Here is a 60,974-nt window from a genome sequence, read left to right on the forward strand (position 1 = left end):
TATTTGTTCATTGCTTGCACACAGTATTTTTAAAGTTAAAAAATAATTTGTGGCTGAACAAATTTTTTTTTGTGGTTACAAAATTTTATCTCATTCTTGTGGGTTGTGGCTGCTATTATCTCATTCCTCTCATGACTTAGAGGTAGCTCAAACCAAAACTATATAACTCTACTTATCTGCTCCATAATTTTGAACCTGCCATTATAAATTTTGTTTGATCCAAAATTTGGAAACAAAGAAAATATAGTCAGATGGGGTAAGACAGGACCGAAATCACTAACAAGCCTGTAGCATCTAATAAATACCATGAATAACTAAAAAAAACCTAAACCTATCACAAGGTGTAGTTATGCAATGGGCTTCTAAGCTACAACTCGGACGTTTTGCATCTAACATAGTTTTCTGTACAGATTTAAAAAAGTGAGCTGGTCCCATCTTACCCCACTGGGGTAAGTTCTCTACCTAATCTTGCAATTTTTTTTTATCAGGAGCAAAACTAGTTTTGCAATTTGGTGTGCTTGCTTAAAATGCATAAAATATGATGTTCCAATAATTCTTCCATAATCATGGATAGTTCAGGTAAGACCTACAGCCTACTTGTTCTCATATATATGTATATATAGGTAGTAATTATAGCATGTAAATAATAGACTACATACTGTATGCAGTGTGGAATTCTAGAGGGATATTAAATTAACCAGTACACATAGCATATTGGAAAGCAGGACCTGAAAGCTTGGAAAGGCCAGGAACTTTCCACTTTCAGTCAATCATATCATAATCACCTATTTCTTTCCAGCTGTGATTGGTTGATGGGATTGTGATTTTAGTCCCTTCCAGCTTTCCAGCTGTGATTGGTTAATGGAATTGTAATGTTATCTGCTTTCTAGCTGTGATTGGTTGATAGGGAGGCCTTCCAGCAGTGATTGGTTAATGGAATTGTAATGTTATCTGCTTTCTAGCTGTGATTGGTTGACGGAGATGCTTTCAAGCTGTGATTGGTTGTGCCCATAAGCCCCGCCCCCAAATATGATATATGTCTACAGTACTGGTTAACTAAATACTCAACTTGAACTTGATCATTACAAACAAAAAGCCTGGATAATTTTCAGAAAATCCATTAAATAAAAGAAAAATAGAAAATATCTGTCAAACAATTTTACAACAAATCTGAGCCTCTGAGATACTGTACAATTGAAACAGTTTGTCCACTTTTGATCCTCCTTTTCATTAATAGTCAGTCACCTGGCACTTGGCAGAGCACTGTATCTAAGGAAAGCATTCCACCTTTGGTGGAAAGCTTTTTTATAAGTGAACTTCCATTTCTAGAATTCCACCCTGACTGTATGTGTATGGTGTTCTAGCTGGCTGGCTGTGACAAATTTACTTGTACTTGAACACCTGTATAATTTGTGAACATAATTATGTAAGCCTACTTGTTCTCGTATATATGTATATATAGGTAGGGTAGTAATTATAGCATGTAAATAGTAGACTACTGTATGGTGTTCTAGCTGGCTGGCTGTGACAAATTTACTTGTACTTGAACACCTGTATAATTTGTGAACATAATTATGAAATTTACTTGTACTTGAACACCTGTATAATTTGTGAACATAATTATGTAAATTAGTTAATAAAATGATTGAATATCTTTGAATTCCACTAGGAAGGAACCAGTAGTTTGATGCCTCGCTGACTTGTAGAAGGGATCAATTCAGTTTTTTACAACTGCCTCATTGGGAAGATGAAATAGCTCTTCTGAAGCTAATTTCTCTGTATGACAATGCTTGTGAAGATGTGATTGCAAATTGCTAGCACCTTAAAAATCAGCTAACAAAAAACTAAGGATAATCACAGGAAAAGTTTTTAATAACACAAATGTATAATATTTAGTCAAACAAATTTCCTGAATTTATTTACTATTTCCATGTCAGATTTGTTATGGCTAGCTAACCAGTTGAATTAATTTTCTTACATTATTATTGCGAGAAATTGTCAATGAAAAAATAGATACATTTTAAAAATTGGATATTCATGTATAGATAGTCACAGCTGCAGCAGAAGCAATCATGCAGGTATTCACAAGCCACTGTGCGCACTATTTGTTTATATAATAAATTCCAAGGCAAATAATCATCAAACTCACAATATACATATATTTTTTTATTTATAAGTGGTAATTTGTTGAATTTCCAATTATTGAAGGCTGTATGTTTACTTGTATAATAATATTTTTTTATCACATATGTCATCTTAGTGGACAATAGAATGTGATTTTTCAGTTCTATCATATTTATTGTCAGTTGGCATGTATGATGAGATATTATTATAGTAATAATATAGTGAATTGTGATTNGGCGGTTAAGCAAAGCAAAATTGAATCAGTGAGTTGCGCATTCGAGACTGCAACAAGCTATGAATATTCTGCTATATTAAGAATCGGCGACGGGGTTACGGCCTAATTAACGCTGAAACTGCTATTATAATTATTATATTATTATTATTTGTCTAGCAACCTTGCTGATTTTGACCATAATTATTACAAAATGTGGGTTTCCAAGCCCCAACTTGCTGGTCTAAACTTGGTGTTATTAACTACTACTTGACTTCCTCAATATTTTGGGTTAAATAAAAATGATTCAAATATGTGACCTCATTGATCATAATTTTAGATAAGCTCTTGGAATGACTGAAATGTTCAAGATGTAATACCTATATTTTAGTAATTATTCATGGTTTTATTTTTCATGAGTTGGCTGGTGCATGATGAAACAACCATAATTACCTACTTTGAAGTTTTCAACACAACTCATTTCAGCATCTCATTTTGAAAGCATTAGTAATAAGATGATTTCTTTTTACTTTTCACTATAACATAGGATCTTTCCTAATATGATTCCATTTTGAGTTTTCTGGGAGGAATCTAAGCTTGTGTTAAGTGACAAGGTGAAGTCTTTTGCAGAATTATGAAGGTTTTCAAACAATGTTCACTTATTTTTTGTATAATACAGTAGTGGCCAAGTGTCACTTCTGTATCAAAAATGAGTTTTATTATATGCATCCTTCTTTACCTGTAGATGAGATGGAGGTTGGAGATGATACCCATCTCACTGTCAATGATGGAATGGAGGTAATGTGAGTAACTCTTATATTAATATCATTTTCAGATTCAGATTATTAATTGAATCTTTGGTAAGGAATGTATCTATATATGTACCTATACCATATATCTTCAAATATTTGTTCAGCTCATTTTGATGTCAGTATTTTAAGTTCATTCAAATGTGCAATATAACTTGTTGGAAGAGTTTTTAAATTCTCTAAATTAAGAGCAATACACAAATGTGTGAAGATAGTACCACCTATTTGATAGTATATGACAATATGTAGGTACTATTCATATAACTGGTATATTAATGGTATGCCTATCTTACTAAACAAATATTTTCTATTAATATATTAAATTTGCAATTGGTGTTTTGTGCAATCTGGCTTGTACATGTGAAGGTTTTAAATTAAATAATATTTCTACATGATTGATGCAATCCTAATCATTGTGTTATTCTCATTCCCTAGTCCTGGAATGCAGCCCACTAACAGACGACCTCACCTTCAATATTCTCCCCCTGCTTTGAAGGCCAAAGGAAACAATGCATCAGGTTAGCTTGAAACTTTTCAATTTTTTGAGAGTGGATGCTCATGATTGTTTTAAACTTTGTATGTGACAAGTTGCTTTTTTTTATTCATTGTCTCTAAGAAGCATTCCCCCATTCATGTGATTAATTGGTATTTTTCAAAAAGAGTTTTACTTTTTACACTCCTCCCTGAACGCAGTCTTGTGTTGCAGGCCATCTAAAGCAGTGAACCTATTTTTGTGCAGGTTGTGATGTGGCAAGTCCACAGATGACCTCAAAAGGAGCACCACCTGAAGTTAATACCACTGCAGAAAACTCTACTGTTATATCTGCATCTCCTGTTACATGGAGCTTCAATTTCTCTCAGAATTTTGTTAGCTTCAATAAAAGTTCTTTTTCTATCAATAAAAAACATTCAAACAATTCACTTGCAAAAACTCAGACAGATGACTCTTCAGACTTTATGAATGTTAAGAGTAAGCAGTGTGAAGCTGTGAAACCCATTTGCAATTCAACTAAAGAGGTAGAGCCAATGGCTAAAAATGCTTCAAAGCTCTCGAGAATGAAACAAATTACACACATAGCTTCCAAAGATGCCTCCACCAGTAGCAAGCATCACATTGACAAACCCATACTACCAGCAGGAGCTTGTCACATGCTATATTATCAGGGAGCTTGCAAGAGCACATCTTGTGTAAACTACCATCAAGTGAGCATACCACCTACAGTTTTATCTTTATGAGTTGTCTTAAAATTTAGTTGGATCTTTTCATCTGAAAATAATTTTAGAGTATTTTATATTCAGTATAGTTCTTTAGATTACCTATAATTGGTGGTACAATACTTCAGAGCACTTAACAATACAGGACTCTCTTTACTGAGAGTTTATATTTTCACTGGTTGGTAAATACCGTAGTAATCATTGTGAGACAACATTGCTTGAAATATATTATTTGTTAACAGATAAGTGGTGAGTAAAATTTTATGTGTGATTAAAATAATAAAATCTTGAAGAAGGAATTTTTACCGTTAAAGTCGAGTTTATGTACTGATTGAGAGTTTTTTTGCAATACGGTACCTTCATGATTTTACAATCTATAAATGTATCATTTTTCATTCATTTATAGATGATTTTAATAAAAGATGTAGGTAGTGTGGATTTGCTCCTTGACCTCTGTGGTTTCGTTGACATAATAATAGCGCCTAAATATTTTTAAAAGTTTACTTAGAAAATTCATTAATTTTGTGAATTTCAGCTTCCGACGACGCGAGTGGAGCAGTTTTTGGGCAAGTTTATCTTGTACTCGTTGCTCCACACTGACCAAAATCAATGCGTTTGGTCACTGTTGACTGCCCATTCGTCCAGCCACTCCCGCACTGAACCGCTTTTTGTTTTGCACGTCTTGCGTCACGTTGCTCAGTATCTCAACAGCGTCCCTACTGCATCTACCGGTACTAACTTTCAGGTAATGGATCGTCTTTATGGTAAACTGTAGTTAATTCGAGTGATTTTTTTACCATGCCAGAAGCTCTTGTGAGTTTCAACATTTTCTGTTATTTGGAAACGTAGCTGTCCTCGCCGTTTGATCAAATTCCGTTTACCGATTTGATAACTCCAGCCATTATGCACCGTTTTTACCTGTGCTAATCCTGAATTTAAAAAAACTTGAATCTTACTGCAATGTTCTACAACCTCTAACTTCCTATAACTCTTCCTCTCAAACGTGAGACTTTTTTTTGCTTGAGTAACGAAGTGTTTTTTAAGGTACCGTCTCAGTTTGCTTTCATCCTTGACTGCGCGCGAGTGTGCGATTGGGGCAGCGACCAAACAACGCGTGACGATGTGTGTGCTCGCGGGCTGGCAGTCGCTCGACAAGTGTACGAGGTGTTGCGTCGGTCCTTCGTGCATCTTCCCGACCATCTCAAGCTCGAGGCCATTCGCGCCTTCGTCAGGTGACTCTTGATGATGTGATACCATGTTAGATTTTTTTTAGCGCATTTTCTCATTTATGGAAAAAATGCACTATTGTGCTCGCCATGTCCGTCTGTCTGTCTGTCCGTCCGTCCGGAACCTCAAGTTTTCGTCGACGAGAAAATGCGCTCTCTGGCACTCACTGCAGGGAGTACTGAGTTATATTTTTATTATACGTATCAGGGTTGTATTTCACAGGCCAGATGATTAATTTCTATCAGTGGGAACCAGAAGTGATTGAAGCGTTCGTAATGATATTCCTCATTATTGGTCACCATTGTTTTTCTTTTAACTTTTGCAGCTCCTTGTAATGGTTAAATGCACTAGAGTTATGCCAGAAGAGGTCCCTTAGATTTAGCTTATGGAAAGTGCTCGTCATGTCCGTCCTTCCGTCCGTCTGTCCGTGACTTCACGTTTTCGTCGATTTTGAGAAAATGCGCTCTCTATCACTCACTTCAGTGAGTACTGAGTTATATTTTTTTCTAATGAAGACCATTGCAATATTAGGTATATTTTATTTTTTTATCGATAGTTATTCTAGGCAAAATTGCCTTCTATCTGCTCTTCAGCTTGAGTGAATGCAGTAAAGTAAGCGGGCCGAGCGGCCCTTGGTCGCCCAGTGAGAAGGTGCTCAATGCTGGGCTTGAAACGGCGCCTACAAAACAAGACGATCTATTCTCGCAACTCGACCTATTCTGGTTCAGAAGTTTCCTTGCTTTCCCCGACTCCATCACGGTTTGTAACATCGTACTTTGCACTACTAGTGGTATACCGTATACATACATGGTGGTGGCATATGCTCGTGGTAGATGTATAATTTTCCAGCTCTAATTCGATCAAGAATGAAGTAGAAACTTCTGTCGTTTACAACCTACTTGATTTTGATTTTGTCCAATAAAGTTTTGTGCTTTAAATATTTATCCATTTACTGATTGCCATGGATTGCTTGTCCCTCTACTTGCATTGATCAATTACTAATTGTGAACTGTTTGATACGATACTCATTTTATAGCACATAAAATTTAGGCTAGATATTGTTATATATTATTATATTGTTCGTCTTTCACTCTTCCTTACTCAAACATCAATTTCAGCCTGATGCTGTAGCGGTTGAAATTTTCCCTGTGAGCTTTTTGGCTTTCGAGGTCCGATGTTGTATTTTTTCCGTTCAGTTCAACGAATGCCCCTATGTTCCAACTTATGGAGGGCATTGAGCTGTTGCACATGAAATTGTGTTTCACATGATACATTGATTCTTCTATGTGTACATTTTATAGTACAAGATGAGTGCAATTTTATTTTCAAAGCATGTTTTATCTTCTTCTATCCTGCCTTGATTTTTTTCCTTTATTTTATACTCAGGTTCGGATGATCTACAAGCACTTGACAAAGTCCATAACTTCTGAATCAGAATTTTGCTCGATAATTACAAAGGAATTCATCGAATACCATAACAAGATGGGTAAGTTTAATTCAATTTTCCTTTGTTAAGTGCGATATACGATAAATGAATAGTTATTTTTACATCTATATCTATCGCTTTTTTATCTTATAATTATGCATTTTAACTGAAATAAAATACACTGTCTGTGTGTCAGTAACCTGATCTCGTCAGAACCATTTCGATTGTCTTAAAGTTCTTAAAACTATTATTGAATGATTCATCTAGCATTTCTTTTCGAAAAAGGTTTGTAACATAGCACCCCGGACCAGTCGCACGAGTCTCCTGCACCACTTAATATATGTTATGATGCATTGGCCGGTGCCTGAGTGTCTATTTTATTACTAACCTCTTTATTATTCAATGTTATTGTTATTATTCTTATTTTATTATCCTCACCTGCATGTCTCTAGGGATGTACAACGAAGCGTACCACGCCCTGCCAGTGCTGCAGCGATTGGGCATCACCAGGCCTGAGCTCTACCAGCAACTCTTGAGTCCAGCTCCTAAATCCCGCGCTTCTTATGCCGTAACAAATGCTCGATGTTTTAATGCAGTAATGTACTGTCGTATATGTACTCCTTTTGTGCATGCTGTTAATTTAAATTCGTTTAATCTTCATTAGGCTGTAAAAGGGTATGTCAGAGATACTTAATTGTTGTAAATTCTCCCACTGAAAGAATCGAAGGAAGAGAGTTGGAAGGAGATACTTCCGATTGAGCAGGTCTTGAATTCTAGTTTCCGCAGCTGACAGTCACGGTCATGCAGTGGATGGAATAACATTGCACGTTCGTCATCGATTTAAATGCACTCTGGTAATGGCCTTTCCAATTTGCCCTTCGAGCGCTTCAGTATTCCTCCTGCCGGCGGGGTTTCCAAACCAAAATCAATTCTATTGTGAAGGGATTGGAGCATGTCAGGAGACTACCAGTGTCGTCAATCTAAAATTAAGGGCTGTATGAACGACCAGGACTTTAGGGGGAAATATTGGAAAAATTATGCAATCAGTTATGCACTCCCCGTCACTCTACTCACTAACATGCGACAGCGCTGGGGCTTTCCTTTTCAACTGTGCGATAAACCCTTCATAATGAACTTCAATTTCATTCGTATAAACCGGATGTTAGGCAGGAGTTGACTGCTGGCTGGTCGACTGTTGCGGTCCGTTTCTGGCTGGTCGACTGTTACGGTCAGGTTTCTCACCGCTGAGTGTCAAAAAGTGTAGCATGTGCTGCTAGAGGGCGAAAAATTCACGTAAATTTTACTAAACAGCTCCATTGTGAGCGTCTTACTGTTTGTAAATTGAGACGAGTATGCTCAAAGTTGGAACCACTTGTTAATAAATTACTGTTTAGATTACAAAAAACGAGTGCATGAACTAACATGTTCTTTTACAGTGTAATCATAGTCTCGTTTGCCAACGTATTCTGCGTTTACACTTCGACTCCTCCAATTATTGAGTCTCGCATATTGTTAATCTATACCTATTGAACGATCGGCGAACAGATAAGTTGGAACGACGCGGAGCATGACAAACATAATAAAATACAGGGTGCATTAGATAAACTTGATTATTTGTAGGATTAATAAAAACTAAACTAGCTCTTGTTTAGTTTTTATAACTGAATTTTTCCTTGAGAGATTAGTTCCTTTAATTATTTTTACACTCGTCTAGTACAGTTCGTGCTGTGTGGGCAGTGGCTCTATTATGTTGAAAGCGCAAACTCTATGATCATCTCGCTTTACTGAGCAGCATTCAAAGGGACATTGTAATCTATTAATGTTATCTCTATCCTTTTCTTGATTGAAAACTTAATTTTACAGGTTACTGATTTTGCGGCATCGCTGCCTAAAGTGCTCGAGCTATGTGGAGTCATTTGCCACCTGAAAGTGCGGCTTTCAGAAAAGTATTTTGTCCATCTTCTGGGTTTTCTTCTTGCCACTTCGCGGAATCACACTCACTACGTGCTAGCCCTCCAGCAAGCGGCTGACACGATCGTCTATGCCACGCAGGTGAAAGTCTGCTATTGACGCTATCGTCTGTCCCACGCAGGTATAAACCTCACTTTCGACGCTATCGTCTATGTCACGCAGGTTAAAAGCTCACTGTTGACGCTATCCTTCATGTCACGCAGGTAAAAGGCTCACTTTTTACGTTATCGTCTATACCACGCAGGTAAAAAGCTCACTGTTGACGCTATCGTCTATACCACGCAGGTAAAAAGCTCACTGTTGACGCTATCGTCTATGCCTCGCAGGTGAAAAAGTTTGCTGTTACTGCTGTCGTCTATGTCACGCAGTTGAAAAGCTCACTGTTGAGTGTTGACGCTATCGTCTATGTCACGCAGGTGAAAGTCTGCTATTGACGCTATCGTCTGTCCCACGCAGGTATAAACCTTACTTTTGACGCTATCGTCTATGTCACGCAGTTAAAAAGCTCACTGCGGACGTATTCGTCTGTGCCACGCAGGCAAAGAACTCACTGTTGACGCTATCGTCTATGCAACGCAAGTGAAAAGACTCAAAGTTCTGCTCAATTATTTTCAAGAGTTTACGTGGATCGAAATAGTTTTTCTACATTTTCGTCATGTATATATATTTTTCTCTTCGTTTGCAATGAACTATCCATTATTATGTTCACTTTATGCCCACGTACATTTTATTGTTGGATATCCGTCTGCGTAGGGAAAATGAAATTCATTTAAGAGAAGAAGTCGAGTAACGTTACATCTTCTTGCAGGAGGCGGGGTTCATCCCTGAAACATCACTACTGGAGCAGCTTTTCTCGAAGCTCAGTAGCGACTTTCTGCAGCTGGCCACGCTCCAGCAGGTCTTCTTGCGGCTCTCGCCCGAGCTGTTGCTCGCCAATGCTGCGCTCATGCCTGCAATTTTGGCCAGAGTAAAAAATTTACCCCCACCAGCGTATCTCGTGTTCAGTGCCCTGAAGGAGCGCCTCAGGCAAATCGGAGTTGTCATTCACTTGGAAGAAGATGACATTTATCGAACAGAAGATTCCTCCAGAAGTGGTAGTTCTGGGTCTTCAAAAAACACGACCATTGTTGAAAATAACTGTTCGACGTCTCTAAGAAGTAAGATAGACAGCAAAAGTGACATTTGTTCTCAGGTGCACTCTGGCTTTATTCAGGATAAGAAAGTGAAATACGGGAATGATTGTCTTGAGGATATTAGATCTGAACTTGCTTGTGAATATGATGATCAATATAATGCAGCTGACCATTCTCAGAGACAAAAATTTTGTGAAAAGCGTGAACAATTGAAGACGGACAACCCCCGATACTCGTCCCTCAGTAATGCCTCGACTGTAAACCCTCGAGTATCAAATGTAGTAGTGGCTTCATTGCAGAGGGTAGAGCCAACAGATAATGTGACCCAACAGCGGGTCGATTTGATTTCAGTCGAAAATAATCCCTCGCTGATGGAGGGCTTCAAGATAACCGATTCTCTTCCAGCTTGGAGGCCACAGAAACGACCACTAAGTTCGCCCTCAATTCACAGTAAAAAGGCTTACACCATACAAAGTTACTTCCAGCACCAAGCTTCCAAGCGGATTCAAAGCAAATGTATTGGTCTAGATAATTCACAAGAAGAAAAAGAAGGTGCTTCTGAAAATCTGGATTCATCAGTCTCTCCAGAATCATTTGTCTTGAAAATAGATTCACCTGAGTATTGTCATCATCCAGAGGCCAAAGAGCAAACCCCAAATAGAGATAATGAAAAACGCGCTTCTGATGTGAACAAATGTATTTTTGCTTGCTCATCTCCAGCCACATCCTGCAATTCCACCGCCATCTCTAAGTTGAACACTTCTTTGTTCGGTTGTGTTTCGCCGGTAGCACCAAGTACTTCATTTGCGCGTAATGCAGAGAAAAGCGATTCTGGAAAAGATCATTTCAATGCAGATGTTTCCGGAACCAATTTCACGAAGACGGTTACGAACAACACAGGTCAGTCGGGCTCCTTTTATACCACCTCGTCTCTCGGCAATAGTAACGCGGTCTGCCCTAAATCCAATGACAAAGTAATGGATAAAAATCAAAAGTGCTCGATTGGTGATGACTCAGATGCTGCTACTTCGAACGCGTACTCCTCTCCAATGCCAGAGTTGCGAGATTGTAAGCAATTACCCTTGCGAAAAAATTACCACGCAACTGGTCTTCAAAGTTCTGGTATAAAGCCGACTTTGAGGCGTTATCATCCCGTGGGAGGATTCAATGTGCCTACAGTTTCTGCACCTCGAGATATAATTTCAAACAATTTTATGGTATATCATCCAACTGACGGCTTCTATGATTTCGTAGAAGAAGAAGAAATCGAAGAAATTTACACAGAGACGTATGCATATGATATCAATGCAAATTTTGTTAATGAGCGCATTCCGAATCCCTGTGAGCGAAATCTAAATCCAAGTCTCTCAGCCCGTTTAGGGGAAACTTGCACACCCCAGGAAAATTACTTGCAGTCGCATTCATCTTTTGCTGATTTACCTGAAGCCACGAGCGATGTCAACGACGAGTTATTGATGGAAACTTCTGATCGAATCGTTTCTCTTCCCTCTACCATAGTTCTATCAACTCCTCCCACATATCAATCGTCGTCAAATGCGATAATGTTCAATCGTCTGAACCGCGCCGGCTATTCCCCAATAGGTTCTCGTGTCGGTGACACTGGACCATCTTCGAATACGTGGATTGATGCATCTCTTGCACCACATATCGCGTTAGTAAATGACGACTGTGCGTCATTTGCCCCCATGGAAACTTGCCTGTCTTGTCAAGATTTCGATACCCAAGAAATTCATGATGGCACGCGCAACACCTGGAATTCAATTTCGCATCGCCCAGAGAGTCGGAGGTTTAGTTTGTCTCGCCTTGCCCCGACCGTTCCTATGATAAATAGTAGAATTCCAATCATAACATATCCTTCGCGCCAGAATGCTGTAGAAAGGCGGTCTTCTTTGGTCTATCCAATGTTTGATAACACGGATTGTCTACCCACGGAAACATCTGAAGAAGATTCCGGTTACCTGACAAACGGGCCAAATATAAATACGTTGCAAGTTGATCGCGCATTCGGTGGGAATATCAACCGTCATGGCTCGCTCATTGCTGCTGATGTAAAAGATAAAATACACGTCAAACCCCGTCCATCATTAGCCAGCATCGCACGGGACTGTGCGGGAAGAAAGGTGCATTCCCCGTGTCCCGCTTCATCAGTAACTCAGCATGCATTGACCAATGAAGCTGAAGTAAGTCCACCAACGTAATGCGGTGATAACCATTTAGATTCTAACCCTTTTCCGTCTCCACAAGGCTCATTATTCTGAGAATAAAATTTAATTACTTATGATATCTTTGAAGCTCATAAACCATTTACCTCTTGTTGCTTAATTCGTAATTTTCTTACCTGATTTAATGACTTTAGCACGAAAAAATCAAGGATTTCGAAACCCTTAGAATAGCTTCTAAATTGCAATTTTCCAAAGGTGCTGGAAACTCGTTTTCAATCTGCTCATGACTCAGAAATGTTTTTAATAAATTGTTGAAAATTAATGCAATTCATTGTTCTAGCTTAACGCGCATGAACACGAGTTCTGTGTTTTTATCTAGTTATTTTTTTCCAGACTCCGGATATCGGATCCAATGCTTTTGAAACTGACGCAGTGGACGACTTAGATGGCAGTGGCAGAGAAACTTCTGAATCCGGGTCAGATGAAGCTCTGTTCATTTATTTTCTATTTGTGACTACCCAGCTATTATGTGACAGCACTTGAAAAGAGTTTAATTTTACTCTGTGGGTATATGATAGAATTTATACAGAGGTCAATTTTACACAGCTGTTGTATGATGTGGTAACTCTATGTGACTTATCGGTATAATGTTTCAAGTTAAACTTATATCGTAGCTTATTAGACTATGGCTATACAATTAAATTTTTTCTTTGCTGTGCCAAGTACAATTTCTTTTAATCACTCCTAAATGGGAGGCCATTTTGTCTCATGAGGATTCTATAATTCAAAAGAAATTCTCACGGGAATCATTCCGATGACTACCTATGTTAAGTATTTTTTAGCAACATTGTGTGAATTTATGATATAAACTTTGAAAAATGTTGCCATTGCCTTTACACTGATTAATTATTGTTGACATACTAACGAATTTTTATCTATAACGATTATCGTACCGTTTAGCATCGCATGCTCTAATTATGGATCGAAAGTGCATCAATATTCATCTCGATGTCACCAGTTCGCATGATGTTAATGTTAATGTTTTTGACATTTCCAGATGCGATGATCAGATGGAGCCGGGCTTCTACCTTGACAAGGTATGGCTTTTTTCTACGTAAGCCATTCATATTTTCATAAATACTTCTCAGTTTTGCCACCCCGTTCTCAATAGCAATATTCTTGTATTTAAACGACCTACCGTACATTTTAATTTTTTGTTTCATCGCAAATCAAGCAGACCAAAATTTTCCTCTAGCCACATGGAGTGAAGTTTTTTGCTTGAGTTTTTTAATTTATGTTCAATTTGGTTAGATTTATTCGACGTTCATCACTCGATATGAATTCTGAATAAATTTTTGTTATCTTTGAAACATTTACGAATTTTTTTTGGGGCTATTAACGTTTGTGTCTTAATTTTTCAGACGCTTAATTATTTCTTCCATATATGCCTCTTTTGTTTCTCATAGTTTCATGTGTTCGTATTACATTATTGTCTATTGAAAATCTTCAATTATCTCTTACATTGAACAGCACCCAATTTGTGAGCGAGATCACGGTTCGGAGCGACTTGCGGTATCATCTCTTGCTTCTTCAGCAAAATTTACCCGGCCTCGGTTGCTTCCTACGCTCTCACCTGATGTAACTTTTTGGAAGTGCGTGCGTGAAGGAAGACTTGAAGACATTGGCAAAAAACTGTCTCGTATTGCTGCTCAATATGACGTGAAATTAGAACAAAATAAGCAAGCAGGCAGAAGCTCTTCGGAAGACCTGTTCGATATCAGCGTCGAGATTAAGTGTATGAGACAACTTCTCCAGAGTTTGGCGTCAGATGAACATGTTCAAAAAATCGACAGCAATTTGGAAGTTATTGTATCATCTGTAAGAGGTAATTTTTAGTAAATTATTCTGACTTTTCTAGAATTTATTCGTCATATTTATATGAAGAATCTTGGAAGGATTGTCTGACGCATGCGGTATTAGTTTGAGTTGATCAATTATGCCCCTTAACGATGATCATTCTTAATGATGTCAGTTTTTTTGTTGCTTCCTTCAGACTGGTCTGTGAAGGGATGCGAAACGCGTGCAGTGACTAGTGGAGAAGCGTGGTGTGTGTGCTCTCTCGCCAACAGCATTCTGGAGCGCCTTGGAGTACGGTTTCATACTGAAGACCTCGATCAAATTCCAAAAGGAAGCAATCTAAATGCATCATCTACTGAGACTGAAACTAACGATTTGGTCATCAATGAAAAGCGCTCAAGTTTATGCAATGTCGCTAATGGGAAGGTGTCCTTGGCCACTGTACCTGTAGAGGGCTTCAACACACCGTGTTCAACTACCGCGCGTCCCACGCTTACCGCTACTCAAACTTTTTCGTCGGCTGCGGCTCCAAATTCTTTGTCTTCCGAACAGCGCTCTTCGGTTGCTCTAATTTCAATTCTCATAAGCCGGCGTCTGCCCTTCTTTAAGTACCAGGTGCTTTAATAAAATCATTCAGTCATTCTATTGAATGAACTTATTATTTCCACGAACTTTTGATGATGTTTAGATTCGCTGCTTGTTTGATTGTTTGATTTTTTGGCTGATGTTATTCTACGATTGTTTGGCTGATTCTAATCTGCGTTTAGTGAAGATGCCTTTGTTAAAATTATTACTTTCCGACCATGTTAATTTTCCAGTTTTTTTTCTACGTTTGACTTCTTATAGATACATTTCCTAAAATTATTACTTTCCGACCATATTATTTTCAAGTTATTTTCCACGTTTGACTTCTTATTTCTATTAATGTAATTCTAAACGCCTAAAACATTGTCAAGTTAGACGCTAAGAAAAATATTGTGGTCTAAATTTATTATATTTAATCAAATATAAATTCATATAAATTTCTTAATTCAAATATTTGATCAGTGATTGCAAATCTCTTCGCGCTAATGCACCAAATGTTTATTTTGTGCAGCCTCTGCCGGGCGCGCTCCCCTCGCCCCCACTGAGCGAGCAGCAGATCGTGCTTGCGGTCGTGCCCCTCCTGCTGACCTCGGGGCAACTCGCCCTCGTCGTTACCATCCTCACTGGTCGGGGCTTTGATTTTGTTTGTTTAATGTTTATTTCCTTCACATAGGAGTACACGACACATAAAAATTAACATGATGATTAAAAGATGACAAAATAGCTACCTAGTCAATATCCGAATGAGCGAAGCAGATTCGTATGCTACAAGAGGGCAGGCGAGAAAAGAGGTATTATAATTAATTGCATGTTAGTGAGTTCGCCTAAATACAGCTGAGCTCCTGCTGGCATACTCTCACCCAGAAAAATTTACGCCTGAATAGCTGGATAAGCGTGGGCCTTAGCCTCCCACTCCACATAGCAAAAGCATTTAAATGAGGTAGGAATGCTCGTGAAGGAACCTCTTTCTGTTGGGGCTCTGGTATAGAGCCCTGTTTGCCATAGCCCAACCGTTAGCGCCTGCAAAATGGTAAGCTGCCATACTCTATGTCTATAATAAATTTTCTATTTAGAGAATAATTCACGCTTGTTACCAAGCCGGACAATAATAAATCCATTATTTACTCCATTTTGATGGCGTTGGTTGACCAGCTGGAATTCCTTTTAAGAAAAAAAAAAGTTAAATTTACTTCTTTACTTTTCTGTAATGAATGTAGCACTTAAATTAAAAAAAAAGTATTTGAAAACTGCCATTATGCCCATTTTCGATTGCAGCAACGTATCTGGGCATTTATTGCTCATTCAATGAAAGTTTCTGTAAAGCTATTGTAAAAATATCATACATTGGCTACGTATATTTTTTATCATTTTAGCAAACTAAAGAGCTAGTAGCCGAGATAGCTTTGCAAAACCTTCGTATTTTTGTGAGTACCAAAGAACTAACTGAACTGATTTGTTTTTCACAGGAGTGACTTGGTATGGGGGTAGTCATGACGTCGAAACCAAGCTGCGCGTATTTCACGAGACAACGTCACGACTACTCCACAACCCGTCTCCTGACGATACATACTTGAATGAAAATATGACGTCGAGCCTCCATCCGGACAAACTAGGCTCCTCTACAAGCTCTTATCCGCAAAATTGTTCGGGAATTACTTTTTCTTCAAGTAACTCTCAAGGTAAATATAATGCTCTATCATTACACTCGTGCTAAACATGAGTGAAAGCAGCAGCAACATTCTATTAGAAGCAATTTCTGGCGTCCTTCTTTCCTTCTGTGCGTCCTTCTTTCAGTAGCAGAAGTACGTGGTTGGTGTTCGTAGGGGCACGGCTATGAGGCCGGAGCTGATTAATAGCCCCATAAAACTCCCGAATTCTTCATGACTAATTTGAAGTAATTTCTGTGTAATGAGATTATAGACAACTTTTTTTTGTACCTTGGGATAAGTTCTTTCCTGCGCAGACCAATAAGCAAAATTTAAAAGCGAATGTGAGAACTTAAGAAAATTTGTTAACGTTTAGTTTACGAATTTCTGCTCCAGTGCGAATTTGACTAAATTATACGATTACTTATGCCAGCAATTTATATGAAAACAAAATTTAGTTCATGTTGTGTTTTAGATTGTAATTTTGCCTGCTAGAAAAATTAACTAATGTCATCGCTTTACGCAGCTCCAGTCATGAGCTCCAGTTCGTTGCCGTCAGCATCGTTCGTACGCAAGTTGCTGCATCGCTGCCGTGGTGAGATGCTGGTGTGCCGTCTCTTGCAAGCCCTCGTCAGGTCCTACCGACACGACTCGTTGGTTCTTGGCCACGCCAGATATAATAGAGCAGTTGGTGAGTGCGAATATGGTCATTTAACCCTTACGTTCTTGACATTTTAGATATATAAAAATAGTTGGTAAGTGCCAATCTTGTTATGTCCTACCGACACGACTCCTTGGTTCTTGACAACGACCGAAATAATAGAGTAGTTGGTGAGGGGAATCTGGTCAAGTGCTACCGGTACGACTCTCACGTTTTTGGTTATTTCAGGTATCGTAAAAAATTGGCAAATTCGGGTGTTCCCAAGTCTACATTTAAAGATTTTGAATATTCACTACTTTTTTTTAGGAATTCAGTGGTGATGATGCATGTAAGAAAGCTCCAAATTTTGGGCTTGCACGTCTTGAACAACATAAGACCTAGCTCTGAATTACACACACGTGATTTCTCAAAGTTGAAAGTAGGCCAATGAACAGTTCACTGAACATGTTACTCTATACGTTTCGCATGTCATGGTATGAGCATTTACTTGTCACCCCTAGAGTAAATACCCATCGAACAACGAAGGCTAATTCTAATCTCACCTGCCCTATTTACACGATAATAGGTGTTATTATTTTATGAGAAATGAAAATTGTGTTGCAGATTTGAGTCATCTTCTAGACGACGCTTGCGAGAGAGTGCTACTCAGCAGTAATAGATTGCGAAGGCTGCACGACTCTAACACAGGCCTGCTACACGATGAGGTAGAGCAGCTCGACCAACACGTACAGCGGCTGCGTCTCACCCTCAGGAAGCTCCTACTCACGTTGGGAACTTCGGGTCTCACCGTCTCGTCCCGGCAGCGAGAATTAATTGAGGCAACTGAAGACGCTGAACTATATTCATGTGAGTTTTGAGGAGGGAGGTTTAGTAATAAACTAAATACGTTGATCTATATTCATGTAAGTTTTGAGGAAGGGGGTATTTAGTAATAAAGTATGAACATTTTGCATCGTCGAAAATTGTGGGCGAGAGTTTTGCATCCTCAAAACCTTTGAGAGCAGCAAGGTCGAATGCAGTTGTACGTACTCATCCTTCAATTTCAAATCCTTAGAAAATACAGAAAAAATAAGCTATTTTCGGGGGGATTTTTACATGATGTTAACAGTACGATGGCACAAATTGTGATTGAAATTTGTCCTTGTAATAATTAGATAGTAGCCTAACTACAACATATTCACGTCACTCATTTAGTGTAAAATTTCTTATTATTTTTGACTAAAATGTTCTCATTTGAATTGTCGATACTGGATAAAAATACTTTAGGAATTAAATTGTTCAGGTGAGGTGACGACGGTCTTAGAGGACCTCATGTTGATATCGCCGCCGCACCAAAAGAAGACGCCTACCTGGCCATTGCCGTCTGATTCTCGACGCATGCGCCCCAAGCCTATCTGCCGGAGCCTGATGACCGCTACTATCCCTTGACGTCTGTCTGAATAATGCCCAGCTACCCCTGTCTCGTGACCACTTTTTCTCACTTTGATAGCAGTTACTTGTTTTTTTTTTTTACTTCTATGCACCGTTTCGGCTAATGGAAATACATTAGCCGCTAATGGAAATGTATAGATACGCTGTATCTACTTCAAGTTCTTCGTTACCATTCCTGTATTAATTCTTTCAAGTTTTTGGATTCTCACTTTGATAGCCGTTACTTGTTTCTTACTGCTATGCACCGTTTCAGCTATTGGAAATATTCACTTCTTCGTTACCATTCCCGTATCAATTCTTTCAAATTTTTGGATTTAGATAATATCATTGCGTAGCTTAAGGTTTTTTTCCTTAGGCAATAAGTGCCACATTAATTGGATGCATTCAAGTTCAGGCTCTTGAATCAATCGATCGTGTAGTTCATAATTAGTAGACTGTATTGATAGAAGGTATGAACATCACACCTTATCATCTTCGCTTGGAATTACGTTGTGCGTTAACAAGTATAAGCGCGTGTGGTTGTCAGCCAGTTTCAAATTAGTGTCGAATTTTTCAGTTGCTTCTAATGACAGAGGAAAAACGTTGTCAACCAGCTGGTTGACAAAGTTGATGGAAAATTAACTCATTAACTTCAGTCAAATCTGTAGACACGGCACTCTTAGTCCGTAATCAAGTGAATGACCGTTGGAGTATTGGTCGTCAGAAAAAAATATGGTTCAAATGACAAATATTTTTTGTAAAATGATCTGACACCAACCACCATTATACATTGACCTATTCACTTTTTTTTACCTTTTGATCATCGCCGAAATGTACCTATACTTCATAAGATTAAACCAACAAAGGCCGTAGACAACAGTGTTTTTTCTGTCTTCATGAATCGTTGCAATGTTATTACCGCGTGTGTCGCATATTACGGAAACTCGTGGATATTTTTGTCTTTTCATCATGTTTTTCATAAAACATATTGGAGTATCTATGTTAAATTTGTCTGAAATTTATCCCACAAATGTATACTTTGGGTTTGGTCGAAAATCTTTAACCATTTTCCTCTATTGTGCAAGGATCCAAGGGATGACAAAAAATTTTTTTACGTTTATTTTAATTTCTGTTTGCTATACTCCCAACGCCTCGTGCATTTTACTGCAAGATTTTCATCAAAAATCTAGATTGTGACAGATGATTTAATGGCGAGTTACCGTCAAGAAAGTACACTGTTGGCTGATCTTCATATCCGAGTTGCTGTCTGGGAGAACGGCGCCATATGCCGTTTTCCCGTCTCGACGCACGGCAAGATGGTTCTAGTCCGCGCGTTGGGACCAGACGTGTCCGTGTTTCCATGACTGCAGTGCTGGTAATTGACGAGATGCCTCGCTATTTTGCTACCTAGAAAACCATCTGCATCGTTGAAGGCTGTAATATCAATTTGGCTACAGCGTTCAGGATCCCTCATGCTACGCTCAGCATACGCTCGGCTGCCATACTGTACAAAAATTTATTCCCTGATTAGGCAATGGGACTATTTGCCGTATCTTTTCAACGACTAAAAAGCGAAAAGATTAATATCAATCGAATTGCCTATATTTTATGCATTTACATAAATTTATACATACATTTTATGTATATATTTACATATTTAAAAAAAATTGGCTCACAATAGGGAGCAGTGTCAGATTCATAACAGCATGACTATATAAGCAACCATAATGTAAGAAACGGAGAAGATATCAACATTAAATACTTCTGAATAAACGTTTGAATTTACGAGTCTTACGTACAGAATAAAATGAGAATTTTTTTCAAAGGGCATTGATGACTGTTATTTCAATAAATTACAAGAAACAGTGGTGATTCGGAATGGCTGAACGTTAAGGAATCAAACGAATGTATGCGCATTTACTCTTAATAATGAAACTGCATTGAAAGCATTATCAATTCAAATGGTGTCTCCAACTCCAAAGGAGAGAAAATTTTCGTGAAGAGAAAATTTGCGTGAGAAAAGAGAAAATTTGCGTAAATATTATGGTTCACGACCGTACTTCATCTAGCATTCTAGAAAAAGCGTCTACAACCCCTGAAATGTATTGTAAAAAATTTGAACAAAATTTTTGGTCTATCATCGAACGCAGCTACTCAATTTTTAAGAATGTGGTTCCAAAACAAAATTTAATCATTTTACTCACTGCTGCAGCGGCATCCACGTCGTGATAAGACGGTGCCTGGTACACAACTGTGTTGAAGCTCTTCATTCTCTCACATAGACCGCGTTGTTCCGCTTGTTCACTGGCATCGTAATGTTGTCGATGCAGTCTCGTGACGCCCTCAATACCGTGCTGAATAATGCAATCTTCCGCCTGTGGTTCGGTGTGAGTCTCAGTGTCGTCTACTGATACCGGTGTGAGAGGTGGCGGGGTCACATTTACGAACCGGTTACTTGCGGACGCGTAGTGATAGATTTCTTCCGATCCATTTTCTGCGCAAAAAATTGCAATTTTCACCAATAATTTGTCGATCCTCCAACACCCTCAGAGAAGTTCAAATTTGAAGATTGAGGGAATCGTATGGCTGGTAGAGATGATGAACTTACGAGTAGATCTAAAAACGTCTAATCACGTATTATTAGTATTTACGCCGCTTGTATCATTATTACAACCTGATACTTGAGATAAACAAGGTTTATTAATATTAAGCTAACTTTCAGCCCCGTGGTAAGTCTGCCCCGCTTCCATCTTCTCAAGTGCCGGGGGCTCCTTGATGTCCAGCTTCGTCAAATCCGTTCTGCCCTTTGAAGAGTTCTGCAGCCCTGATGAAAATTTTCAAGTTAATTTCTCCCGTTTTAGCTGAAGGAGATTGATTGGTCATGTTATGAATATCATATTTTCAAACCCGAAGGTTAAATGTATCACAAGACTGCAAGAAATGAAATTCGACGTTAGGAGCTTTTTCCGTGATTGATGCGCGCCTACACTAGCTTCTCGATAGTTTATTATATATCGTTTAACTTCCACTTAGAACTCAATTTATTTCGGCAAATCATCAATGATATACGTTGATGAGTTTTTTCCAGAGTAATATCTAGAATTGTCGCCGAACGTCTCACGTCTATGGGCGCATATGACGACGGTCGCGACGGTGAGCGCAAGCGCGACGAAAGACACGACGACGGGCAAGACGAGGCGCAGAGGCGACCACGTTGCGGCGCTGCTGCCACCATTCCTGCTTACGTTGGGCTTGTCGCGGAACATAACGCCAGAGCCTGTGTATTTAAAACGCGAAAATAAGGTAAAATTCATTATTATAATAGCATAAATGTTGGAACACGGAATGAAAGCATAATAGCGGAAATCCGGGACGATGGTTGGACCATAAAGTTCGACCTCACTCCAATACCGACCCTGCGCGAGGTCAAATTGAATTCATTTTATAACATCCTCCATACATTTTTCATACCAACCATAGATCGTATTCAGTTGTGAACAAAATGAAGAGTGCAGGATGACGGTAGTGACTGTAGAGCGCTGACGTTCCTGCGGAGTTGTAGGCCTCACCTGTAGAGTGCAGAGCAGCGGTAGTGACGGTGTAGAGCGCTGGCGTAGCTCCTGCAGAGTTGTAGGCAGTAACTCTGATCTCGTAGCTCTCGCCAGGCTGCAGACCACTTACGCCAAACGTCCTCGCCACCACCACCTCGCTGCTAACTGCAACGATTTAGTAAAAATCAACATGAGAAGAGCAGTCTTTTCCATATAATTAATATCACAGACATTATTGCTGCAATATTCTCCTTTCAAAAGCAGTTGGCGGCGATTCCCTAAAAGACAAAATTAGCCGTGTTAAACTTTTTTCTCTCTAACGAAGCACCGAAAAACTGTTCAAAGCATCATTCTTGCAAGGTCTTGAGGACATCAAGACCAAATAACAGCAAATGTGACTCGATTGAACGACATTGTTATAATTCTGTTGAACTTATTTGACTGTGTAACGCTAAAAAAAACGAGAATACGCCAATTTCTTAATCTTCCTTACTCTTTCACGGACAAGGTGACTCACAAAGAAGCGGGTAATATTTTATCACTGCCACCTTCGCCCGTGGTCCAGTGCGCGCTGTGCAGCTTGCGGTACTGCACCAGGAAGTGGGTGATGTATTCATATCCAGTGCGCGCTGTGCAGCTTGCGGTACTGCACCAGGAAGTGGGTGATGTCACAGCCTCCGTTCTCCCACTGGGTGAGGTAGAGCGTCGCTTGGGTGCTGTTGCTCGTGATGAACTGGAACTGCGGGGGAGGTTCAGGGGCGCGGCCCTTCGTGCGTGCCTCCACCACCTCTGACGACTCGCTGCTGCCTGAGCCACCAGTCGGCGGGGAAAGGAAATTAGCGACCTTATGAACAAAAGTAGTTTAAACACGCAAAGTAATTCAGGGTTTTATCAACGAAAGTAGTCGACGGGACGTCTCATTAACCGCCAGCAACACTAGAAAATTCTGGCATTGACCAACGATGAGACATCAAAAACTGCATCGTTTGGAATGTTCTCATGTATCTAAAACTATCATGGAAGATTCGCTCATACTGATAACAAAAATGCGTAGGTTACTTTTTTGAACGATGAAATACGGTAGCACTCATGGCCCATGGGTCGAGAGGTAATGAAAACCCTGAAAAATCTTACAAGAAGAAACTCTTCGGAATGAATAGAATTAGAAGAAAGCAACCTGTTCTCACCTATAGAATTACGGACGGTGCCGTAGAAGTGGTACAGCGTCCCACACCGCAAGTTGTACACGGAGTGCAAGTCAGAGCTCATCTGCTCTTCCAGCGTCGCACCTCCGGATGTACTGCAGAATTTACAAACAATAATTTACTACGTTTAGGGGATAAATTCCATTCTAAATATACGGAGAGCCGCTGAAGCGCAAGGGTCACACAAGCGAATGGAAAGCTTAAAGCATATAAATGCTTACCACTTTCAAGGCTGGAAGGTTATAGGAATCCACTAAAGCAGTTCTCTGAACATCAACGCTAATCCCTTAATGGTCTAACCGATAATAGAGCGTAGCGCCGTGCACGGGCGCTCCTCCGTCGTCGTCCACCGTCCACTGGAGGCGCACAGAGGACGCCGTCGTCTCCGTCACGTGCAGCAAAGGTGGCGAAGGCGGCACTGCGGGCAAAGAACAAACTAATATTTTATTTCAAACTGCGCAAGAATTCCTTCAGCTGCGGTGATAAGGCTTCACAAATACACGTTGTTGTCCGTGAGATATTTCTGAAGTGATGTGGGACGACAAGTCTAGGAAAAATTTATACCGCGATCAGGTTGTTCCGTAAACCCTCACTCACTGATGAGGTGACCCAGTACACCATCAGTCCATCACTTACTGATGACACTGAGGTGGTAGGTGACCCAGTACACCATCACTCACTGATGACACTGAGGTGGTAGGTGACCCAGTACACCATCACTCACTGATGACACTGAGGTGGTAGGTAACCCAGTACACCATCACTCACTGATGACTCTGAGGTAACTCGACTGTGAATCGGACATTGATGTATAGTTACTGATGATTTCTGGACATCTGACATCAGATTTATAAAGAACATGTACGCACAGCAAATTTTGTTGATTTTGTTGTTTTGACGGTTTATCATAAGTAATATACTACTAAGCAATTTTATCTTTTCAACACATCACACACTCCAGGTAAATTCTCTAACTTCTCCGAAAGTTAAAATTTATCAGCAGTACATTCAACATAAATATACCCAGCAGCCCATCACCTGTCTTCTACAATATCCCTGCCTTCCTGTGCCCATCGCTTCGAGGGCTCGGGCTGCCCGACGGCGTCGCAGGGAAGCGTAACGTCGCGCCGCCAGGCCACCGACGCATCACCGCCCACCGACCACACGCCCGCGCCCACTACAGACCACACATTAGCACTCATGACAGTAACACAGCGATCTCTCTAAATTGGTGTTGAAATGATTCCGTAATGATCTGTGATTCTTAGATAAAATAAGTTTTGATGTTTGGCCTAGATCAATACCACACATTAGATAAATTCAATTCTTTAGTAATGGTATAAGGACTTGTATTTATGGCGCAGAATCTCTTGTGATTATATGGCGGGAGCGACAAATTTTTTACCAGATTTTAAAGAGCATAAGAACAAGGAAAATGTTGTACCACTGTTATGCTATTATGCTATCAAATGTTGAGCGAGAATATAGAATTAAATTTTCCCTAGTAAAAATGGCAATTAACGTTTCCTTCATTTTATCACAATAATTTTTTTAAAGTTTCCATTATTTTATCACAATGAAGATTCAATGCTAAAGTTACGGTACCGCTGACGCTGGTGGTGGTCGTAGCGTTGGCCGATTCCTTGCCTCTGCCGACGCTTGTGTCAGCTGCCACCCACGCCTGCAATGAGACAGACTACAAACTCCGCCGGGAACCTTCTTAAGTGCCTACAAGAAATGCTTATATAAGAAAATCTTAGTAATGTGGGCGCTGAAGAATAGGCCTAGTGTGGTCACTATTATTTGCAGAAATTTATAAAATGATGTGCGGAAATACCTACCACATTGACCAGAATCATGCAACCAGAGTACGTATAAAGAAAACCTTCGATTGAGTACAGAAATATTTAACTGTGCTTAGTCGAGATCCAGTTGTGTTCAGGAATCTGCTCATATTTAAGGACGAGGCAGCCCCTGAAAGTAAATTTGTCATTATGAACTGCCAGAAGTTAAAATTCAACATAGATCGCTAGCACGGAACTTCGCTACCACACCTCCACTTTGGAGTCAAGGCAGCCCGTGACCGTAAAATGGTCCTCGTTTGGATCAACAGTACGAGTCTCCGCCGAGCGCGGCCCACAGCGCCATCTTACGGCGTAGCTCGTAATTCGTCCCCGAGAAATGATGTGCGGAAATACCTACCACATTGACCAGAATTATGCAACCAGAGTACGTATAATGAAAACCTTGGATTGAGTACAGAAATATTTAACTGCGCTTAGTCGAGATCCAGTTCAAGCATCTGCTCATATTTAAAGACGAGGCAGCCCCTGAAAGTGAATTTGTCATTATGGGCTGCCAGAAATTAAAAATCAACACAGGTTGCTAGCACGAAATTCCGGTACCAAACCTCCACTTTGGAGTCAAGGCAGCCCGTGACCGTAAAATGGTCCTCGTTTGGATCAACAGTGCGAGTCTCCGTCGAGCGAGACCCACAGCGCCATCTTACGGCGTAGCTCGTAATTCGTCCCCGAGTTTCTTTAGGCGACCGCCACGACACGATGGCGCTGCTGCGGCCTGCAGCTACGATCTTGATTGCCTCCGGAGGTGATGGCACTGATAAGTGAGTGATTATTGTAGTAATAAATAGGGTTTATTTTTTAAATAAGTATTACAATAATCACAATGAGTGATTATTGTAGTAAAAAATTGTGGGTTTGCAAAAGAATGTTTTGTTACCTAAGAGGTTACAATGATATTAGAGAATTTATTAATGACAGTACCACAGTTAGGACTACAGCCCACATTAGAGTGGTGCACTGAAAGTTGGTTGGATATTCTCTTCTGAACCAAGAGAAACATCTTTTCTTCTCATCTCCATTCTGTTTATTAACAGGATATTAAAACAGTCGTCTTTACCATCCTCGAGTGTGGAGCAGGCGATGGGGTCACTAGGGACGCCGACACCCACAGCGGTGGCCGCAGAGATAGAGACGCTGTAATTAGTGTAAGCTCTGAGCGACACCAGTCGTGCCTGCTGGTCCTCCACTACCACCAGCACGCCACCGTCCCCGCTTGTGCCCACCGAGGGAGAGAAGGCCAGCGGAAGGTTTTGTAGTGACTTGGGAACACCGAAACCCAAGTTTGATTTAGGAATCACTCTTCCAGGCAGCATCTCGGAGCCGATTTCCTTCAATTCTGAGTCATAAGATGAATTGTCATGCTTGAGATAGGTCGTGATGATTGATTCGAGGCATATTCATTGACGAGAGGTAGAGAAATGATCCATAAAAAATATCGGTTCGGAAAGCCTAGAATCTCGAATTCCAAGTGAGAGATTTTATAGTTTTTTATTTATATAGTTTTTCACTAACCCATTGTCGCTTTTGCCGATAATAATTCAAAGCAGTGGGAGAGGTGGTTCTAACCAGTTTCATGTAGCTGGCGGTAAGCAACTCTATAGCTCGTGATGACGCCGTTGGCTCTCTCCGGCGCCGGAGGCCTCCAAGTGACCAGCAAACTGTGCGACGACAGCGGCTCGCAGCCCACGTGCTCGGGCGGACCATTCGGCTCTGGCAGTACGAGAGAGTGTATGGTTATTCCAATGTTGATCTAGTCCATGGGGGAATTTGACTGAGGATAATTTTGATATTCGTATTCAAACTTCTCCTATTCGCGCTTATGCTGATGCAGGATACACATTTCTTCTAACTTGCGGAGATCGTATTCACTACTTACTTAACTCGACAACTCACTATCCTCCAAAGTCTGAGCAGTGACTGCGGGTGAAGATGGTCCCGCTCCTTTAGAATTGTAGGCTCTGAGCACGAGAACGTAGCGGGTGTTGGGTTTGAGGCCTTGAACGGAGACCTCGATGACGCCACCGACGTGTGTGTGTGCCCCTTCGATGACAGCGCCGAGGAGGTGTTGGTCGTGGCGGCCCGTGAGTGGTATCGTCGAGAAATTGAAACGCATTTCCGCTCCGAGACTCGTGAAACTATTCAACGAAATATTAATTTAGAACAATTTTAATTTTTCGTGTTATTAGATCATTTATTTATTATCATTTATTTATTTATTTATTTTTTTTTTAATTTTGAATGTTTGACGCTAGACACTGATGAAATATTTGCCAGAAAAAAATGAAGATCGGGATAAACTACTCAGCAATGTTAAATGAACTCAGGTAAAGAAGAATCATTATTGACACTCAACATCGATGTATTCAACGAACCTGTTTTCTCTGTGCCCGAGATAATAGCCTAGTATTGTGCCGTGGGTTGTGTTGGGCAACGGAGGCTCCCACTGGAGTCGCAGAGCCGTTGAAGTTGAACTCAGAGCCTGAGAGGTTAGCAGATCTTAGGTAGAATTCGAGAAAGTTTCAAATCAAACAGAAATAATTATCTGGATTTTTTAATTAAAGAGGCTTTTCCTTGGTTTTCCCAGCTGTTGTTTCTACATAATTAATTTGTGTGACCTTTAGTCGCACCAATACCATGTTATACTCGTAAGAGAAGCTGAATGAATGAAGAATGAATGTTCCAATATCAATTCCACTTCTTCTCACTCGTTGATACTTGTAGGCTCCGCATGAGCGTCAAAAACTCCCTACAGTTGTTGGGTACCAAGGATGTTTCCAAGTAAAGAAACACGTAAGTAAACACACACCTTCACATTCCTGGGGCGCATACGAGACTTTCCAATCGAAGTAACCACACACCTTCACATTCTTGAGGCAAGCAGGAGACTTTTCAATCGAAGTAAACACACACCTTCACATTCTTGAGGCATGCAGGAGACTTTTTAATCGAAGTAACCACACACCTACACATTCTTGAGGCGTCCACGAGACTTTCCAATCGAAGTAACCACACACCTTCACATTCTTGAGGCATGCGGGAGACTTTTTAATCGAAGTCACCACACACCTTCACATTCTTGAGGCATGCAGGAGACTTTTCAATCGAAGTCAACACACACCTTCACGTTCCTGGGATGCCCAGTGGGAGGCTCATCCAGGGTCGTCGCCGTGAGCACGTCAGTGAGGTCGCTCCTGCCCACGCTGTTCTCAGCCGCGACGCGCAAGAAGTAGCGCGTGGCTGGCACCAGATCCGTCAACTTCGCGGGGGACGAATGCACTGCCACTTCCTTCGGTGTGTCTTGAGTAATAATAAATTCAGTAATTTATCTTTTATTAAATATTAAAGTCATTTTTCCACAATGGATTAGGTAAAAATTAACAATGTTAAAATTATACGAGGTATACCAGCATTGTTTAAGAAGGAAATCCACAATTAATTCAGATGCACCTCATGACATGAAAAAATAAAATCTCGTTAATAAAAATTAATTTCACTTCAGATTGAAGGCATGTACTTAGGAACAGGATTCCTCCGAATATTGAAATAAAAATTTTTTCGAAGGCAACTGCAGCCATTCCGTGACATCAGCTGACCGCGGTCCGACGTAAGGAGGACGACGTATCTGGTGAAGGGCACGTCTGACCCGTGAGGCGACGTCGCGTCCTGCCAGGTGAGCGTCAGGGAGCGCGACGTCGTCTCTGCCACGGTCACGGCCAACGGACGCGCGGGCACGTCTGTAACGCCATAATTAAAAAATAAGTGTTCGTCTTCAATATAGTGATGGTAACTTTACATGAAATTTTCTAGGCTGTCGCATTTTCGCATTTTTTATTTATTTGCGATAGAAGTAAACTGATTATATTAATATTTGAATATATAGATATAGAAACGCATCATATATTTATTATATTACTACAAAAAATAAGTTCCGCATTAGAGATTGCTCGCATACGAGCGATCGAACCATCTGCATTAAACATACGCAACACGACTGCCATACACTCGCATTTTGCGCAAGATGGAGGTAGCAGCACAAAAAAGTAGTCAGGCTATGCTTCAGTATATTATCCATCTACCAACTAAACATCTAAAGTTATTAACAGTGGTTAATCTGACCTTGCACAAGCAGATGGTGCAGGGCAGAGTTAGTGCCGTGTCCGTTGGTGGCCACGCAGTGGTAGTCGCCGCCGTCGGTGGCCTCAACTCGATGTATGGTCAGGCGTAGCTCGCGTCCATTTCCTTCTCCTTGGTCGCCAGAGCTTTCCACGCTGTACCTGAAGCGGTGAAAATTTAATCTATATGAACGAGGATGCAGCGGGCCAATTTTTGACCGCGCTTAGGTTTGCAAGTCGCTGCACTTCTCCATGCAAGACAAGAAAGAAAAGAGTGAATAAATCTCTTCTTGGGTAACTGGTGGCTAATCAGTAGCCAATTCCTACCTGCACTATAATTGTAACCTGGTCCCCCTGGGGGATATCATCCACTATCTATGCATAAGATTAATATTTTTTATACCTAACTGCTCAAATCTGTGCATTAATTCGTATGAAACCTTAGCTTTGTTTGTCTGTAATTAATTAGTTCACGTTTGCGAAGTTATCATCGAACCTGTGTTTATCTACTTTATTGCCACGGAAACAAAAATATTTGTGATCCTTTCAGCACTGTATGTAATTCGTGATCATCCTGGTATGTAAGGGCCTGCAGGCAGAAAATGTGAATTATGATAATGTAGCGCATTTATCCCGCAACAACGCGGAGTAATCTAATCTTCCAAATAATAGCAGCTAAATGTCAATAATAATTAAATAGTTCACATTATGAGGAATGAATTGAAAATCGGGGAGAGTTGCACTCATCTAATGGTAGTGAGCAGAGTGGATTGGCACTCACTTATTGGCACTGATTCTGTACAGGTACAATCAACCATTAAAATTTATCTCGTCCTAATGGTCGTTTGGCGTTAAAGCTGGACGAAAACAGCTTAGGATTGACCATGCCACTGCACTAACCTTACCCTTTCCCAATTGACCTTAACCAATGACCCTACCTTTATCGGCCTTATTTTTTGTTGTAAATGTGCTTGTGACGTGCTTGTGACGTGATAATTACCAATTGCATACTTGAACTTTGATCAATCTTCTACAGGCTTTCTAAGTATTACTGGCTTAACGATGGGAAGCGTAATTATATTGCATCTAGTGCTATTTCTACAAATTTTATTATAAGTTTTTCTGTTGGCACTAGGGTTCTGTACTTAACCTAGAGTTTGTTCTACTTTTGATGATCATTAGCTCGAAATGGCTTGGCATTTGTGAATCTACTTCTCGATTTTGGAATCTACGAGTTTTAATGGCATTAAAATGTGAATAACCAGCAGCATTTTAAAAATGAGTCGAGGAAAACTCGCATGGCATAATCGTACAAGTTGGATTTACACTCGCCTAGCAGTAGAGGAAAGGGTGGAGTTATTTCTTAGCCAGTGGAGGGCCAAGGGAGCGTCTCCCCGAGCCTGGCAGATGAAGGTTGCAGTTCCACCCACTGCCACCTCCACGCGCCGCTCAGAGTCAGGAAATGTTGGAGGTTCTAGGGGACACAGAGAAGAACGGGAGCGTTAGGGAAAATGAGGGCTGAAGAAGCAGAGGGTACTTTGGTGAACTAGATTCCTTGCGCTCGGTAATTTTAATAATTTATTCAAAGAAAATCCAACCATTTGACTAAACCTGATAGTTCATAGTTCATACAAAAAGCCCAAAGTCTTTTTTTTTCCAGCCTTCTTCTTCAAGAAAATATTCAGAGAATGTTTAATGTATGTTTTTGAATGAATGAAAACATTTCAAGAAACTTTGATTAAAATCAAACGTTCACATTACAATATCACTTAACAAGGGAGAAATTTTAGCCGCAGCCGCCAGACCGTGCACGACGATGGTTATGAGTTTAGAGAGTTCTGCCCCGACGCCGTTGTTGGCCTGGCAGAGGTAGCGACCACCGTGATCCTGACGAGCCTCCAGCAATACCAGCGAGCTGTGCCCTCCGTCCTGGTGGGTGTTGGGGGAGAACTCGCTGCCTTGGTAAGAGCTGCCGCTGCCGGAGCTGATATTCTCGTACAAGGAGGTCGCCGTTTTCATAGGATTTGAACCCCGGCTGATATCACCCCAGCTACCCGAAGCTGCAAGCACAAGAAAAAGGCAATTTTTTCGAATAGACATGAAATTAACTCGGAAAATGATCGTTCCTATTGTTGCTCAAAGGTCAGATACAATAGTATGCTTTCATCCAGCAAGTTTAAGTCTCTCGTTTAAATAAGCATGCAATCTAGATTTAAAAAAAAGTATTTCTTTGTTTTTTCCCAAAGATACGCTCTTACTTTCATAGCAAGTTCAAAGCTTTTTATAAAAAAAAATGTGCCACTGACGCGTTTGCTTCCTCCAGCTGACCCTGGGTGTTGGGAAACCGCTGGCGCTGCAAAGTATTTCTAAAGACGCGCCAAGCGAGACATCCGCGTCAGAGGGCTCCACAAGCCACTCAGGGGGAACTGAAGTGGAAAAAAATACAATGAACTAGCGTATATACAACCCTAGGAGGGACTATCAATGTTTTTTTCTTTTCGAATTTCGTGGGAAATTCGGTTTTACGCAAGATCTTTGGGTAGGTTTCAATCAAAATTATTCGCACTTTGAATGATGGATCATTTTATCAATTAAATCTGAAAATGTACAAAAAATGTATTGCTATAAGCCCCCCACCGCAGACACGGCGAGAGTCTCACCGCGCGACGCAGAGGGAAAAACACATGAAAGTGAACAAATGCCGGCAGCAGACTCACCGTTGACTACGAGCACTGCGGAGGTCGATGCCGTGCTGGCACCATTAGTCGCTGAGCAGGTGTAGTTGCCAGCGTGTTTACCCAGCGTTTGCTCAATGGAGAGGGACGATGAGAAGTCATTGGCGTGTGTGATGATCACATCACTGCTTCCAGCGTCGACTTCCTGACCGTTCTTGTACCAGCGGAGGCTCAAGGGAGGGTCGCCGGCTAAGACGAGGCACGTGGCCTGAGCCCGCAGCCCTGCTCGATTGCCTCCCACGAACGTCAAGGGCGCAAGCTGCGGGGGAACTGAAACAAAGCATGCGGTGGCTCGGTAAGTGATGGACAGATAACATCAACGGTTAGCGGTAGGAGTAAAATTCTATTTTAAAATTTCGAATGAATGAGTCCATATTCACAGCCATAACTTCACCACACTGAAGTTAAGACAAAATTACCTTTAACTTGAATGTGGAGCGTCTGCTGGTCGGAGCGACCCTGCTTGTCGAGTGCCGTGCAGGAGTAGCTGCCTTCGTCCCCAGCCCGCGTGACCGCAGAGATCGTCAGTGTTCCGTTGGCGTGCACGTCTTGCTGGTGCTTCACCGGCAGCCTAACTCCGTCTGTAACCAAGAGTGATGATGTTTATGAATATCTTGAATACCTGTTGTTGGCGTGCAGCTGCATGCCGAGTGTAAACACCACGGAGAAAAACAGCGAGCACGCCATTAGATGGCTCGAGCATCTAAAACACTTTTTAGGTCTAAACAAGTAGAGACACTGTTTGTAACAAAAAATCCTATGTTCTCACACACCTTTTTGCCAAGTGATTTTGTCGATGGGATAGCCGCCGACGGGGCAGATGACACTCAAGGTTTGGCCTGCGACGGCCGTGAGTTGCCCCACGTGGCGGATGGTCGGAGGTCCGTAGACGTTGAGGCGAGCAGAATGATGCGCTATGGTTATAGGGTGCGTATCGATGAGTAGCAACTTCTACCAAGCTAGACGGAAAAACATCAACAGAGCGGAAGGATGTCGTGTGCCTGTTGTGTTCATCAATGAGACATAGGTGATAATGAGTGTCTGATTGATTGATGGCGGATTGCAGGCGTATGTGAGGGGTCATAACTTTCTCTCTGCATATAAGCATCCTATAAGCGAATCAACGTATATGCCACTTAAATTTATCCCACATATGAAGAACTAGTTACATTTCGAAAATTTCACGATCAAGAAAAGACCAAGACTTTTTTGCGGGCTTTTCTTTCTATGATTTCGATTCTATTGAAACTGTTGAAAATTGTGAGTTTCTTTAATGAATGTGAAGTATCACTGACGGGCAGATGCAAGGCGCTTACAACTTTTCAAGGCAAAACGAAGCCACTGGGCCCATGGGGGAAGCTCCTCAAGAAAAATGTCTGTTCAGTTAATATTGCACCAGATCACTCATGTTCTAAATAGAATGAATAATTATGGTGCGAATTCTTCACTTGTGGCAACATGCTGCATGAAAAAGTCATCAGATGAGTCATATTTGTTTTGTCAGTTTGTCAATCTAAATTCTAAAGATTGGCCAAGCAAATTGTACGAGTATTACACGTTGTTTGGGCTATGTTCGTTAAGAATAGCAACTGCTTATGATAAGTTTGTTACGAATTCAAACATGGCAGCATGTTCAGGTAAAAAGCGGCTGATGGAGCTTTAACCTCATTATCACGGTAGTAGAATTTTCTTCTATCAATTAATGAAATTAATTATGGCAATAACTACTACTTTCAGGGCCCGAACACTAGCCGGCAGCAATTTTCTTCCAGCTGATTCAGGCATGCTGTGAATATTAGTTGCCTAAGATGGATATACAGTAAGGTAAATAGGTGATAATAAGAACATGCGATCGTATGAGAACGGAGCCGTTCGGTGAACGTTTTAGTACACAATCAAATTTGGAATTTGTTGGTTTGCAGAGAAAATATTTTTGAAAACAATTGAATTTAAACCAAGTAATGAACACCGAGTTTACTGATCTTTTTTAGAATTTCTTGTTTTTATTTGTATTCGAATTAGCAAGAAATTGAGATAAAATGACGAGGTTAAGTTTATTTACCTAAGTAAGTACGGTACACTAAATACAAGTCAGAGTATATTTAACATGGTATGTTCAGAACAGGGTTATGGTGCAGACAGACAAAGACTTTCAATTTGAAACTCAGTGAGCAGCACAAAATAGCGAACACTTCATCATCACAGCGAGCGTCGAGATCCATTAGCTCATGATCGTCTTTTGTGTGAACCATAAAAGCCTCACGGGGCCTTTTATCCCACAAGGCCGTTTTGTGGCACCAACTCCAATGAGGACAATCGTTTTGAGGAACACAATCAACCTCCACCACGTATATAACGATTCAATAAATCAAGCGATTCGGCATTTCAATAATGAGTCTCTCATTCTGATTAGGGGATGAAAGAAATATAAATTTTTCCAGTTACAAATGTTAGTCACTAAGAATTATTCAGTAACCCTCCAAAAAACAATGCAATCGAAACTAAACTCCAGAAAAGTATTAAAATTAATACAACAAACTATAATTATTATTGTTTGCGGTGGTTAGACAGAAGTAAAAATTTAAGTTTTACATCATTCAGATGAAGTTCAAACATTTTCAGTTCAAATGTAATTACTCTCATGAAGAAATACTGTTCCCTGAATTATCGTTGTGTTTTTCGATTTACAATATTGATCGCAATCCAATGTCGATAATACGAGAATTGATAAACTTCCAAGAATATCTACAGGTAAAATATAACTCAGGGAGAGAAACGGTTCTCAGCCTAACGATGTTGGTACACAACCAACCTGCCTAAGCAGCCAATGCCGGCGACTCGTTCATTTTGCAGCACGTACAATGTAATAAAAAAAATTTGTAGCGAGACTTCATTTTCGTACGAAATGTTGCCTGGTATGTATTATAGTATATACACCTTTTTAAAAAGTTTTAGAGAAGGAGTTTGGGAAAATGAAGGCAAATTTCATAAAGCATTGAGGCAGTTTATGAACTATAAAAAACTTTTTTGGACGATAATTCATAAAAAGTCATGCAATCGTGAGAAAATAAAAGTGCAGCTTAAAAAAATTAAGGGCGGAGGCTTCGAGTATGCACCATAAAGACTTTTACTTGCATACCGTTCTAGGGGTCATAAAATGTTCACTACGGTATGCTAAGTTCGGAACTCGGGCATTAAATACCTACTTCAGGATCTCCTATTCAAACTTTTTCGATAGTCGAGGTTTTTCTGCGTCGAGTGCTGGCAATGTGTGGCGTGGGTGTGGCAGTTACCTGTGTGACTGTGGCAGAGGGAAGCCGTCCAGGGTCACTTCCGTCGCTCCTGGCGGACAGCGGGGCGAGGGTGCGTGAGGGAAGCAAGATGGGGTGCACAGGGAAAAGTCGTGGGGTACAGCAGGAGCGTATTATTGTATTTATGTAATTAATTAATATGTATATTCCGTTTTTAGCTGTAGCTACTTCCAGTAAGATTGTTCTACACATAAGATAAAATTATGAACCACTTCGTACAGAATACCAATGTCTTGACATACTAAAATACACGATCACCAGAATACATAAACAATTGTTAATATTAAATGGAACACAACCTGCCTTGCGCACATAATTCAAGTTTACACTTGTGCGACTTACTGAACTACCACCATAAAAGTTCAATCGTCCGTAACAAGCCTGGAGCGATAACACCCGTGATTATTCTTGAACACTAACTGTATTGGATTGGCGTCTTTGTACCACAGTACGTCATATACTGGGAAGCCAGTGACTGTACAGCGCAGTTCCAGAACTCCGCCAGCAGTCACCTCTGTTACTTCCGGTGTTATCTGCACACATTTTAGTGTAATTAGAACCCATAAACTCAATAACGCTTGGCTCGGCCAGCAAAATTATGTTTTCAAAAAGTTTAACACTGACGACGACGTCAGTTTAGTTTTTCGACGACACTGAGGGGCAATTTATGACTGAATCATACATAAACGAACTGAAATTTAAGCATTTCGTAAAAAATTGCATTCAATAAATATTTGCTACCATCATAAAATAAAGGTTTCAGCTCCTGCGTATTCCTCGTGTGTTGAGATACGTATAAACACGAGAAAAACAACTTTGGATCCGTATCACATTGAGAATAAATCTAGGAAAAGCAATGCTCATGATGGCACTGACGAACCTGAACTTTCAGGGGTGTGGTGACCTCGAGGTGTGTCGTGAGGGTGGTGACGCCGACGGAGTTGTTCACCACGCAGCGATAGTCCCCAGCATCGTCAACACCCACGCCAGGGATGACGAGGAACCCGCCGACGACGTACGAGTGCTCACGCGGCTTCACGTGAGCCACCAGCGTTTGGTCCTTGTACCAACTTGAGGACACAAAAAGAGGAATATGTAAGCTATTTTACACATAAGGGTTGGTAATTTCAGAACAGTTTGATAAATTTAAAAAATGGCAAGCGTTGTATACCGGAAATTAGTGTCGAAATTATTATACAGAGCATTTTTCATAAATTATGCATAATTATACAACTTTTTCCTAGGAAATCGGTTGAAATCAAAATTGCGGGACGGCAGCTCACATGAAGGAGGGCGGTGGGTTGGCCGAAAGTCGTAAAAAATTGCATTCAATATATATTTGCTACACATCATAAAATAAAGGTTTCAGCTCCTGCGTATTCCTCGTGTGTTGAGATACGTATACACACGAAAAAAAACAATTTTGGATTCGTATCAAAATGAAAATAAATCTAGGAAAATTAAAGCTCTATGATGGCATTGACGGACCTGAACTTTCAGGGGTGTGGTGACCTCGAGGTGTGTCGTGAGGGTGGTGACGCCGACGGAGTTGTTCACCACGCAACGATAGTCCCCAGCATCGTCAACACCCACGGCAGGGATGACGAGGAACCCGCCGACGACGTACGAATGCTCACGCGGCTTCGCGTGAGCCACCAGCGTTTGGTCCTTGTACCAACTTGAAGACAGAAAAACAGGAATTTGAAAGCTGTTTTACATAAGGGTTGGTAATTTCAGAACAGTTTGACAAATTTGAAAAAAATGGCGCGTTGTTTACCGGCAAATTAGTGTTGAAATTATTATGCAGAGCATTTTTTATAAATTCTGCATAATTATAAAACTTTTTTTAGGAAATCGATTTAAATCAAGACTTCGGGACTGCAGCTCACATGAAGGAGGGCGGTGGGTTGGCCGGCGCATGGCAGGGCAGCGTCGCGGCAGAAGCTGCGGCGACCGTCACGCTGCTGTGCTGCGGCCCTGCGCTCTCGGGCGCCTTCAGTTCTACGGTGTCTGCAACAAATCAATCAACTCGGAATTTTCTGTCTGCATATCGCGATCAGGTGTTTAACCGGGACACTCGTGGTTACGAATACAATGTCTCATTAATTATAATAGCCTGATAAATTATTTAGAAGTATTAATCATTCTCTATAATTTTAAGTAATAATAAATTATTAGGCAACTTCCTGTTCTGACATAAAAATAAGTTTTGATGTATGATTGTTATTTTAATATAGGCAAATTTATCAAGGCTTGATTGGTCAAAATGAATCTAATATTATACAGCGGACGTCAGCAATCAATGGTAAACCTGCCTTAGGGCCTAGAGCAAGAGCTCCAAGTTATTTATTGTATAGTAAATAAATAAATATGTATTTAGAAAAAGAACCTTAACATTTATAACGAAATAAATACGACCATATGATATCATACACCTCATGTTGGATTTTTTTTTTTTTTTGTCCTGGAACATTCCTCACTGCACCCTGCATGCCCATTGAATCGTTCGACGTGAACCCCGTATGTGTTTATACAAGCAACACAAATGGCTGCTATTTTTAAAAGCGGTCTTAAATGTACAAAAATGCGCCTTGTTTAGAGTATTCTGCAGGGTAAAGTAACAGTTGGGCTCCGGCGCTGTGAAGCAGTGGCTGTGTTGTGCAAAGCGGATTTACTGTTAGCCGGAGTTACCGACAGCTCATTGATCTGAGGCTATGTGTAGATATTGCATGCTGATGGTTGGCGTTGGGCCCAGGGCCTGTTTACGAGTCAATTTTGTTACTCACGGCTGCGCTCCCCAAGACGGGTTTCCATATTGAGAATTATTTCACTGGGACGAAGATTGTAGTGATATAGACCCAATTCTGAAATTATCAATTAAATACCTCCCAAATCATTGTAATTTTTCAAGTACGTTCTGATAATAAACTAAATTATCTGCTATAAGGAACAAAAATGAAGAACAGGATTTGTTTCCCGCAACCACTTGTTGCAAATGAAGCGTTAGAACTTGAATTGAACTGCCTAATGCTAAATACAATTCATATTCGCCTACTTCAAGATAAATGTGCTCACAAATTTCTAATTCATTAATAAAAATGCTAAAAATATCGCAGTGAAGCCTAAATCATTTTTTATAATTTTGTATTTAAACCACAGACCATGTCTGTATATAAATGAAATGAAAACTAGTTAATTGTGCCGGTTGATATTGGATTATAAACTCTTAAAATATCAAATCTGATGGAGCTTGCATCCATTCAATATAAACGAGAAATTATAGTTTTTTTACAGGCAGGAATGGAATATATATATAGGTAAACTTTCTAATTTAGGTGAAGGAATTTCCAACAAAACCGCATGAGCTGATCCAAGTTTATCAAATTATGCAAAATATCACAGGTTAACATTTTTGGTGTGAAGTAGCTTCAAATAGATGAAAAAATCTATCACCAAAAACGTTATATTTTCAATTTAACATAACAAACAATTTGGAATGAGTTTCTTTCAAGCGATGACTTAGGGGAATACAATTTATTTTTTAAATAATTTCTTCATTTCTACCGTAAATTGCATATCATAATACACCATAGTAAAAAAATTCCACATGATCCCAGATGTTTTCAATTCCACATAATAGATCGGTACCTTTTATATTATTGAACCAAATAGAGATATGAGCTATAATATAATATAATATCTATAATAATAATATAATGTAGATAAAAGCTATATTTAAAATACAGAGACAGAAATCGGATAGTTAAAATAATTTTCAAAAACAAGAATACTGGATTTAATTTGGGTTCCAATTTTCCAAAAATATCAGCATTTTATGGCCTCCTGCCGTGGTGTATTGTTTGAGCTCTCTTATTTCATCCTGTGAGACGGTGACATTAAGCTATAAAATATAACATAATGATAAATTCTGCAGAGAGCGAGGCGGCAGCAGAGCATAACACTTGGGTAACAAAACGCCCCTGCAGTAATCGAATGCCGCGCTTCGTCTTGTTAATGGCGCCTCGAGCGTGTACTAATCTGCCCCAGTTTGCTGTAGAGAGCGACACGTTCGGCGGCCCAGCCACGCTGCAGGGACTGGCAATTTAACAACATGCGCTCTGGATTCATACGATAAAGATTATATAGGAATTTTTGGCTAGCAAAATGATCGCGATATTCAAACATCAAGACACAGAAACATTACGTAAGCACCACAAGTGCTTTGATAGGTTTCTATGCTTTGAACCTCAATGTCAGCCGCAAAAACTCAGTCTTTCACGGATTCGGAGGAATTGACATGGGCAGCAAGTTTAGAATGAACCGTGGACGCCAGATCTGTCTTCACCCAAGGAATAAAAAAAATTGAGAAGAAATGTTTCAACGAATAAGTGGTACGAAAAATTGTAGTATTAAAAATTATGACGATCGTATAAAATTACTTGAACTGGCGATTCAATGAGAATGAGTGCATTGCTATAAGCCTGATCTGCTTTTTGGGCATACAACTTTCGCGGAGTTGGTGCAAGGACATGCAAAGCCGGATGGAGACGCACAATAATTCGAGCAGTATGAATGAAGCAAAGGAAACTATATAGTTGATTCATCTGTACCAACTCTAGGCTTGTGGCCTATAGGTGGACGTCTCGAAAAAATTCATGACTGTTGAAGATTAACCTGCCAAGTATAAAGTTTTTACCTGTCATGTATGAAATTTCAGCCATGAAAATCCAAACCGCCAGTTAATTTCCAAAACCATGTAAGAAAATAGCTGGAAACCTTCACCTAAACTGATGCAGCAACAAGTTATTGGTGGGTTTATAGAACATGTGTAGTTCAGGCTTATGAGAATTCCAATAAAATTATTTGCAGGCGATGAATGAAGTAAGGCATTTCTCAAAACTATAATTCGGAAATAGAATTCGGCATGCAACAGCGTTTTGGAAAACTTTATGATTCAGCGCATGCAGCCCTGTGCAAAGAGCAGGCTTCATTCATGAATCTCATTAAAAGACCATGTAAGTTCAAAATTCAACCGCTACAGCGTTGCTTGTCGAATTTCGTTGCAAACATCAAGAAAAAATCATTCTAGGCGCCATGACTGAACTAAAATAAATAAAGGAGTCCAGCGGTCAAAGGGCCGGAATAAACTCTAGAATTTCCAGGTTTAACATCAAAGAATTTTCGAGTTTTGCGTTCCAAAAGTTGATCTATGAAACTTGATTTCATTCGGTTAGTTTCACAGACATCGGAGCCCATGTTTACCCAATTTTGAGCTACAGGGCCTTAACTTAATAAAATATGAAAACCTACATTCAATATTTTCTTGACATCAAAAACGTGTGGAATCTCTGTAGAGAGACTACTCAAGAAACTACTTTTTGAAGGCAAGCAAATATTCATAATTATTTTTAAGTCGATGAAGTTTATTCACTTGAAATAACTGGCACCTGTACAGCTAGTGTACACATCACAGAAGTTGTCTACTTCACTGTTCACGGAAACGCTCGTTAATTGCCATGCATCTGTTTTGCATTTACGTACCACAAATTCATTTGCGTTCTCTATCAAACTAAGATAATAACCGCAGAACCATCTTGTTTACTAAATCCTTGTTATTTGCTCAAAATCTACAGATTGAAGATAATACGAATATTAAAAAAATAAAATCACGATGGGCTTTATGACTCCTCTGTCAAGCAGGCAATTTAACCCCTGCGAGATCTCCGTTTCCATCACTAATACAACATGAACTGGAGAGCTTCAGCGCAATAAACGCATAATGCTCTGATATACGGAGGCGACTTCGGTGTGATTTGTGAGCCATTACGGCATAATTTGTCCTGACATAAAACGTCTTTCAAAGAATTTTAGATTTCAGAGACGTTAAATTTACCCGGCCAGCAGGTTATTTTTCTGCAGAAGAATCAAGCTTAGCGCGAAAAGAGGTAAAGAATGTAAATTTTTTCGGCTAGAGAAGTGAAATATTTTAGATAAACACACTTCGTAAATTTCATCCGCGAAAGATACATCGCGAGAACGTCGCTCAAAATTAGGCGTGTTAAAAACAATACGGAAATCTCTGCGAAGTCAGCCCACTACCTAAACTATTTATAAATTTAGGAGCTCCATCCGGAAACACACTGCTTCGAATAAAATTCCGGTCATGATTAATACTCTTCGATGATTAATTCTCTTTCGACATGTAATTATAAAGAAAACAAGTGTAATTATAAAGAAACTTTTACAATCTAAAATTAAATGTTTTTTTACCTTTCTCATCGAGCGAGTCTAGCGGATTTGTGTGACTATTATGCCCATATAAAAAGATGACAAATAGAGATATCAAGGCCTGCCAAACGTTTTCAACACGAAATATTAGCAGAGCAGAGGATGAAATTTATGCTACCTCGTGCTCTTCTCATGTGAAACCTATAACGAGCAATTTAATTTCCATTTTAATATCCTTTTTCGATCATCAAGGATGAGCCATAAAAATTCAACATTACTAAACACTCCATATCTTCTTCATTAAAAGACAATTTACAGGCAGCACTAGTTATTTACTCTGATCCTTCTATACATAAAATGCGCACTATTTAAATTTCTAGACAGACGCGCGAATTACCTTGAGCGCAGTCAAAAGGACTCGTTTCAATGGAGGCAATTGCATCATGAATAAAGGTGATTAGTGGCCTGTAACACGAAGATAACATTTACCTTCGTTAACTAATTCCTAGAAAGCCAGGGACGATGTAATAACCAGAATACAGACGTTTGAACAGACATCTGAGTTCTGATATTGGGAATAACTAGCTCCTTTTTCCGCGGTGTTAGTCACATTTTTGTGCCTGTCAATTTACAAATGGAAGCAAAGTCGATAGAATATCACACTTGCAATAACAACAACAACTGGTCAACAATACTTGCATTTCATAATAGATTGAAAGCAGGAATGGAACAAGCTGGATATTTTGCACGTGGAAAGCAACTCTCGAAAGTCTGTCTGGATTTTATACACGATTTATTTACTCAATACAAAATTCTATAACAGAAGACCGCTGGGCTAGCATTGCTTTGCGATTTCAAATGTGTGTGATTAGCATAATTCGAAAAGTATATTCATAAATGTACATATGTTCGAATAACGTCAAAGCAGTTTTTGCGGTAAGCAGCAAGCAAGCAGTGTTGGCTCCAAAATAAAAAGTCTTGAAAGAAAATCTCAATATTATAAAATTTCTGACTGTAGAAACTAACTTGCTGCACGATTGCAATACCGAGAACATTAATTGTTAACAATATTCCCGAGTGATCAAAATCCCAACACATCATGATAATTATTAAGGAATGAATTTGTGTTCAAGTTCCTTCTCTGGAGTGTTGTATTAAGTTATTGAAATATGATAAAAAATACTCGGTTTCATCTCAACGACTATTCCTAGCAGAGATTCATTAATATACAGTAATACAATACTTGCATAAAAGCAGTTGTTGCCCTAATTCTATGTAAGATTTTTTATCTCTTAAGTAAAAGAAAATCTATCCTAATAGAAAGAATTTAGCCCCAAGGACGAATGCAGGTTACAAAATTATAGTATTCTGTTCAACAAAGAACATTTCATTTAAAAATATCAAAGCAACATTGTATCAACTTTAATGCGTTTCACCTTCATGTCTCGTAACTAATTTTGTAACATTGTATTCGTATAACATTCGTTCTTACACAGTTCACCTCATTCGTTTGCCTGTCATGAAGTCTTGCCACTACTTTAGAACACGGAATATTCTAGAGACGCAGTCACTCAACGAAGTTTCTAATTCGCATAACAAGAAGACTTTCCGCGCTACCGAGAATTCCAGCAGAATAATGCAGGATACAATGCAGGGGATCGCATGCATAGCTCGTTGTGATGCGACTAAGCTACCCAGCTTTTCCATCAAGGGTGATTGGACTTGCTGCAGGATTTTCTCGTAACTCTGAAGAACCGTATCATGTTAACACGAGTTTTTGATTACACGTAAGATAGAAACAACTCTAAGATGCTTCTACAACGTCTAGCTTGAAAGCGACTGTAAAGAGAATGTTTTGGGACATAATATCTCGATAATGACAACAATACGAAGAAGTGCAGAGATCGAATGATGTTACCATTATGTTTTCTAATAATTCTAACATCAACGCGGATGATAAGCTTTAATTACATTGATGATCCCTATATTAAACCAGCTGAGGATACAAATTTTCAATTAAAAAATGTATTACGTATCCTTTTCAAAATTACTTCAACAAAAAAAAAATGTTCGTCTACAATTTATTCATTCAATTTTCCCTAAACACTGAATATATTGACTGCAATGAGTTATAGTTCACTTTTCATAATCACGGAAGCCAGCAAATAGAGCCAACCAATAGGTGAAACAATTAAATGAACGAATAAAAAATTCTAGCATGATCGCGGTTCTGTAATGATCATTTACACCAATAGAAGCACCGTACCCAGTTAAAATTTTGAGCCGAGACCGGCGCCGGGTTTAGCCGGGCTGGTCGCGCTTTAGCAGGATGGAGCCGTGAAACTATAACCGGCCATAGTTCAAACTAGATCAAGAAAAAATACTACTGCCAGTGTCATGTATTTCTGAACTTAATAAGATTTTGACCAAGGGTAAACTTTTGCTGGAAACGGAGCGTTATCAATTATAAGATTATTTCGTAAAAATGAAAACAGCGGTCAAACTTATTCGCGCGAATCGCAGGCATTATAGACATAAAAATGTTTAAATTTTTTGAGGCTGCACAGGAACACACCTTAATTCGAGTATGTTTATTGAAATATCTTTTTCGAATAATTGCAAACTGAATTTGATGCCCCAACGGAAGCAAATAACAACCCGTGATAAGGTAAACCCAATCAACGATCGTTCCTGCATCGGCTACCCAAGTGATGCACCTGAAGGACTGATTGACAAGCTAGTTACGGCGATAATTAGGACGAAACTCGATCGAAGCAGGGGCTGTTCAGGGGAGGAAGTGCAAGGGCCCGTCAAATAAAAATCTGAGCGATCAAGAGGGATGCAGCGATTCGGGGAGGCACAGGAGATCTTGTTAGTTAATTTCCTCGAGAACAAGAAAATTATTACAGCTGTTCATTATGAAGAATTTTGATAAATTTTCTCAAGAAAATCGTTGAAAAACGCCTTTAAAAGGCCTGTTCACACTAGGGGCAACACACGGGCGTCAAGCGCCTCACTGCCCCTCTACGTGCGCTTCTTGTGGGCAACGAAGCGATTGACGAGCTAGCGATTCACAGTCGCCCTGCCTCATGCAACACAAGCGCCGCACTCAGTGGACGGCTGTCCGTGATCTAGCGAGGTTGTCTCGATACGCTGGGTTTCAATATGGCAACTAACGCCACACTTCTTTCGACTCACTCTCTAGTAGAGGCTAATTGATCTTTGTAGAGAGCATGAATGCCTGTAGAGAGTTCAGTCAAAGGAGTATAAAAGTCGAAATGTTAAAGAACAAGCTCTGGTGAAAATATTTGAAGTTAAAAAAACTTTGGTGTACAAGTCACCATTGACGAGGTTTGCAAGAAAATTCATACGTTGCGTTCGCAATTCCATCTTAAAATGAATTTCATTGCAAATGAATTCCATTGCATGTGAATTCCATCTCAATTCCATCATCCTGCTTCTGGATGAGTGGTATTATTTTCTTTAGTAGACTGTCAAACAAGTCCACTGGCAGTCTAGTATAATTTTGAAAATTTGATGCATTCGCAACTGATAATTTTTTGAAAATGTAATTGTGTAAATCTTAACTGCAGCACACCCGAGAACAATGGTCAATTAGCTCCAATTCGGTTATATCCATCTCCACTGACGTCTAATTAACTGGCATCTAATCTTCAAAGCGCGTGCCGCGTGGTCTCCAGCTACCGCTTACAAAAATAAGTGTGAACGGTTGTGAGCGGTGAGGCGCTGCAGCAACTAGCAAGCGCCTCACCGCCCATGTCGTTGCCCCTAGTGTAAACGGGCCTTAAGGAATCATCATCGGCGCGTAGGTACTCTTCCACCACAAGGCACACGCACATGGCGCTCGGAAGACAGGGGCTGTACTATGCCAATTTCGATGAGAAACCATTTGAAGAGAAACTTATAGGACCGAATTATCCCCATTCAACTTCTTTTTATTTCCAAACCAGAATAAGTTATTGAAAGGTAACAGTTTTCATCAATAGAAGCAGTAAAAAGGGCAGCCAAAACATGGTTCAAATCGCATGCTTCTCAATTTTACACAGATCGATGGACTTAATGGCTGGTATCAGCATCTACTATTAACCAAGATAGAGCATATATATGAAAATAAACCTCATGACTTTCATAATTTTTTTAAACTGTTGTTTTTCCACGGACTTTTTTCAGCCCCTTGTAATATTGAACGCATTTCAAGATATAAATCCCGGAATTTAATCAAATTGTAAAAGAATCTCCTCGAAAGAATCCAATCTTCATATGAGATAAAAGTGAAAATCCAAAGCTTCAGTGCTAAGTAACCAATGCTCTTAGCATGAAATTTAATGATATTCTTCATATTCTGACTTGAATTTTACTATGTAAATAATTAATTGACTTGATCAAAACAAAGTAGCGCTCAGTAACTTGAGGACAACACGATTGTTTACGACAGACGTTGCTAATGGAAACTTGACAATAAATGTTTCGAGGAATATAGTGGAAACTATATCAATGCGCCCATGTTGAAAGGAATCTTGACAGCAATTTATTTTGTTTCCAGCTGACCGACTAACTTGGATCAAAAATGCTCGATCACAAACTGTTGTACCCCTTTGATCTCTGAAGAAATTTAATTTGGTCAACTTATACAGATAAAAAAAGAGTACGATCGAAGGAGCACAACATGGGAGTACAATCTCTTGTGCACAATACGGTAAAGGGTAATATTTATTGTGTACAACGCAGATGCTAGGCCCTTTCATTGTACAATTAATTTTAATTTTTCGTGAGCGAATTCAAGTCAGATCGAATGAGTCGGAAATGTAGGCTTCTTTCTTCTGAAGCACATGATTTATTCGGTAACTGAATCTTTTCATCAATAAAACTATTATGATCATATTTGCACGTGTATGTTGACCTTAAATGATTATAATAATATAGAAATGCACATAAAATGAGCAAAATGGAGTGATATGGAGAAATGTCGATGTATAAATTTATCGAAATATTAAAAAACGAAGCCGCATAAGACAATTAAAATATTATCCATTAAACAATGTCCCCAACGAATCAAGAAAGTATAGGAACATATAGCGGCAGTTCCCATAATTATGGATGTTATTTATTACAAAATATATTATATCATATATAGTGGTAGTTTAAATGGAAAAAATTCATTAAAATAAAAACATTACTTCAATCCACGAGTTTTTGAAGCAAAACCCTAATTAAATTAAATTAGACTCGGGAACATAAACCTCTCTATTTCATTTCGTATCATCCATTCCTCAATCCAAGTAATCTGATTCCAAATACGTAAATAATAACGAACCGGATTTGATTTTAATAAATAGTCAACTTATATGTTAGCAAGCACAAATCATAGATATTCTCTACTGCGTTAGGTATATATTTTCCAGCTTTCAAGTACATAATCCCGCTAACTTACAGCAGTAAGAGGCCCACGTCTGGCGGCTCATCTCTCTAAATAAGGTCGCCCTCACAAGGAAGAAGCCCTGAAGCCCGATTAACTTCATTAAACCTGCGAATTTCCAGCCTACATGAGCTGGGCTGCCGTCAAAAACCTCTCGCCCATAAGTTGTGAGAGCTTTTCGTGGGGGGAGAGTTAAACTTTGTGCCGGTCTTTAAGATCAAACAGCGGTAAAATCATAGATATTCTCTACTGCGTTAGGTATATATTTTCCAGCTTTCAAGTACATAATCCCGCTAACTTACAGCAGTAAGAGGCCCACGTCTGGCAGCTCATCTCTTTAAATAAGGTCGCCCTCACAAGGAAGAAGCCCTGAAGCCCGATTAACTTCATTAAACCTGCGAATTTCCAGCCTACATGAGCTGGGCTGCCGTCAAAAACCTCTCGCCCATAAGTTGTGAGAGCTTTTCGTGGGGGGAGAGTTAAACTTTGTGCCGGTCTTTAAGATCAAACAGCGGTAAGCAATTAAACTCTACAGAGAAGTTAAGACATCGAGATAATCTCATGGGTATCTCAGCGATGAACGCCAGTGCTTGGGCCACAGACCGCATCTTGGCTCTTTTCAAAAGACGGGCGAAAAGATGGAAAAACATTAAGTCGATTACAAAATTAAATTGAGTCGCTAAGCAGAATTCCTTGATGGAATCAAATAAATAATGGAGCTAGGAAGCTATATTACGTAGATTCAAACGATCATCTGATGAACTTGAAAAGTGATTGCTAATTTGCATGGAGTAAAAAGTGAAATATACGGTAAATTTTATACTTGAGTCTACAGCACTTGATTCCACATGAATAACTTTGCTTTAGACTTATTTCATTCATAATTATAATTTATCATCTTCATCTTCGTTGAGAGAACTCATCAGTGGATATAATTGCTCACTATTTCCTGTCTGAAAAGATAATGAGACAACGTGCCGAAAACTGTCGCCTCCAAAGAAAGAATGAATATTTGAATGAATAAGATTTTCCATTAAACTGTATTCAAACAAAGGAACTTCTTCGATCGAACTAATTCGTGTTGTCTATTGATACAAAATTATTTAAGACCACACGCCATCTTCTCCTGCATTTGGAATGTTGTTTGATGATTTTTTTTAAATAGTCACAATTCACAAGAATTTCAATATCGAGTTCCAAAAATCATATTTAATAGATAACTGTCCAAACAATGCTCTTAATCACGGCAATTATTGTCAAGAAATTCGCATACATGACGCAGTTGATCAAAAGTGGCGAATTGAACATTAGAACCACCAAAGACAGAAAAATATAAAAAAAAATCCGGATAGGACATTACATGCTTTCTTCGGTGAGCGATCGCACTTGACTGCGATCAGGCGACAGCTGTGGATCAAACCAGCGCCCCTATTGCCTGCACTACGCGAGCATCAGGAGCTGCTAAGTGAGGCGATAGCCCAGGCAGATGAGAATTTATTTACGGGAAGCAATCTCTAAGGACTCATTGGAATCAATTCATGCTCGTGAAAATTTTCACAATAGCTTACGAAACGAGGCATTACGTGAGCCTGTGCTACGCTAAGTGATTTTGGCCCGGCAAAAAAATCACAGTGAATTACGGACGGAGTATTTTTTATAAGTTTCTAAAAAAACGGCGAATGCCGCTTTAAATATACATTCTTTTTGCCTATTTTCGCTTGACTTGGTCATTAGATGACCAATTTTTGATGGGATTGGAAATAAGTAGTTTGGAGCGGCGCGCGAGCGGGGCTATTGCTGTCCCGATGGTCACCTAAATTAGATTATCGGTGGAGCGACAGCGCATAAACGTTTTAGGTCTCACCAAAGCCACCGCTTTAAAAGCAACTTGGAAGGGCTAAAAACCATCGCATCTGCATAGCTTTCGAGTTGAGTTTCCTGCCATTAAATGCACCACAACAGAGTACGCTGCACCCTTACAGCACGTAATCTCGAAAGTTTGCACTAAGTTTCTAACAGAAGAGCGACAACACTGAGCTCAACTTTAATACTTTGCTAACGAGAATTCAGGCCCGATTCTAACGAGAAATAGTGAGGAGTCCAACACAAAGAGTGTGATTCGATGGCCATGAACCTTCGCATAGTCAATAGTAAATACCTAAAAAAATGTGAATCACTTGAATCTAATAATTTTAAAAACCCACAGAGAGGTCTATTGAAAATAGAAAATATTTGGCAAAAAGTAGATCCCAAAGAAATCATTGTTAAGCCTTCAGGTCTTTCGTGACAACAGGTCAATGGTAGAACAGATTATAAATGCTCTACAGTAAAATGGGGAAAGGATAACAAATGTTAATTTGGTGAAAGGGAGATTATTAAAGAGAGCACTTGTCAAGTGGAATAGAGAACGAATAACAAAATGTTCAAGTGAAGTGGAGACAATATAATTGAAAATCAAGTAAAGGGAAGACTATATAAGTGAAAATTAAGTGAAGAAGAGACTATATAAGAAAATACTCATCTAGTGAAATGGATAACAAAAAATATGCTTATCAAGTGAAAAAGAGACTAGAGTAATCAAAATGCTTCCAATTCCTTCCCAAGAATTTACTTGACCGCTCGAATGTTTTACGTCCATATTCAAGCTAGTATTACTATTAAAAATTGTTTCAGCAATCACTTTGTTTGCAAAGGAGCATCTAAACTTCGTGTTTAACATTTATTCGATACTCAGGAAAAATTATTAATAATACAGATTCAGAATTTGGTTCCCGAGAAAAACAAATAGTGGTGCTAGATGCGTACTACTTCACTAATGTTGTATGCGTTCATAGTCAATAAATATACGTGTATTATAATTCTATCAAGAGGCAAATAATATTTTGTATACAAACCACCGCCATTGCTGCACGTTCTGCTGCAGAATTCAGTATGATGAATAGAAAAAGAAACTCACAGGTCAGCACGATGCATGCTGCACCATTATAATTATGCTACGTAGCAGCAGTCAGCACGCTGAGACAACTCTCTTGATAACACGTTACTTGAAGGAAAGGACCACTGAGGCTATTGGTAAGCAGTGAATGAGTCGATTGTTTAAAAAATTCGAATATCTTTAGAGTGCATCAAGAAATTATAAAACAAATGAAGTGTTATTGAAAAAAAAAAACATTTGAAAATTTCATGTGCAACCCATGACTCTGCAATCCTCCCGTTTGGACTAATGGCCGGGTTAATCCCAGGCACGAAACGGAACAGACAATATATAGGTGCTTATATTAGCCGCCACGAAAAGCAGCATATAGACAGCAAGTTTACGGAGCAAACCAACTGAATGGTGTTAACCCCCTACCGCCTGACATGAGTAACCGGAGCAATATTGTTACAAGCCTACTTCCCAAAAAGGATATGTTCTAGTGAGCGCAACATGACTTGCTCTGTTGGTTGCCGCCACGTACAACTTTAAAATGTTCTCTGTTGCGTACAAATGTCCTCAGGTTGTTACACTCAATAGTTTACGTATAATCTAAGTTGAAAGTTTTGTTCCCGGAGAGTGACATACGGCGCGGTAGAGGGTTACGGGCGATCCCACTGAGCGCTGTTTATTCGGTCCACCAAGGGTGCACGCTTATCGTCCCAAAGAAATTACATGCCTCAATTTTGAATTAAAGTGGATATAGAGCTCAAGATTACGTAAGACAGTGACATAAAAATAATCTCAAATTCGTAGAGTTGCGCTCCGTCCCAGTCATATCGCTTCAAAACATCAGCTCGAGATCAGGCGGCCTTGCTGTATTTCCCACCGTAAATTATCTTCAACGAGTGTAACACAACAGTGTGTGGGCGGCGGGTAGTGAAATCATAAGTGGGATGTCAGTATATAAATTTCTAGCGAATGGTAATGCGCACGAAAAATCTAGTGACTTGAAGCTGGAATTTCACCCCGTAGCATGACGAAAGACGACCCAAAGGCGCTCATGATTGGTTCTGTTCTTCATCATCAATTAAATTGGAAGACGAGTTAGAAAATTAAACATTTTTCTCTACTTTCAGGCTTCAAAGACAAATTGATACTTTTGAAATTGTACTGCATATTTCGCTGAGCCTAGAAAAAGTCTCAATTTGCACTGGCTTAAAAAAGACAGTAAGCAAGGATATGTTCAGCCTTTATAAGCACATGAGCAATGTAAGTTGAGGCTGCCACTTGCACCCCGAGTGTCAGGACAAAAGGTGATATGTTGTGTTTGTTGTGGCAGCGGCTCAGATTATCTGGTAATTTTTGCCTTCTGTTCAAGGCCGGGGGAAACTTGGCTGTACGTTAGCCGCGTTTTTTGGCGGAGCAAAATTTGATGTCGGAAATCTGCTTGACTTAGCCACTCAAATCCGTGTTTTAGAGATTAGGCTGTTTAAAATATAGCGTCAAAATACCTCAGAGCTCTACCAAAACTGCAGATAAAATTTATAGGTTGACTCAAGGCAAAACTTTCTAGGGATGAGTATAGAAAATGAAGATGAATTCATTTTGCGATAAACGTACAGTGCAAAAATACAATTAACGAATACGTTTAGTTTCAAGTTCCAGAACCTGGGTTTGCGTCAATTCACTGTCTGATTACATCAAGGAATGTGGCTTCATGGGATAGCACTATCTATATCTCAAATTTTATTTGAATCAAACTTCGACTAGTTACGTCGGTTGGAGTAGATAGCACTAATAAACAACGTTGAAACGGAAACATGTTATTTCAAATGACCAATATCAAAACTCATAGCAAATCAATAAGTGATATAATAAATCGTTGACAAAATGGCTGCACATGTCAGCCCGTAAGTCGGGCACTACTGAAACAGCAACAACACCAAATGACATTAATGTATAATGCCAGAGTCAGCGAATGGCAACAATTCCGTTAATAATACTCAATTATCCATTGCCAGAAATATGCGAACTTAAGGGAACATTTATGATGATCGCTATTGTGCATTATTCAGTAATTATAACGTCCTTGTAGGAGAAAGTGATTGATTGCTCAAATGCAGACTTAAAGTAAAAACTGCCCTGTCATCCATACCTAGTGCAAATTCTTACAATATTTATAGAGAATCTATTTCCGCTCATTATATTGTTGCCGCTTTCAAAACGGAGCTGAACTTATCGTTCTGTTTAAGCAATGAAATAAAGTGTGCCGAAAACTTCACGCTTCATTATTCACAGATACGCTGGGACATTGCATGCGTGCTGAGCGCGGATCAATTACGCCGGTGAAAAATATTCGGGCTGGCCATTTTTCTCCGGAAATTCAAAAATCCATCCGCCTGCGCAAAATTAGACGCGGGAAGGAAGAACACCTCCAAAAATTCTTATATTCTTTGCCAACTCCTAAAAATCCTGTCGGCGCTCCAATATATTTTCCAATAATATATCCGTTTCGTGGAATAGGTTTGGAATTTGAAGGACTTGATGAAATTCCTAAGATAAATTAAAGATTCTTAAATTATAATTAATGCTAATTTCTAAGGCAACAAAGTTTGTCTTACAAATTTAGATTACATTGTAACTAATTGCTTCTAAAAATTAAAAGGATTACGAGTATTAAAACCGGCAAGTAGTCAAAGCTACATTCCATTGCGACTATACGAGAAGATGAGATCAATCAGAATATATTGAACTGCAATGAATAAATGATTCTGTATGAATAAATGTCCACATGTTCAGATTATGTGAACAAAAGGCCTTTTCGACTAACAGAAACAGTAAAAAAATTGTTATTGTTGTTAAACTTAAACAATAAAAAACTATTCGTTTATCTGTTTATATATCCAATTATTCGGCAAAAATGATCGACACGAACGAGAGCCTTGGTTAGAATATCGCGGCACGAAAAAACGGCAATAAAATACAGCCATAGCTTACATTATATAGGTTGGTTTAGGTAGCGCACCGCTAACACTTAGTATGCAAAGCGTGTGCAGTGAGCGCGCAGTGTTGTCACTGTAGCGCGTGCACTGCTATTGCATATTGCAAGTATGTGCAATATGCATTGCCATTGCACAGTGCAAGCATGTGCAGTATGCACTGCAAGCACTGCAATACCATCACTGCAAGCACGTTCACTGTAATCCCGGCAAGCACGGCACTACCCACACTGCACTGCAAGCACTGCACTTCCATCACTGCAAGCACTGCACTGCCATCACTGCAAGCACAGCACTGCCATCACTGCAAGCACAAGAACATCGCGGCACGAAAAAACGACGATAAAATACAGCCGTATTACATATATAGGTTGGTTTAGGTAGCGCACCGCCAACATTTAGTATGCAAACTGCCATGATATACCAAGAGCGTTCACTGCCATTGCAAATTGCAACTATTTGCAGTATGCACTGCCATTGCACACTGCAAGCATGTGTAGTATGCACTGCAAGCACTGCACTGCCATCACTGCAAGCACTGCACTGCCATCACAGCAAGCACTGCATTGCCATCACTGCAAGCACTGCACTGCCATCACTGCAAGCACTGCAATCAAAAACCGCCCAGTGTGAAAGATTACATTGAATACCATTGCAAGCTAAACTGTCGCGGCAAATCTACCGCCGCAGTTTTAGCGCGACACACGCTGGCGTCAGGCGTCAAATTCTACGCCGCAGTAAATGCAGTCGTGTGTGAACAGCAGTGCATATTTCGTATGTCCGCTAAGGTTCGGCAGTAAATACTGTCGGACGCTGGCAGTATTTACTGCCCTGTATGAAAGGGGCCTAATGCTCACTCTATGAACTTCCGACCACGGCACTCAATAAACTGCAATCCGTAAGGAACACTACTGCTCGACTCATGTGCACTCAGCGAAAATTCGACCACGTGACGCCGATGTTGAGCAACCTTAACTGGCTGCGCATGCAGCAGCGCACGAAGTTAAAGGTCGCTGTTCTTAAGTTCCGAATTGCCTTCACGGTCTGGCACCTCCTTATCTTACGAAATGTCTGCAGCACGTTTCGGATCTGCCTTCTAGAAGACGACTGTGTTCGTCAACAGCGGAGCGCGCCTCCGCCAGAACCTGAAACAGTATGCCGGATTCTGAAACGTCGGCTCCATCGTCGCAAGTGTTTCGTCGACGCCTACAGACGGAACTATTTAGTATAGCCTATGAATCAAATGCTTAGTTATTTTTATCCGTTCTCATCATTTCTCGTATCTATTTATTTTTAGCTTGCTATTAATCTCGATTGTTACGTGCCCTCGAAGTACGTTAGAACCAGACGCCACGATAAATGCTATGTAGAATATTAATAATTCAAAATATTATTGTTGGTACTTCCAAACACAATTCCAAACACAATTAATAAACTACTCCAAATTTAACGAAAATAGCACCTGCAGAACAAGTTGTTTCATGAAGAATAGAAGTGACCGATTACAAAGTCTCTGACAGGATTTTCATTACCGGAAAATGCACCTCCATGAGCATTTTTCCCGGTGGTCTTGCTGCGGTTCTCCAAAAGTTGTTGAACGTGATATATCTTTCAAACTAATGAACACAGCTCGATGAAACTTGGAAACGTGCATTCATAAAGACCTAACGGTGATGTTTAAGTCGTGATATTTTTTTCGATATCGCCTTCGTTTTCCACTAAGTCTTCCAAATGAGGTCATACGGGCCGAAATTAGCAGAGTACATTAAATAGTTTCTGAACTAAATCGAACGTAACATTGAATATACATTCCTAATCACCTAACAATGATGGTTGTGCGAAAAAATTAAATTGCGACTTCATTTGCTATTTATTAGGCTATTAGAAGCAAACAGCATTTCAGCGGATGATAGTCAAATTTGCAGTGAACATGAAATATCATTCAAATAATGAACGTAGCTTGATGAAACTGCAAATGCAGTCATTACGACCTAACGGTGATGTTCAAGTCGCGATAACTTTTTTCGAATTCGCCTTCGTTAGCGACTTATAAGGTTATACGCGGAATCCAATACATAAAATTAATTTTTATGAAGCATCTTCACTTTGTTACAGTTCACTTCGCAAAAAGGCGAAATCGAAAATATCATTCTTATCTAAACATCATGCACCCTTTATGGGTTCCGGCTGAATGACCGGCCGGATAAATGCCCGAAAGATGTAAAATGCTAAAAAAAAACAAGGGATTCAGCATATAAATGAAATTCTACATAAATTTGAGAAGCAACTGAATTAATGACCAGCAAAAATGCAAAGGAAGTAGCGGTACAAACATGATAGGCGGCTCCAAAGTACCCAAAGTACAATTAGCCCGCTAAGTCTCGTAAAAGTTTACTCGGTATAACGGCGTCGGGGCGAACGCAAATTGGAGCGAGCGGAGGTGCTAAGTTGCGCTGATGAACGATCGCATTTGAGTTACGGGAGAGCAGCTCATTTGGAGCGCTCCATTGCTCCAGCCCTAGCGTCCTGCGCCTCATTCTCCATGCATGAAGCTTAAGAAATCACGTAATATATTATTACCTCGAGTAGGAGGCTTCACCTTAATAATTACATCAGCACGATATTCCCATACAAAGGAGCAAAATGTCAAAAGTAAATCACGACAGAGTCTGTATACCTTCGTACCTATCCCTATCGCCTCAATAGGACGAAAATTCATGTTGTGAAAATTATCGTAAACAAAAGCTTTAGCGTTTTACCTAGGTCGTCGGTCGGACTACTCTTGGGCTTGAAATTAACTCTGAACCTCAAATTCTGGAACTTAACTTTAATACATTTTATTTATCTTTATTGCATTTTTGATTTATAGTAATAAAGTCCATTGTTTGTGGGTGTGCTTGGAACTTGCCGGTCTACATCAACCTGTAGCGTATATGGCAAAAGGGAAAGATGATCGTCAGGTAAATGATGCTGTCAGGACCCATTTAATGAATATACATGAAAATAAAGCCATCAGTGGACCCCCAAATTAACGTATGATCGTATATGCTAAAATTCTTGCTTTCAATAATGAAGGACGAACATAAGTGGATACATGAATAAAAATTGATTGAAACAACTCAGCTTGAAGTACAAATAAAAACTTAAATCAGTGCTTTTCCTTTAGGCTAACTATCGGTTTTTAATGAAAATCTATTGAAGTCAAGTTATTTCTGAAATTTGTTCTGGGTGAAATCACAAATCAGTATAACTGATTTCTACGTGAGGTCACGTCAGTGGTGACAAAAAAATGTATACGAGAAATACACATCTTTTATTTATTAAAGCATTATATCCCAGTACAATATCATGGCTCGATAAATTTCGACCGATGAGTCATTAAACTCGCAATGCTGCAGTCCAGGACAATGTGGCGCCAAATATGATGCCGCGACGAAGTTCACACCACGCGCTTTTCTCATACAGGCAGCGCTCCCTCGCTCACGCCGGCAGTCGTCCTGCCGCATCATTGGCACTAATTGAAAGATCGGTCAACATGGATCCAGAGCATGTTTTTGCATCGAGCCTAGATTGAAGCTATCTCACGGGGCAACTTAGTGGCGAATGCGCCAGAAAATTGTTCATCGCAGGGACTCAATCGCTCGACTCGGAAGCCAATGCAACACCGCACGAAAGAACATCAAGGATGGCAGGGCTTGATCGCTGCCGCTTGTCTGAGTCAACGACATAATATAGGAGACCAAAAGATGCGTAAAATAAACTCATGAAACTTTGCATTTAAATTCAACGAAACGCTGGAGAATAAAGTAAACGTCGTGATTTCACTAGTTGGTTATGGATCAGAAAACTGAGCTTTATCGACATAACAGTAAAAAACATTATCATGCTAAAATTCACATTTTAATTGCTGATTATAAGCAGGCTTTCAGAGTGCCGCACGAGCGGCGACCGATGCAGCACTTTTCCAAGCAGCGATGATCGCAGCCTGCAAGGCCTCACTTATTTTCCAACACAAGTCCCGCGGGGATCAGTGCTATAAATTATGTTGTGCTGTTTGTATTCACACGTTTTTCGAATTTCACCAGATAAATTCACCGATTCCTGGCACCGCTACTCTATTGCTTGGCAACAATAGTTCAGAATGGTTTTAGAAAAAGTTATTTCCGCACCTTCTGCGTCAGTATTCAAACAGTTCATACTCTTGATGAAATACATATATTTTTTATTGTCCCATCATCTTGAACAAATAAATATAAGGGATTCATCGTCAGCTGGCAATCATGTCATCAGAATATTTGTAAAAAAACAGTCGTCAAGCCATCGCGATTTCCAGGCTATCATTGAGTGGACGAATAGTCAAGATGCATGCTGAATCCGTCGTTTAATAATGCTGCTCTCATTCATACGGGAATCCTTTGCATTAAAAACCTTTTATTGATGGAACCACTAATGGAATAGAATATTAAATAAACTTAAGCAGAATTCTGTACGGAACTAAAATCAAACGTTGAGAGTGCACATAAAGTTAATAATAGAAATCCTAACTTTTTAACATTTAGCGTAAGCATGTTTACAAATATATCATACTAATATGTTAAGAACGTGAATTAAGGATCAAAAAAGGAGACTGATAATGATGAATAAAGTAGGTCAAAAATACTCGTGCGCTCAGACCAAGTGCAGGATAAATATTAAAGGAGACAGTGATGCGCGGACATCAAAATAATGGAGTTAGCTGCATCTATACATTCGCTCACATAAGAATGAAAATGAATCGCTCCATCTGCAAGTCAAACTGCATTAGGTGATTGCCAGGACGAAGCTTCTTCTGTGAAGTCGAGAGCAGCTGCAACGGCGAATATCGCGGCCGAAAATTTGAGAAGTTTTACGGGGAAAATATTGTACATGATGAACAACATCGTTTAAGTAAAACTGATGCTGATGGTTCATGGCACATCAATGAAGGAAGAGCCTCGCATAAAGTTCCGGTTTATAAGATACTATTTTGTGTTTACAATAGTGGTGTATTTCGTAGGATCGAGCAACAATGGTGCGTGACGAAGCGACATAGGTTTTCCAAAATTGTGAGCAACCTCGAACGTATCTAATACACCCAAATGTACATAAATTTTCAATAATAATGTTATATAACAAGAGTTTTATAGGAGTTTTTAACTCATTGGCACGTTTGCACGCGTAAAGCAATAAAAGCATACATTTCCGTTTGTTGGTTTAGGAAAAAACTTTATGAGGTCGTTCTATCTGGTTATTCAGTAAAACGTAGAACAGAGAATAGTGAAAACTATATAATTGTTCAGATTCAGAAGAGTTACTTACAAGTCCAACAGAAGATCATATGGCCAGAGCAGCATGACCGTGCACAACAGGCTCCCAAACACCGAACATGTGTAACTAACTCTTTTATAGCTCAATGCCTGCCTCTGACAGAGGCAGGTTAAAAAAAAAATCCAAATTTAATGAAAATCTAGAGCTCAGGTGTTTCTTCCACAAAAAAAAATATCGCAGAGAGTGTTCGCTGGTGATCGAGATAGCGCAGGAAGCAAATATTGTTCCGATGCAAACGGCCATCGCATGACGCGACGTAGAATATTTGCGACCCTGAATTGTCCCTTGCTGAAGACCGTCTTGCGAAGGTCTGCTCAACGACGGAACTGCAGCAATCGTCATGTATAGATTTAAGTTAATATCAATCATCGGATACTTTAAAGCCATTATGCCAAGGATCTGATACCTGTCGGGGTCAAGTGTATTTCAACATCTGCCATCGGATAATTCACAACAAAGAGGCTAAGCTAGGAACTGCACAAACCTTGCACAAGAATTTTGAAATCTATTCTCATGTTTAACAAAGGTTTTACAGATATCATGAGGTTTGGTAAATACTGCAATATCATGCTAATTCTTAAGCCTCACAAAAGGGTAAACTTTTTAACTTAGTGCGCAGCAGCTTATGACAACCAACTGAGATGGTTTATAAGGGAATCAAAATAAACTGTGCAGTAGATATTAATAGCACTTGAAGAAGTCAATCAAGTCATAAATTGACTGGAGATTTCGATTTTGTCTGGAGAATGGGACTGAAGACGAGGGGAGTCTCGAGTAGCGAGAGGAGGCAATATCGCTCGAATTGCCATTGCAGTTTCCGGGTTTCCGTCGAAATTGCCAGCCGTTTTCCCATCATTACATAAGAAGTGAAATAAACACATCAAGATATTGACTCCCTCATAATGACGGACTACTATGTGACTTTTCCCAACATAAGCAAAAATAAAAATGAAAGTTTAAATAAAATTGTTTTGTTCGGTACTTACAAAACCTTTATCAAAGTAAAGATTCTTCCAAACCGATAATGAAACCAACAGCAAAATTCAATATTAATGGACAATCCTGTCCTAAACTCACAAACTTTCAGAAGTCGTAAGCCCAAAAAAATATGCAACGAGTTGAAAGGAAAGCCTCGATCTGGATAATTAGTTAAAGTTGCGAAGCGTTATTACTAATAATCATTCTGATTGATCAAAGTGATTTTCTTACCAATTTTCGTAGGAGAGTTTGTTAGGGGGAGGCTAACCGGACAATATAGTTCACAAATTTTCGCGGTAAACAGTGTTCCCTTCATTTATTATGGTTCAAGGCTGCGAGAATTTTTAAACCAACGGAACTAAAGAGGATGAAGTGCGTAAGCGCGCGATCAAAATATAGAATTAATTAGCGAGGCAGAGTAATTCTTCTGATGAATATATTGCTGCATGATACACTACTTAGCAAGAGAAATAGCAAGGTTCAATTAAAAGGTTAAATTAAATAATTAATTATTATCAATTAATATGAGAAGGAAGATAGCAAGGTTAAAAGAGCCGAAGGATTCTGGGCTTGAATATTATCCGAACGTAAGTCACTAAACTTCATTGAGAACAAAAATTCTAGAGCTAGTATTCAAAGCCAGAAATTAAAACGGAATGATGAGAGATGTTGTCAGAGAGCGGTCTTAGTTTTTAAGATAACAGTTCTAACAGGTAAATTATCTTCCTAGAATATTAGTTTCACTGAAATCATTTTCATGTTAATTACTGTTATCTACCAATTCAAAGTCTCGTCGAAAATGAACTTGAGTATAGATGTTGGAGACTTGAATATTATATTGAATGAATAAAAAGCTCAATTCTAGCTAGAATTTGTTTCAAATTGGACGCTATGAGGAGTTTTAAAATTTAAGAATGGTAGTGGAAGTTACTACTGATATACAGCACCATCCGAAATAAACAGATGTAAAACTAAGTAATTTTTGTACCCAAATCAATATAAATTTTGGAAGAGTGGAACTTCAATGACTGCAAATCGAACTGCAGATTACATGGCTATGTATCATCACGAAAAAAAAGTAAAAGTTTGAGCAATGAAAGTGCACCAACAATGACACCACATGAGAAAACATAGCAACGATTGAAGTTTGAATTCAATCACATGCACTTCCCTCACCTTCCAGTGCTAACATACGAGAAATGAGAAAGAGAAATGATTCTCAACAGAGGGCATTCATTTAGCAGCAAATCGCTTGCAAGCCCAATACAGAGGTGATCTCAATTCACAGTTATAGCTAGAGTAGCAAATTCTAAAGTGATGAACAGTTATATAATGTTTGGAAGGCATTATTTTGCAGTTCTCACCAACCATCTGTCACAAATGCTATGCCAATCTACCCGAATAAGCCAAGAAGTTTCAATAATTACATCAATGACGCAAAAAAGTGCATCAGTGGCAATGCCCTCCGGCCGAAAAATTATTTTATAACCTCAGCAGGTAGATGACTAAATGTTGAAGCAGGCACATATAGGCGTTAATCACCAACTACAATATGGTTACGTAAATATGGTGCTGTACTCACCTCTCCTGAGTGACGGGAAGATGTTGCCGCGTTAAGGTGACGTAAATATGGTGCTGTATTCACCGCCCCTGAGTGACGGGAAGATGTTGCGGCGTTAAGGTGACGTAAATATGGTGATATACTCACCGCCCCTGAGTGACGGGAAGATGTTGCTGCGTTAAGGTGACGTAAATATGGTGCTGTACTCACCGCCCCTGAGTGACGGGAAGATGTTGCCGCGTTAAGGTGACGTAAATATGGTGCTGTACTCACC

At 39.7% G+C, this 60,974-nt stretch overlaps 3 protein-coding genes and 1 long non-coding RNA gene across 4 annotated transcripts; 2 read left to right on the plus strand and 2 right to left on the minus strand.

The window, feature by feature from the left end:
- The first annotated feature begins 533 nt into the window (after positions 1 to 533).
- On the plus strand, positions 534 to 11,094 carry LOC108668624. Its single transcript, XM_047884164.1, has 12 exons — positions 534 to 579; positions 3,081 to 3,138; positions 3,580 to 3,662; positions 3,884 to 4,347; positions 4,895 to 5,104; positions 5,404 to 5,591; positions 6,180 to 6,345; positions 6,973 to 7,072; positions 7,465 to 7,580; positions 8,876 to 9,064; positions 9,792 to 11,016; positions 11,060 to 11,094. Exons 1-12 carry the CDS (start codon positions 567 to 569, stop codon positions 11,092 to 11,094), a joined length of 2,847 nt encoding a protein of 948 aa, XP_047740120.1. The 5' UTR covers positions 534 to 566.
- On the plus strand, positions 10,951 to 19,465 carry LOC108668627. Its single transcript, XM_018155868.2, has 10 exons — positions 10,951 to 12,317; positions 12,693 to 12,775; positions 13,357 to 13,396; positions 13,830 to 14,184; positions 14,353 to 14,771; positions 15,253 to 15,367; positions 16,208 to 16,420; positions 16,914 to 17,078; positions 17,652 to 17,894; positions 18,331 to 19,465. Exons 1-10 carry the CDS (start codon positions 11,094 to 11,096, stop codon positions 18,474 to 18,476), a joined length of 3,003 nt encoding a protein of 1,000 aa, XP_018011357.1. The 5' UTR covers positions 10,951 to 11,093; the 3' UTR covers positions 18,477 to 19,465.
- Positions 19,466 to 22,622: 3,157 nt separating this feature from the next.
- LOC108668625 (Down syndrome cell adhesion molecule-like protein Dscam2) lies at positions 22,623 to 33,331 on the minus strand. Its single transcript, XM_018155867.1, has 21 exons — positions 33,328 to 33,331; positions 32,697 to 32,837; positions 32,343 to 32,504; positions 31,906 to 32,193; positions 31,495 to 31,614; positions 30,994 to 31,248; positions 30,521 to 30,662; positions 29,193 to 29,350; positions 28,670 to 28,810; positions 28,195 to 28,373; positions 27,449 to 27,555; positions 26,970 to 27,211; positions 26,643 to 26,786; positions 26,134 to 26,412; positions 25,625 to 25,830; positions 24,820 to 24,895; positions 24,275 to 24,391; positions 23,851 to 23,889; positions 23,515 to 23,632; positions 23,197 to 23,309; positions 22,623 to 22,816 (listed from the first exon to the last, which is right to left on the minus strand). The coding sequence occupies exons 1-21, from the start codon at positions 33,329 to 33,331 to the stop codon at positions 22,623 to 22,625; spliced, it is 3,225 nt and encodes a 1,074-aa protein (XP_018011356.1).
- Positions 33,332 to 35,659: 2,328 nt separating this feature from the next.
- On the minus strand, positions 35,660 to 37,241 carry LOC125179055. The gene is made up of 3 exons (XR_007157133.1): positions 37,124 to 37,241; positions 36,115 to 36,304; positions 35,660 to 35,767 (listed from the first exon to the last, which is right to left on the minus strand). It is a non-coding gene; the product is annotated as an uncharacterized LOC125179055 (long non-coding RNA).
- Positions 37,242 to 60,974: the final 23,733 nt, after the last annotated feature.

The sequence above is a fragment of the Hyalella azteca genome, unplaced genomic scaffold, assembly GCF_000764305.2.
Source record: "Hyalella azteca isolate HAZT.00-mixed unplaced genomic scaffold, Hazt_2.0.2 contig14770, whole genome shotgun sequence".
In the NCBI taxonomy this organism is placed as follows: Eukaryota; Metazoa; Arthropoda; class Malacostraca; order Amphipoda; family Hyalellidae; genus Hyalella; species Hyalella azteca.

Excerpts from the sequence above, each read along its gene's own strand:
- LOC108668627 (XM_018155868.2), top strand. The coding sequence starts at position 11,094 with ATGGATAAAAATCAAAAGTGCTCGATTGGTGATGACTCAGATGCTGCT. Across the intron at positions 12,318-12,692 it reads CATTGACCAATGAAGCTGAA|ACTCCGGATATCGGATCCAA; the intron begins GTAAGTCCACCA and ends ATTTTTTTCCAG. Across the intron at positions 16,421-16,913 it reads TTCTTCAAGTAACTCTCAAG|CTCCAGTCATGAGCTCCAGT; the intron begins GTAAATATAATG and ends CGCTTTACGCAG.
- LOC108668624 (XM_047884164.1), top strand. Across the intron at positions 5,105-5,403 it reads CTACCGGTACTAACTTTCAG|GTACCGTCTCAGTTTGCTTT; the intron begins GTAATGGATCGT and ends GTGTTTTTTAAG. Across the intron at positions 9,065-9,791 it reads CGATCGTCTATGCCACGCAG|GAGGCGGGGTTCATCCCTGA; the intron begins GTGAAAGTCTGC and ends ATCTTCTTGCAG.
- LOC108668625 (XM_018155867.1), bottom strand. Across the intron at positions 32,194-32,342 it reads GCTCCACATTCAAGTTAAAG|TTCCCCCGCAGCTTGCGCCC; the intron begins GTAATTTTGTCT and ends GCTTTGTTTCAG. Across the intron at positions 23,310-23,514 it reads GGCGCTACGCTCTATTATCG|TACATCCGGAGGTGCGACGC; the intron begins GTTAGACCATTA and ends TAAATTCTGCAG.